General features: G+C 41.2%; 3 protein-coding genes across 5 annotated transcripts in view; all 3 read left to right on the top strand.

Annotated features, from left to right (window-relative positions):
• The window catches only part of VEGFD (vascular endothelial growth factor D), a gene marked incomplete at its 3' end in the record, with an annotated part of 25,642 nt that extends 7,142 nt beyond the window's left edge, over window positions 1-18,500 (top strand). Inside the window, exons 2-6 of one of the 2 annotated variants that reach the window (XM_080909794.1) lie at window positions 3,726-3,951; window positions 9,431-9,615; window positions 12,193-12,341; window positions 13,427-13,527; window positions 18,277-18,500. In XM_080909794.1, the coding sequence (XP_080765920.1) occupies window positions 3,726-3,951; window positions 9,431-9,615; window positions 12,193-12,341; window positions 13,427-13,527; window positions 18,277-18,500 (885 nt within the window). Of the gene's footprint in view, window positions 1-3,725; window positions 3,952-9,424; window positions 9,616-12,192; window positions 12,342-13,426; window positions 13,528-18,276 lie in introns of both variants that reach the window. The other variant, XM_080909793.1, reaches the window with a different exon arrangement.
• Window positions 18,501-33,133: 14,633 nt separating this feature from the next.
• Window positions 33,134-45,663, top strand: PIGA (phosphatidylinositol glycan anchor biosynthesis class A). The gene is made up of 6 exons (XM_080910457.1): window positions 33,134-33,161; window positions 35,776-36,555; window positions 41,285-41,417; window positions 42,229-42,361; window positions 42,501-42,707; window positions 45,250-45,663. The coding sequence occupies exons 2-6, from the start codon at window positions 35,838-35,840 to the stop codon at window positions 45,514-45,516; spliced, it is 1,458 nt and encodes a 485-aa protein (XP_080766583.1). The 5' UTR covers window positions 33,134-33,161; window positions 35,776-35,837; the 3' UTR covers window positions 45,517-45,663.
• Window positions 45,664-49,085: 3,422 nt separating this feature from the next.
• ASB11 (ankyrin repeat and SOCS box containing 11) lies at window positions 49,086-71,093 on the top strand. Of its 2 annotated transcripts, none has more exons than XM_080910302.1 (7): window positions 49,086-49,339; window positions 58,564-58,643; window positions 62,738-62,845; window positions 65,113-65,263; window positions 66,561-66,695; window positions 67,892-68,083; window positions 70,540-71,093. In XM_080910302.1, exons 1-7 carry the CDS (start codon window positions 49,087-49,089, stop codon window positions 70,662-70,664), a joined length of 1,044 nt encoding a protein of 347 aa, XP_080766428.1. In that variant the 5' UTR covers window position 49,086; the 3' UTR covers window positions 70,665-71,093. The 2 variants fall into 2 exon arrangements, with proteins under 2 accessions (XP_080766428.1, XP_080766429.1); XM_080910303.1 differs by lacking the exon at window positions 49,086-49,339 and adding an exon at window positions 50,197-50,392.
• The last annotated feature ends 227 nt before the right edge of the window (window positions 71,094-71,320 follow it).

The following is a 71,320-nucleotide window of genomic DNA, read 5'->3' as shown; positions in this document are numbered from 1 at the left end:
TCGCGCTTTGCTAAGTACAGAACAGGTTCCAGCGAGGTGCTCCAGCATGCGGGGGGCGGGGCAGAGGGGTGGGGTCAGAGAAGCTAGCGACCTGCCACCAATCACAGAGACGACTGGGCGTGGTTTAGATTGCGATCTGCACTGCCCCCAACCCCACTCCCACCCTGGCGCCTCTTCTCTCTCCAGCCTCCTCCGCTCCGCTGGGTTGAACAACTGAGAACTGCACACAGGAGTCCCAGGGCCTGTGCGCCCGCCGCTTACGGGATACTCTCCAGCGTTCATTTAGGAAGAGCGCAGCCCCAAGTTTCCGTCCTCCCCTGCCGCGCACCCTCCTGCCCCATTCAGTTGTGGAGTGGACCAGTGGCCCAGTGTCCACAGGGCACAGGGCAGGTGACTGTGACTCTGGAAGTCACTGTTGTATCTGCATCTGTTTCTATCAATTGCTGGGAGAAGCCTCTCGGGTGACGATTAGGCTAGGGGCCAATCTATAAGTATAGCAGAATGTCTTTTTTGTTGTTGTTATCCTAGGTCTCTGGACTGTCCAGCCTCTGGGTCCTGGCCTTCCAGGCTGTCAGGGGCTTTTTATTTTTAATTGTGGTCCAAACATGTAAAATAGGACTCTGGTGATACAGTCAGTTCGTCAGTATTTTTGGAAGCTTTTTCCCACATGCAAAGTGCAGGCAAGTCTGGGAACCTATGCTCCAAATCCTTCCCAAGAGAGAACAAAGCAAGCAACAGTGTGGCCATTTCTTGGCCTGTTAGAAATGTAACCACCTAGGTCTCTAAGACCAGCTTTGCTCTATGTGTAGTAATATTTATAGTGACAAAGTAATATTGCAGAACCCTTCAACCCCGTGCTTTCAAAAAATGGTTATCAGTAGCTAAAAACCATCAGAGAACGATTTGTTATTTAGGAGGAGCATTGCTAACAGTCTTGAACTAATTACAGAACCGAGGCTGACACTCTAATAAAAAGCAGAGACCCGGGAATGTTGTCTCTTGTCCTCTCATCTCGCTGGCTGATTTTAATCAGTTTAGATTTGATTAGCACTTGTATTAGAGAACTGTAAGAAATAAAGAGCAGCTCATTTGGCAGAAGTTCAGCAATGAAAAACACTGCAATCAAAGGTTTAAGCATGCTTTGGGACGATAGTCACATTTTGATGTTTAGTTTTCTCCCACACATGCAGATAGCATAAAGTTGATTACACAAATATCCACCAGTGTAGATTGCTGATTGGAAAGAGATCCATTTTCAACCCTTCCCAAATGTATGCCTTAGATAAATTACTTGCTCTCCCCCAGTCCTTAGTCTTTCCATTTTGAATTATAAAGTGACTGTTTCCAATTTCTGTTATTTGGTACTAGGCTTTCCCTTAGTAGACTAAGAAGGCTTTCAATAGCTTTGAGGGTGAAAGTCAATGTTGTGGGTTTGACAAAGAAACCAGCCATAGGAGCTATTTAGTCTTCACATCACTCAATAATTTAATTCAGTCTGAAGAATTACTATTTCTTCCTGAGGTTTTCAGCATAGGATTGTTTTTCAAATTGAGACCTATAAGAAGTAGGAAGCCATGTATCAGCCTTATCCAAAGATGGTATTGAATGAAATTTTATTTCCATAAATGAAAATTCTTTCATCAGAGTACAATTTAATGATTTTAATATAAAATTTTAGCGGGGTTCGTACATCTATTATTTTCGCCTCTTCATTTTCCCCACCCAATTCCTTCTGCCTCTCCCCTCCTCCTTAAATTCATGATATTTTCCTCTATAATTATTTTTATACACATAAGTGTGCATAAGCATGCACATGTGCACACACACACACACACACACACACACACACACACACACACTGAGCCCAACTTAATAATCTTTTTTAAAGTATCTGTTAGTCTTTCTCACTAGCTTATTGGAGTAGTGCGGCCAACTCCTTTGATCTTGAAGATTGAACTGTTGTGAGGTAGCTTTACATAGTACTAGAAAGAGGAGATGAATGGGCAGGCAATGAGAAGGCACTGGCAAATCACGTGTAAGGGTTGCCATGGAAACGAGCAAGCTTTCAGTTTTGTCTACAGGGTTCTCAACTAAAGAAGCTGAGCTATGCTACTCAAGTCCAGCACCCTACTCACATAGCCCGGCTGTGCTCTTTAAGCTCCCTTCTCTCCCTTGACAAAAACATCCTTGTTTCCAACTCCAGCGGGATGTGAGAAACCACCAAGATAAGTTCCCTGAACTTCTGAGGCAATCTTGCTCTCTACAGAGCCACATGGCTTACTGTGGCACATATGTTTCAGAGGGTGATCATTTTAGCTCTTCATATTGGGTCCAACTAACGCCTTTCCTACACCTTACAAATATACTTAATAGTCTTCTACCTCAGGCAGAAATGTAAACACATGCCTGTGAATACTCCCATCTGGACTTCGGTAAAATGACTAAGGTGGCGTCACACATGCCTTAGATATAAGGTCTGTAGAAATTGAAGTAGGAAGACCACAATTTCTGGACCAACTTTGGCTACGAGAGAGAGAGAGAGAGAGAGAGAGAGAGAGAGAGAGAGAGAGAGAGAGAGAGAACTTGCCCCATAACAACAACAAAAGTCATAACCTTGAATATGTGTAGTTTTGAGACTGTTTTTAGTTCATGGACTGTAAATGTTTTAACAAAGCAATGATAAGCAAGCTTGTAAGGCAATCTAAGTGGAAACTGCTGCTAAACTATGGAACCATAAAATTAAAGCCTTGGGACTGATAGATGCGAGTCTGGGAAAGAACTCAGCTCCAGACTGATAGAAATGCGAGTCTGGGAAAGAGAGGAGATGAAGAAGTCAGCTCCAGAACTTGGATGATAGCTTAGTTGGCAATATACCTTCCCAGCATGAACAAGGCCCAAAGACGGATCCCCAGTACTTGAGGGGGAAACTCCAGTAGGAAACAGACTCCATTGGTTTTGATGTTATACTACATAATTGTAACTATGTATGTATCATTATTTCATGTAACTAAGCCCCTACTCTTGAACAAGAAGTTGCATACTGAATATCTTTCCTTGACTTGAAATCCCGCCCCCCACGAATATACCCATCTAGGCTTTTGCACCATTTTAGCCATTGCAAATCAGATGTAACTGTAGAGAAATGGCGAGACTTCAGCATAAGCTAGGAAATCAGTGGCGGTTGTCACAAAATTGGTATAATAGAAGACTCTCTACTGCTTTTCTGTGGCTGCAGTAGCAAAGTACCAAAAATTTGGTAGCTCGGAGCAACAGAAAAATCCCCCAAACACAGTGTCAAACTCTCTTGGCATGAAGCATTGCCTCAACTGCTGCTGGCAGCTCTAGGTAATTCGAGTTGTGGTTTTATCACCTCATCTTCTCTTCCATCTTCACATGGCCTTGCTGTGTCTATATTTTCCCCTGCTTTCTAAGGACCTTGGTCATTGCATTTTGGGTTCATGTGACTAATATCACAAAGACTTTACCTCTATTATATATGCATCTTTTTTCCTGAGTAAGACAATGTGCAAAGAAAGACTCTGGGTAAGGAAGTAGACCTACCATTTCAAAGTCAACCATTAAACATTGCTTTGTTTTTTTTTTTTTTCTCCAGACACAGGTACACACTGGAATAACCTTAACTTGTTTCTTTTCAGATGGTCTATAGTTTAAACTGTTAGCAACCATGGTAATCAAGATATATTTTGTGACTCATTCTTAATTAGGATTTTTCTTTTGAGCGATCATCCCGGTCCCTGTTGGAACGTTCTGAACAACAGATCCGAGCAGCTTCTAGTTTGGAGGAGTTGCTACAAATCGCGCACTCTGAAGACTGGAAGCTGTGGCGATGCCGGTTGAAGCTCAAAAGTCTTGCCAGTGTGGACTCGCGCTCAACATCCCATCGCTCCACCAGATTTGCGGCAACTTTCTATGATACGGAAACACTAAAAGGTAGGTGCATAGGTGGAGCCGTATAGTCTTTATCAAATAGTGACACCAGTACCAAGTTCTTCCAAAAGTTTGAGCAGGGTAGTTATGTATCAGCGAGGAACAAAAGGGCTTTGACTTTGTGACAAGATGCTTCACTGAATAAAGTTGGGAATGGTTCTCAGACAGCCACATGTGGGACTTTCATAAACAAATAAAATAATAAAAAATAAACGAACAAATCATTGCAAGAATCAGTTTTCTCCTTCCACCTTGTGGGGCCAAGGATTCCAACGCAGGTATTCAGGCTTATCAGCAAGCACATTTACCCACTGATCCATCTTGCCAGCTCAAGAATTCTAATTTTCAAATGTCTACTCCACAAAGAAGTATACTCAAAATGATTTTTATATATACATCTAACATAAGGTCATTCAAACTATTAAGATAAATGTAACTCCAAAATTTGAGGGTAAAGCAAATACAAAAAGACTCCTTTTAGTGATGGGAAAAACATGTTTACTAAAGAGCAAAAGAACTTCACGTATTTATCAACAAGGAGTTTTTTAGTTTAGTTTTGTTTTTTAAGAATTAGAACAAATGTTATCGTCAAAATGTTATTTATTTTCTTTTTTATTGACTTTATTTTATTTACATTTCAAATTATCATCTTTCCCAGATTCCCCTCCATATCCCCTATCTCATCACCCCTCCCTCTGCTTCTATGAGGGTGTTCACCCACCCACCCTCTTACCTCCCCACCCTAACGTTCCCCTACACTGGGTCTTAGCAGGACCAAGGGCTCCCCTCCCATTGATGCCCAACAAGCTACATGTGCAGCTGGCGCATGGGTCCCTCTATGTGGACTCTTTGGATAGTGGTTTAGTTTCTGGGAGCTTTGATTGTTTGGTATCAACAAGGAGTTTTCAATTGCTATTCAGACAGAGAGAAAAACCAACAGTTTGGATATAGATTTTTTTTTTTGTCTTCAAAACCCTGTGGTTTTTATTTAAAAGTAGAAAGGGAGAAGTTAAAAAGTAAGGAATAATCATGGTTACTCAGAAAACAACAAAGATATTTTTGACACAAAATAATCAAATCTTACAAGTAGAAAATAACATACAGTCAGTCTTCCTATCCTCAAGTTCTGCATCCCTACTATGGGTTCAGCCAATCACACATATTTAGGAGAAATGCATGCGTACTGAGCATATACAGACCTTTTCTTGATATTCAATGTGCTGAAACAACTATTCATATGGCATATGTGGCTTTTATTGGTTACTAGAAGTTATCTAGACATGACTTCAAATGTACATAAATATGTAGATGGGTTATTTACAAATTCTAGCCCACTTTATATAAAGGACTTGGTAACTCAAGGATTTTAGTATCTGTAAGATGCCCTAAAAGCAGTCTTCCATAGACATCAAAGGACCATTACACTTTCAAATTGCTTCCTGGAGTAGGGGTGAGGATGGATATGTGGTGTATACAGATACTCCTTCAATGATATCCAGATTATGAAACATACTCTACAAGATGGCTGTTTATACATACTGTGCCTCAATGACTTACACTTTAAAATAAAGTTGTGTGGCCTTGATTATGCCTTTACCTCTCTGATGACATTTCAAAACAACTCAAGACACCAGTGCTGTTGTTAGACTTAGCCTTTTAGATATAAATATGATTTCACAGGACATGAGTAGATCTATTATTTAATTTCAGTTGATCCTTGAGCAAAATTATTTTTTTAAAAATAGTTACAGCTATCTTTGCTTCCCCTGTTTGTTAAAGAATAATAGATGATTCTTCACATATATATATATATATATGTGTGTATATATGTATATATATATATATATATATATATATATATATATATATATATAGAGAGAGAGAGAGAGAGAGAGAGAGAGAGAGAGAGAGAGAGAGAGAGAGAGAGATAGGGAGAGCGAGCATAGGATTTGGCTATGGGAAAGTTATGTGTAGGTGAAGGAATCCCACAGCAGTTTAAGTATGAAAAAGGTTCTTTGTGTTCATGCGTGGAACTGTGTGTCAAGTGAGTTGAGACACTGTTTAGAGCTTTGAGGGTGTAGTTGTTCATTCATGTGGAGATTTTACATGAACTTCACAGAAAACAACCTAGAGCTCACAGGCTTTGACCAGATTACGTGTCTGCAGGTCCAAGGGGAATGTGCAGATGAGCTGCGGAGGCAACTTTTACCATAAAACCACGAATCAGGGGTTTTTATAAGGAAGATGCCATAAAAAATGGAGAATTTGCAGCCTCCATGCTGTCCCTTCTAATTATGTGGAGGATTATCTCAAGATAGTCACCAAGCTACAAGCAATGCACAATCAAAGGAGTGTGTTACACCAATTACGGTTTGTTATCTACTCCTCTCGTGGATTTTAGGGTAATTCCCTGGGCAGTCGTAAAGAACATTGGCCTTATGAAACCTTACTCGGTGCCATTGGTCATAACCTCATGAGATTTCGATTTTAATCTTCTCCAACTTTTAAAATGTAGAACCTTAAAGAGAAAAGGCAAGTAGAAAGTAACACTTAAATAGCATTTGAAACAAGAGATATTTTCATAAGTTACTCCCTCTGCCAAAGATTTATGACTAATAGTAGCAATTGAAATAGCACCCCCAGTAATACTTAATTACATAATTAAATACAGACCAAGGATAAATCTTTATCATCAGAAAGTTTTAAATGTTCATTTTATATTGTGTTTGTAAGGGTGTTTTGCTGGTACGTCTGTGTACTACCTTTGTGCAGTACCCAGGAGAAGCCAGAAGAGGGCATCAGATCCACTAGAACTGGAGTTAAGCGACATGAGCAGCTCTATGGATGCTAGGAACCAAAAGTTGGTCCTTAGGAGGAGCAGCCAGTACTCTCCTGAGCTATCCCCCAGGTCCATCAATACAAATGTTTAAAGGTAGTGTACAGAAACATTCATCCAGTATCACCCCACTTGTAAAACAGATATTTTTAGTTTCATCCTTTGTGGATCTGAAATACAAGCATCACCAAGGTGTTTGGGTTTTTGTTTGTTTGTTTGTTTTTGTTTTGTTTTGTTTATTCTTTTGATCCAAGGTCTCTCTGGAGACTATACAGTCAAGTTCTCTTGGTCTGGGCTCTAAGTATCTCAATGCACTTGCAAGTTCATTTGATTGTGGTTTGTAAGATTAAGTTCCACACAGGCACTTGGACTGTGAAGGGCCCCTTTCCTCACTGGTTACTGGCCAGAGGCTGCACTCAGTTTGGGGTAGCTTCAAAAATGACTTTCAGACTGGACAAGTGTTGTGGTGATTAAAAACACCTACTGCTTTTGCAGATAATCCAAGTTTGGTTCCTCGTACCTATGTAGGGCGGGCTCACCACCACTCAGAACTCCAGTTCCCAGAGCATTTGTTACCCTCTTCTGGTTGACATGTACACCGCCCCATACACACATAATTAAAAATAAATGAATCTTTTTTTAAGGTGGCCCTTGGTGAGAAAAGACGTGGGGAGGAGAGAAGGGAAGGTCAAGAGAAGTGGGAGCAGGAAAGAAACTGAGTCAGAAAAGAGCTTCAACCTAAGCTCCTAGGTGTCACCCTGCTTTGTTGTGTTCTCTTCACAAAAAAATTAATCACTAGGTCTCATCAGCACACTAAAAGAGGGGGATCACCTGGGGTCAATAATAAAGCTGCATACTATAAAAGGGTTTCAACACACTCCTAGGATAACATAGTCTGCAGTTCCATCAGTGACAAGCTGAAAGAAACTCCCCTCCACCCCCCAAACCTGTAGGAAGGCTACATACAACATTAAGAGTCAAAATTTAACTTTAAAAATGGATAAGAACGGGGCTTGAGAGAGGTCATCTGTTACAAGCAGAGGACCTGAACTGGGTTCTTAGCACCCACATCAGGCAGGACCGCAACTGCCCTAACTCCAGCTCTAGGGAATTTAACACCTCTGATATTTGTAGGCACCTGCTCTCTCTCCCTCTCCCTCCCTCCTCCTCCCTCTCTCCCCTCTTCTCTCTTTCTCCCCCCTCCCTCTTTCTCCCTCTCCCCCCATCTCTCTCTCATATACACAAATGCACAGAGAATTAAAATAAAATAAATAGTTTTAAAAATGTGAACACCAGGCCTGGTGTGCACACCCTGAGTTTCAGCACTCAAGAAGCAGAGGCAGGTGGATCTCTCTGAATTCCAGGCCACCAGTCTGATCTACACGGCAAGTTCCAGCCAGCCAGGACTTCGCAGTGAGACCCTGCCTCAAAATAAAGAGAAAAATGGCAAGAGAAAATGAAATAAAGCTATATCAGAAAAAAATATAATATTCTTTTCATGCAGGTGTGTGATCCATGTATGTGTACACATGCGTACATGTAGAAGTGTCCCTGTTTGTGCATCTGACGGCCAGAGATCAACACTGAGCATCTTCTTTAGTTATTGTTCTTCAACTTAGTTTTAGAAACAGGGTCTCTCACTGGAACTGAAGCTCAGCGGGTCCCAAAGAGCTGCCTGTCTCTGCCTTCCCAGTACTTCGGTCACAATGCATCAGTGTGCCTAGCTTTTTATGTGGGTTTTCAGGATTTGAACTAAGGTCCTCGCACTTGTGCAGCCAACACTTTCTCCACAAGCCCTGTATTTTCCCTTTTATTGCCAAAAATGTATTTCTAGTTTTCTGGTTTCCTTCAAATTAGCTATGGCCACATGGAGTTGCTCCTTCTGTTAAAATGAAAGGGCTTATCTCATCATCTTCTGTAAACTATTGGATGGTTCCAAATGTGGAAAGTCTGATTTGAGAAAAACATAATTCCCCTTAAATGTTCACTCAGTGTACTTACATAAGCAGACAACAGATATTCATTTTAAAACCTATTCTTACCTGGCTTCAAATAGAGGAAGTGCTATTCAGCAGTAGCCTGTACGTTTCTTGAGAAATGACACTGACACTTTTTGTCTTCACCTTATTCCACTGACTTGCTTATTATCTACCTTTTCAGATGCCCCCAATGTGGCACAAGGCATAGTGCTCTCTCCTAATGGGAAAGAAAATATTTTTTGAAGTAATGATATCAATGGAAAAATATGGAGATGTCAGTTTTACTTTTTTGCATAAAAATATTCAGGTAAAGGATGGAGAAAATATCCATCTGTGAGCTAGAAAGGTTTTTTAATGGTTAAATCACTTGTCGTTCTTGAATAGGACATAGGTTCAATTTCTGCACAGTGACTCACAAGTATCTGTAACTCCTGTTGCAAGAGATCCAATGCCCTTCTCTAACCTACAACGGCACTAGCTACACACATGGTACACCCATACACATAACATACAATAAATACATTTCTAAAAGACCTGTTTAAATGTCCACCTAGTAAAAATTAACAAATACAAGAGGATGGGGTGGGGGTGCCATAAAAATGCCTGTGTTGTATGTCAGGGCCATTTTGCCTACTGACCCCAATGAATGTTATTCTTACAGTTATAGATGAAGAGTGGCAGAGGACCCAATGCAGCCCTAGAGAGACATGTGTAGAAGTCGCCAGTGAGCTCGGGAAGACAACCAACACATTCTTCAAGCCCCCCTGTGTAAATGTCTTCCGGTGTGGAGGCTGCTGCAATGAAGAGAGCTCGATGTGTATGAACACAAGCACCTCCTACATCTCCAAACAGGTACGAGGAAATGACCTTACTGCCAAGCATTAAATACTTTATGTGCCCAACCTCATCAAATTCCCCAAACACACAGGATACCTTATCCTCCTTCACAAGCAAAGAAGCAGAGGCTCAGGGAGGGAACACAATATCCGCCATGACACAGCCTCCACAGCTAACATCTACCCAATGCTGTAGCGTCAAGAATTAGTCCGTGTAGACATCACATAACAGGGTGTTTAAAAAAAAAAAAAAAGGAAGGAAGGAAGGAAGCTGTGACATCTCGTGCAGCCATTTTGGTGTATTTCATTTAGTTGCAGTGACTGAGAAGTTTCATGAAGAGTGAACATGACAAGGAGCAGCTAAGAGGAGGGGTGTGCTCTCACTCGAAAACTAAAGAGGCGGAAGGAGAGACAGGCACAGGAGCACAGGGAGAATGGTGGAGGAACTCTTAGTTGGTGCTGTAGCATGGCATGGGATGTAAGCAGGTGCTTTGAGAGGCAAAGTGGGCAGTCATGGGGGCCATCGAGTAGTCACAGAACCCAACAGGGAAGGGAGGAGAGAAGATGTCTAGATTGCCGGGGTAGCATGGGGAACAAAGGAACAATAGGCAGCCCAAGACTTTTGAAAACATCCTGCAGTGCTCGTGAGAAAAATAAAGTGAACCAATACATCACATTTTGCCCTGTAGCTACAAGATGTTCCTTTCTGTAGCTACCATCTTCTTGTAAAATGTAGTGCATGCATTATCAAAACACTGTACATCAAGCCACATGCCTGTTGGTCCTCGGATGCAAATTCCTCACGTGTTCATACAACTCATGATCCTGTAGAAGACAATTATACACGCTCCAAATCAATCCATGCCAAGGAATGTTCTAAATGCCCAATTGTTTCATTGCTAGTTTTCTTAATTGTGCTCTCCTGGCCATCTGAACTCTCCTTGACACTGTAGCATTATTTTGTCTAAACCCTTTTGGAGAATTGTGGAACTCAGAAATCTGAACCCTACTATTTGATAATTAGAAACAATGACGTAAGTATGGCTCCAATCAACTGTTAGTAAAACGAAGCTTGCATAACGTATGAGGGCTCAATTCCTGATCCTGTTATTCCCTGGATCATAACTGAAGAATTGTGCAAGAACATGAAATTTATGCTGGAAAAAAAAAACTCACCCGTACTTGTTCTTGTTTTTGTGACATGGTGAAAGGTCCAAATAAACACAACCCGTGAATTGTTTCCACTTAGTAGATAGTTGATTACTTTGTTTTGATTTCAACACTCAACAAATGATTCATGCAAATTAATTTATTTAAGTGTAAGTGTGAAGCAGGGTTTTTTTGTTCCAAACAGACATGTGTGTGTAGTTTGGCATTTCCCAACTTAATGGTACAGACTATGTGATCAACTACCTCTTAAAACCAAACTAAATAGAACTGCATGGAATGGTGACTGAGTGGACAGTGCCTTAAAATCAAGCTCAAGTTCATCTACACTTCATGAAAACCCTCTTGAAACTTCTGTGTGCTCTTTGGGCCCTCTTTGTCTGTCATGTAAGGATCATGGATAAATATAGTGTTTTTACATTATTTTTTAATTTTTTACTTATATCAGTCTGTATGTGTCGGCCACATGAGTTCAGTGCCTGTGACGGCCAGAAGAAAGAATCGGATCTCCTGGAGCTGAAGTTACCTGTGTTGTAAGCCTCTTGATATGGGTGCTGGGAACCAAAGTCGGGTCTTCTGAGCCATCTCTTCGGGGCCCCAAATAGAATAATTTTACACGTGATAAATAAATTAATAATCAAGTATGTACAAAATAGCAGGCATACAAGAATATAGAAATAAGTATATTAGCTATAATTATCTGTCGGGGTGTGATTCCAACTTAGCTACACAATACTTTTATAGCAAATGCCCTAAAACTCGGGGACTTTAAGTTATAATCTCCTGTGTATCTGAGGTTCAAAATTCTCCAAGGTGCTTTGTGAGTCCAAGCCTGCTTCCTGTGTCCCCCATCCCTTGAACTAGCATGGCTTCCAGGCTATATCCACTTCATGGCTATACCATAATCAAGAGATAATAAACCTCACAAAGCATGCACAGTCCCAATTTGTACTATGTCATGTCAGCTAACACAGTATTGGCCAAAACAAGTTTTATGGCCAAGCTCAATGTCAGGAAGTAGCAAATTGTCTGCCATCAATAGACGTGGTTTGGGAAGGGAATGAGTAAATAGTTTAAATAACAATCCAATCCACCCAAGTCCCAAAGAACCACCAAAGATCGAATTTTGTTTATCCTTGCAGTTTATACTCAATTTTAAAAACAAGAGCACAGAGCAGGAATTTTAAAGAACTCTAGTGATGGTGAAAAGAACAGATTTGGAAAACACTTAGGGGACCAAGCTGGATAATGGCCCCTGTCTGACTCCCAGTCTTCCAAACCACTTACAATGACTGACTAATGCCACTGCCCATGAAGGACTTTGTTAAAGTCCTTACCAAAAAGGTTAAGGGCAAAAATGCAGGAGGTGGAAACTGAGAAAAGTATTCACTAAAACTTACATCATGGTTCTCTTTCTTTGTTGTAGCTCTTTGAGATATCAGTGCCTCTGACATCAGTGCCCGAGTTAGTGCCCGTTAAAATTGCCAACCATACGGGTTGTAAGTGCTTGCCCACAGGGACCCGCCATCCTTACACAATTATCAGAAGATCCATTCAGATCCCAGAAGAAGACCAGTAAGCATTTCCTGGACTTGATAATGTCTGTTCTTGCCTTTGACAAAAATGTGTGCACATTCCTTTACTCATTATAGGGACATACCCAGAAAGACGTGTGTTGAAGGTTTTCTGTTTTGTGGAGCATTAAAAAACAAAAAGACGTGAAAGTAGAAGGGGGATTTTGGGGGAAAGAAAGCAGATAAAGAGGAGGAGGTAGAGGGGAGAAATGCAGGTGAAGTATATTTTATGTACGCATGAATATGGTATGGTGCAAACGATGATTTTTTTTTACAATATGCAGTAATAAAAATGTTGAAGATACAAGTAGAAAAATACAAGTAAAGTTACAAAAATTACATCCTCTTCATTAAATATTTTCATCTTCTGGCTTCAAAACCATATCTACTCATAGTATTTGACAAACACATTTTTTTTAACATGAGTGGCTGAATGCACTGTAAAACTTCTTCAGCCTCATAGCTACCATGTCTTCCGGCACTTCTATGCAAACAGTGACTGTCATAAATTCAAGTTTAGTTTATTATTAGTTATTAGGGGAATCTAATGTTTCCCTAATAGAACAGTTATAACTAGCAAATTACTATCTCATAAGATACCATTTCTAAATACAAAGTAAGCTCTATATTTTGTTTGGGTTTGTGTCTGTGTATGCATGTGTGTGGGTCGGTGCATATCTGTGCATGTGCCATTAGAGTCTGGAGGAAGGTGCTAGATCCATAAGAGCTGGAATGATAGATGGTTGTGAGCCAATCCATGTGGGTGTTGGGAACTGAATTCAGGTCCCATGGAAGAACTGTACTCATTCTGATCTGCTGACCCGTGTCTCTAGCCCCAAGGTTAAGGTCTTTAAAACTGTTCTCGTACAGTTGTCATTTCTTCACAGTCACCATGCCGCGAGAGACAGTGACCTCAAACATTTGTTCTCCTGTGTGACTCTAAGAAACAAGATTCAAAAGCACTAGCATGCTCCATGTACAATATTTAGATTGTTAGATATTAAATATTAAGAATGACTTAATACTCCCAATGTGGAATTACCCTGAAAAACTTTTAAATCTTGTTCATGATTTTTCTTTTCCTAGATGTCCGCATTCCAAGAAACTCTGTCCTATTGACATGCTGTGGGATAACACCAAATGTAAATGTGTTTTACAAGATGAGACCCCTCTGCCTGGGACAGAAGGTAAGGATGGCAGTAGTGAGATAAGAGCCACAGTGATAAAAAGGACAGAGCATTTAACATGACTGAGCCTTCACTATGACCAGGTGCATCAGTTACTTTTCTGTGCTCGTGATAACATATCGTGACCAAAAGCAACATCTGGAAGAAAGAGCAGATTCTGACTCATACTTTGAGGGTAATGGAGTCCGTCACGGTGGGGAAGGTATGCAAACAGGCAGGCATGGCATCAGGAGCAGGAAACTGACTGATCACATGCCATCTGCACACAGGAAGCAAAGAGAAAACAGCAACTGGGGTGAGGCTAATAACCACCAAAGCCCTCCTCTAGTGATGTACTTCCTCCAGAAAGACCCCGCCTCCTAAGGGTTCCATAATTTCCCCCAGACAACTGAGGAGCAAGTGTCTCAGTCAAGCCACAACATCACACAGTGTTCACAACAACTCATGTAGTCACAGTGTCTACCCCGAGATAGCTAACAATTTCCTACCTAACACACAGATAATGGTGGCAAAAGTGGTTGGATTTTAGAGCCTTCTCCATTCCCTCTGCTGTTACTCTCAAAGTACAAAGTGGGCAAAGCCCCTACAGCAGGTCTTAAACTCTAATAAAAACTACTTTGGGGCGAAGCACATACATCACTTGGAACTTGGTTTCTTTCAACTGCACCATTTGAAAACAAGGCAATACTCTGGAGAAAGAAAAAAAAAAAAAAGAAGGGAATGGAGAAGGACACCTGGAAACACTTGTCTATAATTGGAGAAACCATGCTCCTGAGCTAAGTCACATGGGTAATTGCTAGCCTGCCATTCTGTCTCCCGATCTGTAAAGCTGTGAATCCTGGGATGAGCATCCGGCTGAACAATCCCTACACGAGTGACATGGTTCTGCTGAAAACTATCACAGGGAACCGTGCAATGTGAACCTTGCTTGCTTTAAGCTATGATCTCCTAGCAAGAATAGAAGGGATTCAGAGCCATGTAATCTGTCCTACAAATGAAATGGCAAGCTGTTTTTGCTCTTGTTGTGATGTTCTGGTTCTCAGCACCTTTGTAATAGCTCAAACTAGGATATGAGGTAATATATTCTTGATGTTATGTAGTCAAAGGCTCACACGTACAGTTTGTACACAGACACAACAAAGTAAAGGGTGACAGTGGAGGCAGCATACCACAATGCAGTTGCTAAAACATCATCAGCCAATCCTGCGTGGAATCAAAACCAAGGAGTTCCCTTAGGGGACACCTCAAATAGACAGGTTGGGCACTATGGAAGGGTTATAATAGCCTGGGGTGAGGCGTCTTCTTTCAGGGAGATGTTGATTCACAGGGAAGACTCACTGGGTAGGTTCATGTATTAAGGATGGAAAGAGAGATGTGCTCTAAGCAGGCCTCAGATGAGAAAGCAAAGCACAAACCCAGTGCTGAAAAAGGTTTGCAGGGGACACATTGGTTCCTTTTTAAGTGCTGTAACAAAATATCTGGCAAAAAGCAGTGGAAAGGAAGAAAGAAGGACTGAGGAGGGAGGGAGTGAGGGAGGGAGGATGGCAGGGCTTATGTTGCCTTGCACTTTGGCACAGAGCAGTCCATCATGTTGGGGATGATCTTTCAGCAAGAGCACAAGAGTGCTGATGGAATTGTGTCCACAGCTGGGAAGCAGACAAGTTCGTATCCATCCCCTGTTTCCTGGTCCCCTCCTTCCATTTATTCAGCCTGACTTCCCAGCTCACATTTCCAGTGGGTCTTTGTCAGTTAAACTTTGATGGTGTCCTCATAGGTACACCCAGAGGTGTAAGCACTAGGTAGATCTAGAATCCAGTAAAGTTGACAATGAAGGTTAACCATATTATGGGAACACATACTGAGGGAAAGAGGGCGATATGAAGGGCTGAAACTGGGGACACTTGTTGATTGGAGTGACAGGACTTAGTAAGCTTGTACTGGAAGAGCCAGGGCGTGGTCTTTTGGACAAATGAAAGCCACCCAAACAGTTCAGGAAAGGCAGTGGTAACACCCATTGGAACTGGAAAAAGATCCAACCAGCAACTCTGTAGAAGAGAATGAGTTGCTTTGAGCAGAGCACAGGCAAGGAAAGCTTTGAGGGAAGTTGTAATAATGGCGGAGGTGAGGAAGGAGGGTGAATTGCAGCTCAGTAACCTCTAGTTCTCACCACTCATAATGTCCTCATCTGACAAAGTTCCCATCTGTTCCTCCAGTAGTTCCATTCTGCCAATGACACATTACTTTCTGTGCACTAAACACACTTTTTTTGGGGGGACAAAGATATTGAGCCAAGTACCTTGTCTTCAGTCCTCTATTCTCCAAATGAATGTGGTTGATTCAAGTCCAACTCATCTTCATTGCTCCAATGAACAAAACCTAAGAACAGTAATGAATGGACAAGACTGAGGACAGAATACATTAGTAATCCACAGTCGATGTCCTTAGGGGTGGACACCAACATATAATACTTCAAGGCATCAGCCCCAACTAGTTGCTGTTCAACCCAATTCTCCTACATCCAGTCTCTGTTCCCTTTAACTTGCAAAGGACTCATTTCTGCCTTTGCCACATGCTGTGCTGAACTCCTCAGTCCACCTAAACTACTCTGCTGGGCCAGCACTGAGCTTTCTTGTGACTTTCTGCTGCCACCTAGTGCTCAATATGAATCCTTTAAGAGACGTGACTCATGACTTTTTTTTTTTTCCCCCAGTAATCAAGCCTTCCTTGTCTTGCCCTAAATTGACATTTGCCTCAGGGATTTGTAACATACACAGCTCATCTATTTCCTGTTCACGAGATTCAGAATGGAATCCTTATGAATAACCAGTCCACCTAAAGTCTAATATGTGTCAAAAAACAGTCAAAACCAGAAGACTAGATCATGAGGGATTGCCATCTGGGGGCGGGGTGGGGGGAGAAGAGGGGTAGGAAAAGAGGGCTAAGAATGAATATGGAAGGATTTTAGGGTCAAGATCATGGAAGGTCTTTTATATCCTGTTGTAAAATTTGGCCTTTTGTGTGTGAAAGAAGACACTTAAAACGAGGCTGGGCATGGTGGCTCACATATTTAATCACAGCATTGAGGAGCCAGAAACAGATAGATGTTCAAGGCCAGCCTGGTCTACACAGAAATACCTGGGAATAGCCAGGGCTACATAGTAAGACTTTGTCTAAAAAAATAAGTAAATAAAATAAAAAGAAGACATTTAAAGCTTTGGTGGTGATTGGAATTAGGTTTGAATTTGATGGTCACGTGAGGGAGAGACTGGAAGGATACATGCTGTGGTTGTAATACAAGTGGCAGCCACCGACACAAGAAGTACCGGGTACTGTGTGAATGGTGACAGAGACAGTGTCATGGAGAGGAGAGGGCATGAACAAGGGAGGGGTTGGAAACAGTGACCCCATGATCTGGTGGCCAATGGTGTCAGCTCCCAAATGAAGCAAACCGAACAAGAAGCCAGTTTGGGAAAGAGATACACATTTTCTTCCAAAACCTGCATGAACGCTGAGATGAAAAGTGCATGGTCTTCCAAACTTTTCACCATCTCCCCTGACTGTTTGCTTTCGATGTCCATTTGAGACAAACTCTTAGGAGCTCCAGTCTCACCTTAAATTCCATATGTAGCAGGGGATGACCTTGGACTTTTGATCCTTCTGCCTCTAACTCAGGAGTGAGTGCTAGAATTACAGTCATGTGTCACCGCACCCAGTTTAGGAGTAACTGGAGATTGAGCCCAGAACTCATGAACTTTAAACAAGCATTCTACCAAAAAAGCCACGCCTCCTAGCCTGTCTCTTACTCTTTTTGCAGTGTTTTTCAATTCACTGATGGAGACCAGATCACAGTTCATTGTTACTTGTATATGTTTCATATACTTGCGGTGATCTAAAATGAGGGAATGCATCATTGGTTATCTGGAAATTCTGAGGAAAACATGTCTACAGCATTAGCACTTCTGGTTCCCACACTTTTAAAATACTGGAGAGGACCACATTCATACTCACAGACAGCCCATATCTTGTCATTACTGGCTTGCTGCATATACATATGTGTATATTAAAGATTTATTTTTTCTTTCTTTTTAATTAATTAATTTATTATATATGAGTACAGTGTAGCTGTCTTCAAACACACCAGAAGAGGGCATCAGATCTCATCACAGATGGTTGTGAGTCACCATGTGATTGCCGGGATTTGAACTCAGAACTTCTGAAAGTGCTCTCTCTAGCCCGATTTATTTATTTTTAATTCATGTGTATGAGTGGTTTTTGCCTGCATTGCTATTACATGGTGAGCATGAAATGCCCATGCAGGACAGAAGAGGGCAACAGTCAGCCTCCACTCCCACCCCCACCCCACCCCCACCCTGAGATTTCTGTTATGGGCAGTTTTAAATTACTATGTGGGCGTCAAGAACCGAACCTGGGTCCTCTGCAGGTGCAGGGAGAAGTTTATATTTTTAACAGGTCAGTCACCACCATAAAAATCTGTCAGAAATATTCAGCTTATGGTATGTTTTTGTTCTTTTTTTAAATCTAAGAAAACACGAGTTGTATGTTTATGTTATAAAATCACAGATGGATCTCTTTCACCCTGTGAAAATATTAAGGTTAAAAAATTATAGACAAGGAGGTTGGGAGAGGGGCCCAAGCTTTATTGGGAACATGTACAACTTTCAATTCATTTGGATCATCACATTCTCCAGGCTCCAGTTGCCAAAGCAACCCTTTCCTGTTTCTGTTTAGACCACTCTTACCTCCAGGAACCGACTCTTTGTGGACCACACATGACGTTTGATGAAGATCGCTGCGAGTGCGTCTGTAAAGCACCATGTCCTGGAGATCTCATTCAGCACCCAGAAAACTGCAGTTGCTTTGAATGCAAAGAGAGTTTGGAGAGCTGCTGCCAAAAGCACAAGATTTTTCACCCAGACACCTGCAGGTCAATGGTCTTTTCACTTTCCCCTTAACTTGGCTTACTGGGGACATTTAAAGAGCACACTAATCTGATTTGTTGGGGCTCTTTTCACTCAGGGCCCAAGCACACTCTTAAAGGAACACAGACGTTTGGCATCTAAGAAATACGTGGAAGTACGTAGAGTGATGATTACATTGTTTTGTTGTTTCAAAACAGGGCCACCTGAATTACAGATCTATATGCCAGGCCTGCCATTGTGCTATCATGAGTGAAAAAGAAGTCACTGACATTTAAACAACAGGGTTAAGGGAGGTTCGGCTCTCTCTCTCTCTCTCTCTCTCTCTCTCTCTCTCTCTCTCTCTCTCTCTCTCTCTCTCTCTTCCTCCCTCCCTCCCTCCCTCCCTTCCCCCTTCTGTAGGCAAGAAACTTAAGGATTACTATAACCCTTGAAGACCATTGACAAGGTTTTGATCAATTTCAAAACCTACCCAAACTAACCACCAAGATTTTTTTTAATTAATTAAATTTGTTCTTTTGACAATTCTATAAAATGCATTCTATTAATCTTTATTCCTATACTCTTAACTGCAGCCTATTCCAGTCAACCCATTTCCTCATTACTCATCTTTTCCATTCTCGAGACTTTTTGTCTGGTTTGGTGGCCCAGTAAATGAGCACAGGTTTGGAAGTATCCATCAGAGCTTGTTTGGCTCACCCATCAATAGGACCACAATTGAAGATGGTGACTCCCTTATCTCCCAGATACTACTGGTAGACCACAGCTCATTGCCCTCACCCAGAGTGAGTCTCTCCCAAACGTATAAATAACCGTTGAGAAGTTTGGCCTTGAGTAAGCCAAAGGAAGCTCATCACAGCTATGTGAGTTCCTGCTTTAAAAGTCTGCATCATGCCTAGAAGATGACGTTTCCTTGCCATTCTCTCTGTCTTCTGATTCTTACATTTTCCCTGGCCCCTCTTTTGCTGTACCCTGAGCTTCACAGGAGGTGGTATCAACATCTTTGTTAGGGCTGAACCGTCAGCCAGTAGAGTGTTCACTTAGAATATTACATTGATACTTTAAGTACATGTCTGGATTTTTTTTCTTTTTGAGAACAATTACATGAAATCAGAAGTGGATGACATATCTGAAGTTGATCCTTGCTTCTAAAGTCTCATCTTCGCTTTCTTTTGTGACATCTGTGAGGACAGATGTCCTTTTCACACCAGAACATGTGCAAGTAGAAAGCCAGCCTGTAAAAGCACTGGCGCTTTCCAAAGGAGACAAGAGCCCAGAGGCTCCTCAGCCAAGAAAGTCCTTGATTTAACTTGCTCCCAAGTTCCCCATCCCTGTCATTTTAAACAGCATGCTGCTTTGTCAAGTTGCTGTCACTGTTGCCCATCCCCAGGTGTTAGAAGAATTGATTTTACCTAGTGCCGTGGCAAAGCCGAATTTCTATGCAATAGCTGGATGATCTGCAGTTCATTGACTAATGACTTGTAGCTTCAGATGCCTCTGTGCATCAGCGCTCAGAAAGGAAGGGGTCCGAGGAGCCCCTTATTTTGATGAACGAGAAAAGGTTGCCTGAAACAGAAGAGTAGGTGCCACATGGTTGATTTCCTAGGACTGGCAAAGTCCAGGTGCAATGCTTATGAGTTATTCTGCTTCTTTCTCGTTCGGAATTTCATTTTATGATCAGCCCGGATGCAATTATTCCCATTCAGCTTTTGTACTTTTTAAGCTTACTGAATCGCTGCCTGATGTTTTATATTTAAATGTATTTAAAGGAAATAAACACTGTTGCGCAACCCACAGAAATCAGTGTGATTTACTATGCTCTTCCTCCATGTTTCATGCTAATGGGCAATATTTTTAAGACCAAAGGAAATTGAGAAGTGGGAGGTTCAAGGAACACATAAATAGACTAAAACTAGACCTTGGTTTTGGGAAGCCAAGGCAGATCTCCAAGTGGGTTTATCATACTAAACAAGGGTAACACAGGAGTTCTGGGAATCACTCTGTGGTGTGTGAATAGATTGAACTTGACCATCCTTCTTTTATGGAGAGGAGGTTAGCAATGTTAACATCGCCCCCACCACCTGGGATACAAAAACAAAAAACTGTGTGCTTGAGTGTGTGTGTGTGTGTGTGTGTGCATTGCTTGCATGTATGATTGTCCACCATATACATGTTGTGCCCTTGGAGGCCAAAAGAAGGTGCCAGATACCCTGACAATGGAGTTACTTATGTTTGTGAGCTACCAGGTTGGTGCTGGGAATCAAACCCAGGTCCTCTGGACAAAAGCACTCAGTGTTCTTAATAGCTGAGCCTTTCTCCAGGCCTTTGCTCTTCACGTTTTTGAGTGTTTGTGGCTTCATCCAAAATCCTGTGCCCCTCCTCTCCTGTGTTTCTAAGAGTGTTCAGCATTCATGTTCATCTGCTTGTCAACTCAGGTTGCAGCATCCTTCTTCCATTTTCATAGCTGCCCCCGAAGGGAGCACAAGGTCATTTCTTTTTTCTTCTCTGTCCATACAGAGATGCACCCGTACATAGAATTTGCTTGTGGCATAGACTTTACTGAAAGTTTGGCTCATCAGAGGGAATTCAATAGTACTATTATGTGGGAAACAACAAATTGATCTCAGCGCTGCACATAGATATGACAGGAGACAATCCCACACATTCCATTATGGCAGTTACCCCACAATTGTGGAAATAGTTGTGTTTATATGTCTTTCCAGTCTACCATGACCCTGTTAGTGTTGGATAATTTCTTGATCAAAGGATGTGACCCAAACTTCTAAGGTCAGACCACCCTGGAGCAGGGCAGCCACCAGGAAAAAGATAATGATAAAGAAATATAACCCCATGGTGATATTGTTGGATCCTGGCCTAAATCCCTCCCCTTCCTCTTTAAATTTGCTAAGCAGTTCCTCGGTTCTCCTTTTGTTTGTTTAAGTTGCCTGAAGCTTCTAGATGGGGGCCTTCCAATACTTCTTGGCTTTATTTCCAGTTCTCCCCCCTTTATCCTTAACCTAGCTGGGGGACTGTTACTGGAATAGTTCTAGGAAACATCTGCTGATCCCAAGCAACGAAGTTTGCAAAAAGAGAAAGGGGTGTATTCCCAAAGCGGCAGAGAAACGTGGAAGTGTGAGAGAGACCTAAATTTCAAACTGGCCTTCCAGGGGCAAGAGGTCAAGACTATTTATGGGGATAGAGATGTAGGCTGAAAGCTGATCAGAGAGGATACATTCAATGCTCTATGAATGTGTAATCAGTCTTCAGAGCTTTCCACTGAACACTTGCTCACAAAATGACATATACATCCATCTTTTGCACAGACCCTAGGAACTAGTTGGAAAGTAGAACAGAAATCCCCGAGAAGTGCCCTAGGCAACTGTTACATCAGGACTCACAGGTCAGAGCTTCATCAAACAGGCAGAGTGAGGGCTAAAGGATGTTTTCAATTTAAATTCCCGTGCTTAAGGGATCCATAAAACAAAAATGGTTCTAACCTGTAACCCCTACTTGGCCAAGGACAGATAGTTTCCTAGAATGCTGGGGCCTGTTCATATAAGATTAAAAGGCAAGTGTTTTCCCCTCAGTAAACAAGGTTGATTGCTCCAACTGCACAGGATGTGGTTGATCACAGCAAGGTAGCAGGTATGTAGATCAGAGGTATGTCAGGATGGATGCTTTCCCCTGACTGGATCAAGGTGGAAAATACAGAACCTTATGGGGTTTGCCTTTATAAGTACCTGATGAATGTGATTTGGCACCATTTTCTGGGAATCCCACGCATGGACCTGGCCAGTGCCCATTGTCCTTGCCAACACTGAATAACGCTTTCCTTCAAATTTGGCTCAAAACCCGGAACAGGGGTCTTATTCTTACCCATTGAGATTAACAGTAGCTGAAAGCAAGGAATCCAGGTTGTTTTCCCCTGGATCAGCAATACCTTCACATTGCTGTTACTGTCCTTGCTCCTGACACTTCCTGCTACTGACCCAGTCATTTCTCTCTTGCGTGTTTGTACTGGCACTCTGTGACCGCACTGCTGATATGTCTCCCCAATAGTGTTATTTTTTTTTTAAAACCAAATCTCTGAGAGGACTCTCAAGCAGCTAGGTTTTATAAGTGCACACTTGGCACTCAGTTCCCTACCTTGGCACCTCATTTACTTCCTCCTGCTCCACACCCCTCCAGGGTATTTGGTGAAGCTCCCCTGATGAGTGAGACAATTAACTCTGTGCATTCATTTTTCCAAAACTGACTTTTAGATTTTATTTTATGAGTGTTTTACCTGTGTGTATGTATACATGCATGTATGTATGGTTTATGTATGCCTGGTGCTCAAAGAGGACAGAAGAAAATGTTGGGTCCCCTGGAATTGGAGTTAAGACAGCTGTTAACTGCCATATAAGTACTAGAAACGGAGCCTGGGTCCACTGTAACAGCAAATGCTCTGAACCACTGAGCCATCTCTCCAGCCCTCAGCCCTCAGACAGGATAAAAAGAGAGAGGCCAAGTCACCCATGAGGAACAAAGTCACAAAATTGAAGGATGAGATCTTGCCTCCCCATGGCTGGTCAGGTTGGGGCTATTTCTGGAGGGTTTGTCCTAGCCATTTTTTTGTCATTACTGTGACCAAAAAAAAAAAAAAAAAAAAAAAAAAAGCCTTGACAAAGGCAAATATGGGAGAAAATTAAAGACCTCCCTGACTCCATTTTGAAGGCAGGGGCCATTATGCTGTATTGTTAAAAATACGTTTCTGTCTCTGTTTCCTGGAACCTGACGTGTCCCATCCATGACCTTGACATATTTTGTGGGAACACCCAAACCCTCCCTAACCCTCCCAAATCACACGGTGATAGCTTGGGGTTGGGTTTTTTGTTTTTTGTTTTTTGTTTTTTTTTGGTCTGTTTGTTTTCCTTTCTTTCTTTCTTTCTTTCTTTCTTTCTTTCTTTCTTTCTTTCTTTCTTTCTTTTTCTTTCCACTCCATTGTGCTCTATAAACCTGCTTTCCAACAACTGATGATTTTAGTTCTTCAAAGGGTCCTAAGAAACAGACTCAGGGCCACAGAGACAGAGAGGTGCCATAGCATAGGTCATAAAACTGTGACCAAAGCAATGTAGTGGTAGAAACAGTCCACTTTAAGGCACTTGGAGCACTTCACAGTACAGTAAAAAAAAAATGTAAATTTAAAGGAATTGGCATTTTGTATGAAAACAAAACTTTGCATTAGTAAAATCTTAGTAAAGAATTATGTAATAAACAGCAAATAATTTCACCAATTTTATGATCAGTGAAGAAAAGTTCTCTAAAAATAACGTTGAGTCATTTTACACAACTCATGTGGTCAGACTGGACTAGATGACATGAAAACCTGGATTATTTCAATGTTGCAACTCTTACCAAGAACTTAATGGAGAATCAGGTCTCAAAATATTTACCAAATTACAAGTGTTCCCAAGTAGTCTAAAAATTGATTTTTGTAATAATTTAATAAACAACTAGCCTGGAGTTTCTTTATCATTATTTGTTCTAAAACAGAGGTTTGTAAGAAACTACCCCGTTTTGGAACCTGCTTGTTTTGGTAGGTGATGCTCTATTTGAAAACATTATAACATTATATGCTCATTTGCTGCCATGTGGCCTCTGGCTGCTTTGGGTTTCATATCAACAGAATTGATTAATTATAATGAAACTGATGACCACCCAGTATTTCAAATGTGCACTTTTTGGTCCCTTTCAGAAACATTTAGTCAATTCACACTATTTTATCAAGTATCAACTAGCAAAAACTAACAGGAATGAGAATGCTTTTTGAATCCCCCCACTCGACACACAAAAGTCATCACCTAACCTGAGTGGACTGTTGCAATAAGCTTGGTTTACCTTCTTCTTGTCATTCTGTAAGTATAGTAAGCATGCAATGCAATGAAACTAAGGAAAAACATGTTCCTGGTCCCTGTTTCTCTACTCTGTTACTTCCTGTACTTGTTCTATACATAGAAGTAGAACTCTGAGTCTCACACAGGGACTGACTAGCAATAGCCCTCCTAGGCATAATCAGAATTATTCTGGCAGTCTCAGTGGCTTATATGTGCTTTGCTGCAAGATGCCTGGGTCATAGTCTGTATCCATCTCAGCAGTTCCTAGCCCTACAATTCTCCAAAGCCTGCTCATTTCTCTGGCTTCAGTGGTCCTACAAAATCAAAGGACCCTCAACTTGCTAACCATTGAAAGGGGAGGTTCTTGCCTCTTCTTTAAAGAAGAATGTGGCTACTGTGCAAACCATTATAGCAAGGTGGAAGAAAAGATTAATGACTTACATGAGCTGGAAAGTACTCAACGGCCTCCAGGGGACAACTCTTGCAGAACTCTCATTTGGTCTACACTGGGATTCTGGCTCTTATACCTCTTTGGCCCACTGATTTCCATATTTCTTGTAATAATGACTGCCCCCTGTCTCTTGAGGTTTATTCAGGAAAGAATTAGCAAAGTTAGCTGATGGTTGGTAAACCAGATGCTTCTAACAGAATTTCCCCATACTTGTAGATGTCCAAGAGGCATAGAATAAAAGATGTAGGCCGCCCCTAAATAACTCACTTATAATAGCCCCTCTAAAGTCCAGAGAACACTGAAAAAGAGGAGCAGGAAGCACATGAGAGCTAGAATATACAGTTAAGGGTTGCAAAATGACATTCTCCAGACTTGGTAGAACCATTTCAATCATAACTCAAAGAACTATATTTACCTACACTAAGACTGCACAAGACCACATTGACCATCAGTCAAGGAAGGGGTGGGGACTCGCAGGATCATACCTTATATCTGAGGTATTGGTTATTAATAAATCCTGGGAGTAGGAGTAATCATTGTTTCTAGTTGTGTACCCAATGCTGAACACAACAGATTCCAATGGCTAGTTCTAAATCCATGGTCACACACATGGCCCTAGTTAGCTTCCGTAGATTAATAAACCTAATTTTCTCCCTCCCTCCCTCCCTCCTTCCCCCCTCTCTCATTCTGTGTGTGACAGGGGTGGGGAGGGGAGGGAGGAAGGGAGGGAGAGGGAGAGATTTGTGGCATGAGGGAACAGGAACAGTAGGAGATTAAGAGTAGTAGTCAGTATATAGGGTGTAAATGTAGAAAATTATAAACAACAGAAAACAAAGATAGAAAGATTCTGGGGTGGAAGAGATGTTTCAGTGGTTAAAAGCACTTGCTGTATGTATTTGGGGCAGACCTAAGTTCATTTGCCAGCATCTACATCTACAATCATCTGCAACTCCAGTTCCGGGGTGGGGGGAGCTAACACCCTCTTCTGACCTTTACAGGCACTGAATGCACTTGGTGCACATAAATCCATATTGAGCAACACACTAATATATGTAAGATGAAAAAAAGCCTTTAAAATTATGAAGAAAGTCAGGCATGGAGAAACATACCTTTAATCCCAGCACTGGGGAAGAAGAGTCAGGTAGATCTGAGTTTGAGGCCAGCCTGGTTCAGAGAACTAATAATAAAACCATATTTATACAAAGAACAAAGTATGCCATTTCAGAGCACAGTATGAACAAACTATAAGGGATGAAAAGTACATTTTAAACATACAGGATCCTATGCCTCCAGTTCCCCCCCTTTGGTCTTAAGGGCAGGAAAGATGCAGAGTGAGTGGGGCGGGTCATGGAGACTTAGTGCCAAGATTCCAGAAAGCCAACAAAGCTGACTTATATGCCAAGGTATACCCTGCCAAGAGACTATGAAGAACAAGTTTATGAAGCTGGGAAAGAGAAGCTTAAGTTGCATTGGAAACCCCAGGGTGTCAGAGATGGCCACAAGCAAAGGAGCCATGCATAGAGTAGAAACAGCAAAGGCAAAGCTTATTATGCTGTAGATAGAGCTGCAGTGGTAGAACTTTGGAGCCCATATGATTCCACCATAACCCCAGATACTCTTCACAGAGCTGTGGGATTCAGTGTTTGATCTCATGAGCTTTGGTCTTTGTTTTTTTATGTTATTTTCTTCCTACCTTACCATGCCATCCTTAGAAGTAATTGCCCCCCCCCACCGGTTTGAGAATCATATTCCTTTTCCTCCCCCAGTCTCTCCCAGCATCATACTCAAATGTTTGGTCTTGTCTCTTTTTCTGTCTATCTCTATCTCTATCTAATCTATATCATCTATCTGTCTGTCTATCTATCTATCTATCTATCTATCTATCTCTCTATCTATCTATATCTAAGCTGTATCTATCTACCTATATCTATCTACCTATCATCTATCTATTTACCTATATCCCTAAATATATAACTCTAACCTATTCCATTTATATAATGTTATTTGTATGTATATGATTCAGGGCTAACCACTTGGTATTAGCCAATTGGGGGGGCTCTTCCCAAAGGAAGGCTCTCTTCTCCTGCTCTCAGCATTCCTTAGTTACCTGTAGTTCTTTGTCTAAGCCTAAGGCTTTATGAGCATTACCCTTTCTACCTAGCATGTCTGTAGGTGTCCTCCTTATTCGGGTTTTGTTTAGGCAGCTGTTATTAAGATTTCATGAATGTAGCTTCACTGACATTTCTAGGAGACAAAGTCTCACAGCAAACAAAGTCTCACTGCCCTCTCTCCAACAGTAATCCCTGAGCCCTTGGTGCAGGAATTGTGTTGTAGATGGATCATTTGGGGCTGAACACCATATGGCCCCTTGTTATCTGCACTGTTTGTTATTTGTTGTGGTTTTTTATAATGGTCTCTGTCTCTTACAGAGAGATATTTCTTTGGAAAGTTAAGGGCTGAGAGCTACACTTTTCTGTGGGTATAAGGGTACATATTCAGAATACCATTAGGAAGTAAACTAGTTTAGTAAAGTGGGAGTTGTATGCTATCTTACAAGATCTGTGACCTCACCAGACAACTACTCAGAGCTAGATTGGCTAGGTTTCCAGTACCAGGCATGATTTCCCTTCTGATGATTGGTGCTTAAGTCCAATTAGAGAACTGTTGGTCATTGCCAAGATGCAAGGTGCCACAATTGCACCCTTAGAGTTTTTATGCCATTCTGGTTATAGTTGTAATTCATAAGTATCTGAGCTAGACAGGACTATTGGCTGCTTTTCTCCTTGGAAACACTCATGGTTTCTTCTGGATCATCAAAGCTTGTCTTCAGGGAGCAGGCTTTCAGTTCAGATCCAGCTCAGGTCGTCTGGGCCCTGTGTCTGGAATACATGGTGTCTTCAGCAATAGAAACTGATCACAGTTGCTTTCTCGGCACCACCTTGTCTGTAAAGTAGCCACTCTCCTTGTCAAATTGCACATCTTCACACATTTTAATGCACTTGCTTTTTTTTTTCACTGTGGACCTGGATAAGAGTAGGGAGCAGTGGACACACCACAATCTTAGTCTTATCCCATCTTGAGCTCTCCTGTGCCAAAGAAGCTAGCTCATTACTTTTGAATTCAGCCTAACTAGAGTTCTTTGAATATGAACAGAATGCAGCCAAACTATTTGTCCAAAACATAACATGAACTTCCAGCATTAGATGACATTATAGAGATACAGCTCTGGACTGTCACTGGAAGCAGCCTAAGGAGTTTCCCCTAATCCTTGGCTCAGTTCAAACAGGTTCCTAAGCTATGAAACAGGAAACAGTTTTTGGATGAAGCAACATTAGGTATGGCTGTAGTTTCCATCTCAATATAGATTTTCTTCATTATGGTTCAATGAAGGAAAGAAATGTGTGAGAAGAATGCATGCCACACCCGATAGCATGGGTGTGGGCCTCTCTGAGAAACTCGTTGTCCATTGTCTTTAATAACAGTCACATATAGGATTTGGGTGGTTTTGAAGCTAAGAATTTCATAGGGTTGCTAAGGAGCCCAAATGAGATCACAGGGTGGCTCCCAAATGGCCTGGGCCAGGGTTGCAATGACAAGGTGAACTGTAGATGACAGGAATGAAGAACTTCATCTTCACTGTAAACAACATGAGGAGTCTTACTTCAAGTCCCAGAAAATAATTAGAGAAAGGAGTCAGGATCCGCTCAAGGTCATATACATGCAGTTCTTAAGCCTGATTTTTTTCTTTTGCTATTTTAATATATAATATCCATAAAGGAAAGGATTATGTCAGTAATCTTCACATCATATGCTAATTGTGCTACATTTTTTTGAGACAGGGTATTATTATCAAACTTGAGGGACATAACTTATACCTAAATCAGGACTGGCCATCTGTCCTCAATATGCCAATTACAAGGAGCAAATAAGTTTTGGAAAATTAGCTGGGTATGTTGGTACATGTCTTTAATCTCAGCACCTGGGTGGCAGAGGCAGGTAGATCTCTGTGAGTTCAAGGGCAGCCTGGTCTACGAAGTGAGTTTTGTATCAGACAGGGCTACACAGAAAGAAACTGTATCTTGAAAAGCAACAACAAATAAGTGGAAAGTATATATATATATATATATATATATATATATATATATATATATATATATATATGATATTTTCAATGTGGCCACATCAGGGAAGATCGACAAAAAGGTTAGCTTCTGGGTCATGAGGTGAGATCAAAGTTTAAATAGAGGGTCCAGGATGTGCACAACTAAGCAGTCCTGGACAAAGTCTGTTTTTAACTCCCCATCATCTGGATTCTAGTCTTTTCCTGTAAAGTTGTTTGATAAACTTGCTAGAACAATGTGAAATATCTTTCTGGGAAACAGTTTACCCCTCTCTTTGCTTCTCCCAGCTTGAGATTTCTGGGGAAATTTCCATTTTCTTGGTTCATTATTTTAATAGTCTGATAGTCCAACTGAGAGACACAAGTGTCCTTTTAGAATATTTTCATTTCCTACCAAGCCAGTTAAAGTTTCAATATGCCATTCTGACGGGCCTGGAATTTGCTATATAGGCTAGACTCCAACTCGGAGATCTACAGCCTTTTTGCCTTTGCCTCTTCAGTGTTGGGCTCTAAAGGTGTGTGCCATCACACCTGGCTGTGCGCCACCACTCCTGGCTGTGCTGGGACTCTGGGTGCTCAGATGGTGAAAGGTTTCAAGCAGACTCCAGCTCCTTTTCCTTCTCATTTCTTTCTGTCCTGCCTTAGAACTCCCTCTAGGTTAGTTCTTGATAAGATTTTTCCTTCTGAAACCTTTCAAGCCAGCCCTCCAGGGCCTCAGGACTCTGACCTTCCCAGCTACCACCAGAATGGCCCATTACGCTCCACTTACAATATTCTACAGCTTTTCAAAGGTGCAAGAATCACTTTTGGTCAGTTTTCCCACAGTAATGTTTCTATTTCCAAGTACTAGATTTCTGTATTTGTTATATTTTATGTTTCTCACTGCCGTGAGAAAATGACAACAGCAACTTAAGGGAAAGATTGCTTTGGCTCACTTTTGTAAAATGGTATTCAGCTTTAACTTACCCAGAATCATCAAGTATGGTGCTTCTTTGTTTTGCTTGTGGTTCTAAGCTCAAAGCCTTGGACATACTAGGCACAGAATTGCTGAATTCTATTCCTCTACAGCTCCATGTTTAAAAAATGGTTAATAACTTGCTCATATTTTCTAATTGGTTTATTTATTACCAGTTGATGTTCGTTTTAGAACATTTTTCTCAAAAACTTTTCTCCTGAGTCTTTCCATATTTATCTATTATTTCAATTGCACTTGGAGTGAATTCAATTTCCCTTGCTACATTTCTGTGTTGTCTTTCTTGGTATTACATTTATTCTAACGTTTTGGAATTTCCCTGAGAGCTATCACTTGCTTCTCTCACCTCCGTGAGAGTATGTCTGTGAGATATAGACCACACAAGCAGTGCCTATGGCATACTGAAGATCACTTTGTGAGTAGCTTAATTCTGTTAGGAAGGATCTTTCTCTAGACAGGCATCAACTGTTGCAACAAAGTTTTTCGATAAGCATTATCAAGTGGAGGGAGATGAGAGTCAGGCAAGTTATCTTTCGCTGAGTACTGTGTAACAAACTTCCCTAAAACTTTGTATCTTCAGTCAACAATGAATTTCTCAAGATGATGATTATAAAGAAGGTGGAGGAGGTAGAGGTGGAAGAGGAGGAGGAGAAGGAGGAGGAGGAGGAGGGGGGGGAGAAGAAGAAGAAGAAGAAGAAGAAGAAGAAGAAGAAGAAGAAGAAGAAGAAGAAGAAGAAGAAGAAGAAGAAGAAGAAGAAGAAGATTCCTGATTCTGTTGGTGGATCAAAATTGGCTAGGTTATATTGTTCCACACAGCACAGGACATCATTCCATCAAAGTAGAACTCAAGGTAAGCTGGAATGACCAACATGAGTCTCATTCTTCAAAGTCTTTCTCCATGTGGCTGTTCTCATTTAACATCTTGTCGAGGCTTCTTCACATACATAGCCATAAACTTTAAGAGGAAAGGTTCCAATGGGGCATGGCCCAGTGCATAACATTCATGAAGCATTTGCTGCATCTCATTTGCTGAGGGTATCATAGGTGAAGCAAGCCACATGGTCAAATCCTAGATTCAGTGTGAGAGGGATCAAATACAGGTTATCAACTCATGGGTCCTTTACTGAAAGCCACCAATGTAAAAATTTCTCACAAGGCTAGTTCCTGTTCCTAGCCACACATGGACCCTGCCACTCTTTATTATTCTACAGGAGCTAATCTCTGCTCCATGTTTTACTTCCATCTACAATGTCCAGGGTCTAGGTAGCTTTTAGTCTTGATTAACGGCTTGTAATTTTGAATTTGTATCTCACTGGTTCTTAAAAAATACATACACACAGAAAAACGTTCCTTTTCATTTATATTATATCTGATTTTTTAATTTAAAGCAGAACAAGGAAGAGTGTCAGAAAATAATGATTGAAAAATGTCATCATTGCTGGAAATCTGGGTCAGCATCAAGTGTATTTTCTTTAGCATTTTTTCTTAAGCATTTGATCAGTTCTCACTCACAATGTCAGTATTCCGGCTATATCTCTTCCCTATCTATTTCTTGTATAATTACACAAAATATCTACTCAATAGTCAGCATCTGCCTCTGTATCTTTATTCACTGTTTTTCTTGAAAGGATTTTGCTCTCAACTTGTATGGACAGCCCCTACTGCTTGTTTCATAAATGCTTGTAGATAGAAATACTCTTTCCACTGAAACTCCCCTCACATATTTCTCTTATGGCACTTAGCAACTCCTTTTCTCAAAGACAGTTTCATATACTTCAATTTCATCTTGCTTTGGACATAGTACTCATGCCAAATTTTCTCTTTGTGTACTTTGCATATCGATAGCAAGCTTTCACTTCACGTGTGTTGCCTCCCACTCTAAAATTATCCAAGGAAGTTTATTTACGTATGAATTTGCAAAGAACTAGATGTCAAGGGAAGATAATGCCTACATTTATTTGACATTTTTTTCCTCTATAGGCCATTTGATTGTACAACTGGTATTGGTTGCCTTTACACTTTATCATCATAACATACATCAATATTTTAGTCAAATTTTAGTAGCTTGCAAGAAGGTTCGCTAAAGTTCTTAACCTTCCTAATGCCGTGGCTCTTTAATACAGTTCCTCATGGTGTGATGACTCCCAACCATAAACTTATTTTCATTGCTACTTCATAACTGTAATTTTGCTATGGTTATGAATCATAATGTAAACGGCTCATATACAGAATACCTCAAAGGGGTAGTGATGCACAGGTTGCCAGGCTTTGCTCTAAAGGCATGCTTTGAGGCCATTTAGGTAGAATACTACAATTCGAAACATTCCCAGATTTCTCTCTTAACTCTACTACAACTTTCTTTTAAGTTTTAGAAAATACCCTTAACTTTAGCACAAGCTTCAAATGGATGCCAGTCATGGTGATGGTGCTGTTTTTTTCAGAAAAGAATTTATTCTAGAAAGAGTAGGAATGGCCATGCTCGGGAAACTGTAAGTACCAACTGTAAAGTGTAGGTGACTATTAGAACAATCACATAGATCCTGTTTTCTTGGCCAAGCACAATCTGGCTACAGACCTCAAGACAGTTTTGCCCGAGAACTGCAACAGCTTCAGCGGGAGCGTTTCAGGTTATACCCAAGATTCTCCCCCACCCCACCCCAACGCAAATGCCTGGTTTGTAGAGTTGTAAGACAAAACAAAATCTGAACTTTTAAAAGGCAAGTCCTCAGTGCTTGGGACATGCACAGATATGTAGATCTAAGATTCAAAGTTCACAGTCTAGTTTTGACTTGTTGTAATTTTTCTTTATTTGCGTACTTTTATTCATTGCATTTAGCAATCCTGCCAGAATAAGAAGAAGCAACGTGGTTGGTTCGGCTGTGGTACCGTACTGACTAGAAAACGCCCTGACCCTTATTTCCCCGCCCCTAATCCCGCCCTCCCCCGCCCATCTCTCTAACCGGAAGAAGGCGGGGAGAGAGCGCGCTTCCTGAAAAGAGACGCCGTAACTAGGCAACCGGGGTACTTACGCCCGGGACCTTCCGCAGCTCTTAGGAGACGTGCTCCCGCGCTAGCTGACGCTACAATCCCGCGCTAGAGTGTAGGGGATGACTGGGCGTCTCTCTTTCACGTGAATTCAGAACCTCTATGCGATTGGCTATCATGGGGGCGCGGCGCTCGGGTCGCGGACGTTTCTGATTGGTGCTTTGGAGCAGCGGGGCGGGATGCTGCTTACAGCCGCGGGAGGTCCGGACAGTGGCGGCCATGGGACTCCAGGGTAAGTACGCGTCTCGGCTGTCCTTTCCAGCATTCTCGGTCCCTTCTGGACGGGGTTGTGCCGTTCTCATAGGAACATGAAGGACTGTGGAGGAGGTGAAGACTACCCTACTTGAGGCCCAGAAGTTGGGTCGGAGGGTCTCCACAATTAAATGTGGCTGAGGGTGCCTTGAGGGTTGGAGCTGGTTCCTAGGCTGAGTTTAGTAGAGCGAGTGACTGGAATCTTGGGACGTTTTTCCAACTCCCTTTGGGTATGGCCAGATCTTGCTTCATCCTGGGTGGTGGCTGATGGATCCGGGCTGCCTCTTGGAGAGTCATGCCAGTGCACTGCCTTGGGACTGGATTAAAGTATAGTTCTCTTGATTCCTCAGCCCCGTCCGAGCCCCCTCTAAGGATCCTCGGGAGCTTCTACTAATTAGGGAGTTCACTGGCCATGATTGAGAATTTTGAGGACTTCTTGACTTTATCATTTAAGTGGCTTGGGTAGGGACGTTGTACAGACTGCTTAGAATGTATCGCTCGAGAGAGAATTCACCAGATTTTACAGCCCCTCTTATAGAAACCAAGATTCAGTGAGTATGCAATATGTTGAGCTTTTACCCAATAAAGATTTTAGATATTTTAACCTGATGGCAGGCAGACTCAGGACATTGGAGGTCAGCGATGAATTTTCACATACTTTCATTTGTTTTTTTTTTATTTCTGTTCTCCTTATCACCCTCTTCTTAAAACTAAATAGGGCTAAAGGTCTAGGTTTAGATGACACATCACAGTAGAACAGCATTAGGCACTTGAGGCTTTGCTTTCCCCTTTTGCAAACTTGATATTTTCTTGCTTTCATTCTGTGATTCCTTAATGGTTGTAAATTCGATCTTCTCTCTGCTTTTATTCCCCAGTTTCTGTGTCAGGGTGCCCCCATGTTGCCCTGGACTCCACAATTCTCTGCCTCCGAAGCACGTGCTCCTTTCCTGCCTCCTCACTCTGTATTTCTGAGACCATTTTAAATGTAGATGAATTTGTTGGAGAAAATTGACACATATAGTTTGGGTAAGATCTGAAACTCAAAGTGTTTAGGATAGTCATTCTCCATTGAGTTCTTTGTAGCCTTAGTAGATGTCAACTAAGGCAGATTTTTTTTTTTTTTTTTTTTTGCCAGATCTCCAAAGCTGTGGCATTAAATGTCAAAGCAGCTATAGAACGGAATATTGAATGAGCACTTTGTATCAGCATAGTTTTAGGGAACTCCTAAAGCAAACATTTCCTACATAAGTTATAGAAGGGTTCCGGAAAGAGAAGGGTGCAGTTTGAGTATAACTGTCCCTGAATAAGGAAGGAGAAACTTATTTACAAACTTGAAGAGGGTGTTTGTAAAAAGAAAGTTCTAGTTCCGGGTACATTTGAATGGAAATCACAAAGCTAATACCAGCAGAACCTTATGGGATGCACTGGATCACTAGCTATAATCAGCACGTTTTGGGCAAAGAACCAGATGGTAAATATTTTAGACTCTGTGGGTCATATGATCTCTTTCAAAGCCACTCTGCCACTGTGGCACAGACGCAGCCATTCACACAAGTGAATGGGCAAGCCAGGTTCCTGTAAAAAAATTGTTCATAAAAATAGACAGTGTGCCAGTATAATTCGATTTCACATCCCAGCCTGCTTTAGCAGCCTTTTCTGCCACACAACCCAGAACGAAGGGCTGTGCTATAAAACAACAGCTTTTTTTTTTTTTTTTGCTATTTTTCATGACTCTGGAATCTGCTAGACTTAGCTAGTAGTACTTTTATGCATCTTTTCAGGGGTTGCTGTGAAAAGCTACATTTAGCTAGTGGTCTGGCTAGAAATTGGGTAGCAGCTGCATGACTTATGTGATAACTCCAGAAGTCAAAGCTGTTAAACCTTTCTTAGGCTGATGTCAAAGATTTGCATGTCCCTTTTACCATGTCTTGTGGCTTACATGGTCCAAATGCAAGGAAGATTCCTAGGTGTGGTGGTGCAGACCTATAATCCCAGGGAGGCTGGAAATGTTGAATTCAAGGTCACTGTGAGCTATAAGCTAAAACTTGACTTAAGAAATGTGTAGGAAGAGAGAATCACTAATAACATGGCACATTGTGTACTCTCTAACTTCTTTAAGCTTTAGACTTTGCATTTATACTACATAATTAATACCTCGTTTAGGTCTGTCAACTAGACTACAGTCACATATAGAAAACTCTTAGTCTGTGCAGTGTTGGATATATATTGATTTAATAGGTGATAAAGCTTAATAAACTGATAAAAGTGATAAGAGAAGCAGGGAAATATGTGGATATATGTTTACTTATTAGAAAGAATTGGGTTTTGTAGCAAACCATTATGTACTATGACATAATGCTTAAAATATACCGGTTTCCCAGGATAATTAACACACTGCAGAATGTCATTTTTTTGTCCTATGGCATCACCGTGCTAAGCAAGTAAATATCAAGTGAATGTTTATAGTGTGCTTTGCTTTTATTCCTAAGGGAAAAGCTTTAAAAATATGCCTTAACGTTAAAACTATTTCTAACAGGTTTTGAGATATGAAATGAGATTAGGTTTTGAGCTGATGTCCTGCTTTTCTCTTTCAGGTGACAGAAGAGACATTTCTTACCTGGCTTGCTCTGAGACCTAATGCCTGAACCATCTCAGCATGGCCAATAGAAGAGGAGGTGGGCAAGGCCAGCCTCCTTCAGTGCCGCCTTCCCCGGGTACCTCTGGAAGTCTGTCCACTGATAAAACCTGCACCCATAATATATGCATGGTGTCTGACTTTTTCTACCCAAACATGGGAGGTGTGGAAAGCCACATTTACCAGCTCTCTCAGTGCCTCATTGAGAGGGGGCACAAGGTCATAACTGTCACCCATGCTTATGGAAACCGAAAGGGCATCCGTTACCTCACCAATGGCCTCAAAGTTTACTATTTGCCTCTGAGAGTCATGTACAACCAATCTACAGCCACGACTCTCTTTCACAGTCTGCCATTGCTCAGGTACATATTTGTTCGGGAGAGAATTACGATAATCCATTCCCACAGTTCTTTCTCTACCATGGCCCATGATGCTCTCTTCCACGCCAAGACAATGGGGCTTCAGACAGTCTTCACAGATCATTCCCTTTTTGGATTTGCTGATGTCAGCTCGGTGCTTACAAACAAGCTTCTAACTGTGTCTCTTTGTGACACAAACCACATCATTTGTGTCTCTTACACTAGTAAGGAGAACACTGTACTCAGAGCAGCACTGAATCCTGAAATAGTGTCCGTCATTCCTAACGCTGTAGATCCTACTGACTTCACTCCAGAACCATTTAGGAGGCATGATAGTGTAATAACTGTTGTTGTTGTCAGCAGACTTGTTTACAGAAAAGGTAATGACATAGCGGCTCTCTTTGCATTGACAGCTTTTTTTTTTTTTTTAATTTCTTGTTGGAAACTGTTCAATACTTGTATGTGATGATTGCTTGTCCTTTCATTCTGTGCGGTGGCTTTATAATGACTGATAACTCTAGCAAGGGAAGGTCAGATAATCAGTTTATACATCTATGAAGAGAAATGGATAAGATTGGCTGTTAATGCTGCCCCCCCCCAACCTTTGATGTTGTAATGATTACTGAACCAAAAAAAAAAAAAAAAAAGGCATTGACTTGAGGTCCTCCAATCAGATCTTTGTAAAAATTAAGAGATCCCTGTGCAGGTAAGAATGTGCTGTGTGGTCTTTTCTTCTTCTTCTTCTTCTTCTTTTTTTTTTTTTTTTTTTTTTTTTTTTGAATCACGGAAGTAATGGCTTCTTATTGCAGGTGTTTGCAAAGCTCACCTAGCACATCTGTGACAATTTCATTCTGACAGGGCTCTAATGACTACTTTTGTGGGTGACTTCTTTGATTTTCGTGCCCCTGTACACGATGTTCAGGATCAGTGGGCCTTTTGGGCCCATGGCTATCCTGTGGCTTGCTGCTTATCTGCTCATATGCAAGGCATTAATATCAGCAGTCAAGTGACAGAAGAAAGGAGTAGGTGGCCCAGAGTCAAAACCTGGCTCATTGCCGATCTAGGATAGGTTACTCAATAGCTCTGTGTCAGTATTTTATTTGTTTAGGTCAGGACCGGAGGTTTATGAAGATTCAGAGACAGCTCTTAGAAAGATCTTTGCCTAGGTCACATTCTATCCTAGTCCGCCTTTGTTCCTCGGGAGTGTTTTGTTCTCCTTGCTGGCTTTTAAGTTTCTGTGTCCCTAATGGTCCCCACTGTAGCATTTATGTCATTACACATTTGTAACAACCTGCTTATTAACATAGAAATGGTCTCCCAGATGCTAGTTGAAAAGCTGCCCAATAATCAGAAATATCATTTGAAGTTGCTGGGGGGGGGGTCAGTAAGAAATTCTACACTACATACTCCCCTTAACTATTAGACTTAAACATGTGAGCACATGCTGAATTGTAGGGAGCTTGGTTTAGAGCTATAGGACTCAGGCTTGGCTCACTGACTGCCTATGTCCTGTTGCATGGTTGCCTTCACAGAGCATACCGTTGCCACTCTGGGTTTCCTTTAAAGGGGTGGGAGTGGGGCTAAAGTGTTGGAAACAATGTGCTGGGTTTTTAATTTGCTTTCAGTTTTGCTCCAGTTTTGATCACATCTCATTTGACAGAATTTTTCCCCCCTGATATTCACTTATGGGCTTTTCAAGCTATTCAGCTTTCACAGAAACTTGTCACCGTATGCACTATTTAATTATAAAATACAGTCATAAGAAAGATGGGCATCCGGTAAATTTGTGCAGACATGCCAACAGGCTGTGCTGTGCCACGTGGCAGTATATTCAGGACGTGGCAGTGGCTAGTATAGGTGACAGTTGTAAGTAAGTAGAAGCTGGTTAGAAAACTTGGATTCAGTTACATTTTCTGGGGTGAAGGAAATCATGTCTTCGTGTTTAGTCAGGATAGGAATGGAATTTTGTATTCTAAACCCCTGCTGGGATAATGGTGATATGTTTATTATAACTTTAAAGTTTTGCCCAACTTATTCTTTTAATTAAATAGCTTACCTTTGCGAGGTAAATGAGAAAGAATGATGGTGTGTGTGATTAGAGATTGGCACATTTACTCATACAAAGGTTAAGCATGCTCTCATGTGTTTTGACTGTCAGAGCTAGCATCAAAGTTATGGCCTTTCCTCTTTTCTTCTTTTGCCTGCCTGCCTTGCTTCCTTCCTTCCTTCCTTCCTTCCTTCCTTCCTTCCTTTCTTGCTTTCTTCCCTGTCTTCCTTTTTCTAGGCAGGGCTTCCCTCTATAGCCCTGGCTGTCTTGGAACTCACTTTATAGACCAGATTGGCCTCGAACTTAAAAAGCTCCATCTGTCTCCCGGGTGCTGGGATTAAAGGTGTGTGCCACCACTGCCTGGCCCTTTCCTGTTTTCAGTTCAGTAACTCAACAGGTATCTACTGAACCTTCTCCGTAGGCTAGGTACCCTGCCAAATATAACACAAGGAGGTATGGCCACATCTATGGCCCAGATGTGACTAGTTATATTCATGGTATATTCCTTCTTAATAGGGTAATTCCCTTGGGAGATGTTCAATGGACCAGATTTGCAAGGCCCAGTGACATAGATTAAGAGGATAAAGCTGTGTTCTCCTTGCCCAGCTTTCATAGAGAAAGGGGTGGCTTCTGAGCCTTCTTCCTTCCATGTAGCCGTGGCTTTCCCACTGTTCTCTGTGGGTGCAGGCACCCCCAGATAACTTGCTGTAGTAGTAATGACAACTTAACATTTGTATTCTGCAGTTGCTAAAGCCTGTGCATGGTACAGTACCTCACTTGTCCCAACAACTGTAGGGTAGATGTTACCTGCATGTAACAGACAAAGAAACAGTCTCAGAGAGGGTAAGTAACGCGCCCAAGGTTACACAGTAAGTAACAGATCACAAACAAGAGTTCAGCTCTTCAGTTAAGGTCTCCCCTTGTCCCTACCCTAAGTCTAGCCATTGATATCCCAGAACAGATCTGAACATTCTTTAGAACACGGTGAATGCTGTGTGTTAAAGTCAATTTGAGTCAGAGGTGGTTTTGTCTGGTGAATGTGATTGACAGTTTCTTTTGTGTGTTGCGTTTTGTGTTAGTCTTTTTTAGAATCTTAGCTCAGTGAGCTTGTTGGTTTTGTGTTTTATAGTGAGGAGAGAAAACCTGCTGTTTTACTAGAATGTGTAATGCATTGATGGTACTGACTGGCTTCGTTTCCTAGGTTTTTGTCAGGATTAAATGACCTAGTGCATTTGTAGGAGATTGTAAATGAACTAAGAGTTCAGTAAATGTAGCTATGATGATTGCTTCATTTTTTGTATGAAGAGTGGACACTTGATATTTTCCTTTAAATGGGGAAAATGTAGGGAGCTGAGTATCAAGTGGCATTAAGCTATTTCCTGGTTATCCATCCAGTGGCAAGCCTTTGGCATTCAGAAAACCTATGTCTGAATATATTTTTAGTGTGATAATCATTTTGAAAATCCATTAGTGAGTACACAAAGTGACAAAATTCTGAGCAGCTTCCAGAGACATAGTCCTCTTTAGAAGCACACAATAGCCAAAGCTAAGTTTCTTATTAAGGAAAGAATCATTGGAAGAAATGATTTTGTTATGGTTTATCTTGTCAGAAGCTTAGAGTGGAAAATGTTCCAAAAGAAGTCATACACAGAATGGGTCTATGACTTTTTATATTTATATATGTTTTTGTCTGTGTGTTCAATATCTCAAAGTAAAGAATAAAGGAATTTCTTTTATCTGGATTGTAGGTAGAATTTACGAAATGTTCTTCTTTGGATCCCTAGTGGACACTTCAAAGAATCGGGATGGCCATCCTGAGAGTATAAACTGAGGCTCAGGAGTGGTGAAGTGCCCAAGCGTTTGCTGGGTAGTGTGGCTGGGCAGTGACCTAAAACCATATCCAGTATCCAATTGTTCCTTGTAGGTGGATAAAGAGCACTGAATGCAAAGCTCTAGGGATTTTTCATTGTCTACACGTTCCACGCAAAATGAAAGTTGTGAGTGTGAGATCTACAAAAAAGGAAGGAAAATCCATGAACCTTTATTCGCCCACCATGACCTATAATTGGTTTGCCTATGGTGAGGCAAATTCATGGGAAAAATGTAGTTTGTGTCCATATGCAAATGTACATGTGTGTGTTTTTTTTTAATGGAGTAAAACCAGCTCAGTAGATTAGTTCATGTTTACTTTGAGTTTATGGTTTGTAATTGTTGATGAACTAAATTCCCCAATAGTGTCGGCACTGCTGTGGCTTTGAATAGCTATTCTTTAAACCACCAGGGTTTGACTTAGTCTAGTACTGTATGTCCCCTGAGATTATACTTTAGTGTTGTATGAAAACCATTTTCTTTTAAAAAACAAAAGCAAGAGATAGATAGATAGATAGACAGACAGACAGAGAGACAAACAGATAGATAGACAGACAGATAGATAGATAGACAGATAGTTAGATAGTTAGCCAGCCAGATAGATAGCCAGCCTGCCTGCCTAAGGCCCTGGCACCTTCATTTACTGGTGTTCATTGTGAAATTCTCTGTATCAACTGTCTTCTGAAGAAAATGAAGGTAGTAGACTGTTGCTTAGCCCTTTCCTGTTGCAGGAAGTAAAATCATAGACCTGTTGGTTTTTATAGCTGGAGACCTTGGACCTTAGGTATACATGTCTCTGCATTTACTAGGCCATAATGAGAGGGTGGGGTGGTTTTAAAACTACAAAAAGAGCTTTGGGTGAGACCTAGATTTCTAATCAGCTGTGTGCTTTAGAGAAGCTGTGTTAATTAACTACCATTTTTCAAGTAGGCTGTATGAACAAGCGAATGGCTTAAAGGCTGCAGAGTTGCAATAGGATTGTTCATGACTTGACTATGTGGAAGTAGTAGTGCATGTCAGAACCTGTATCTTCGACTGTTGTACTTGAGAACCGATAGCAGTTAGTAAATGATTTTCCGCTTGTAGCTGGTAATAGTTGGTAGTTAAAACAAGTGTATTCTCAGGGACTCTGATGAGTTTTTTTTTTTAAGGTTAAGTATCAATATTTCTAATATTCAATCTTATAATTCCAGGGACTGATTTGCTTAGTGGTATAATCCCTGAACTCTGTCAGAAATACCAAGAATTAAATTTCCTAATTGGAGGAGAGGGACCAAAGAGAATCATTTTGGAAGAAGTACGGGAAAGATACCAACTACATGACAGGTATTCGTGGCTCCCAAGTCATTGTTAGTTTGCTTCTGACTATACGCTGACTTAGGGAGGCATACAGATATGGGCATGTTTCTGTGAGGTTTTACCAAATAAGGAAGCTCACAGAATACACAACTGTTGTCCATTAGCTGAATATTGACTTTGGGCTGTTTGGAAGCCTGATGAAAGGCACAGGGATGGAGGAAGGACTTTGGTTGGAAATGGTTGTAGGCTTCCAAGTCACCTTGCGTTGTGATTTAAGTGTCATGATCCAGTCATGTAAATTGCTGTACACATACAGGTTCGCACATCTCTCTTTCTCCCATAATTCTTTCACACACAATGTGTTGTATATGTGAAGTGCTGATTTTAAAGGGTTATTTTCCCATTTAGGAACAACACTTTTAACATGTAATAACGAATACGTTATTAATATATCCATTAGCTGGGCATGGTGGTGCATGCCTTTAATCCCAACACAGAGGGAGCAGAGGCAGATGGATCTCTGTGGGTCCAAGGACAGCTAGAACTACATAGAGAAACCCTGTTATAAAACAACAAAACAAAAAATTAGTGTAATATGTATTGAACACAAACTAGTTTTGGAGAAGTTGAGATTGTATCGTGTGAGCTGTGACACAACATGGTTTCTAAAGTTGTTTCTGTTCCACTGGGGTTTGGCCATATCTAAGCTTTTGAGGTAGACAATCTTCGTTCCAGTAAGAGCGATACAAATAACAGACTTGGTTTAAAAATTAAATTTCTTTTGTGGCACGACTTTTTATTTTTACCCCCTTCTTTCTCTCTTCATTGCAAAAATTAGGGTGCAACTTTTGGGAGCTTTAGAACACAAGGATGTTAGAAATGTCTTAGTTCAAGGACATATTTTTCTCAACACCTCCCTCACTGAAGCATTCTGCATGGCAATCGTGGAAGCCGCCAGCTGTGGTTTGCAGGTAAGACACTAAGGGCTTCTTTTGTGGGCTTCTGTGCTTGTTGTCTATGCCAAACTGGTATCTTTTTTTTGCTTGGTCTTTTGCTTTTCCTGAGAAATGACTCAAGTGGATCCCATGCTCTCTCTCCCGTCTTTTTAAGGTTGTCAGCACGAAGGTTGGTGGGATTCCCGAAGTTCTTCCAGAAAGTCTTATTATTTTATGTGAGCCTTCAGTAAAATCTTTGTGTGAAGGTCTGGAAAAAGCCATTTTCCAAGTGAAGTCGGGGACTTTGCCTGCTCCAGAAAATATCCACAATGTAGTGAAGACTTTTTACACTTGGCGGAACGTGGCAGAGAGAACTGAAAAGGTATATTGCACGCCAGGAAAAAAAATGTTCAAATTCCTTGATGCTTTTGCCTGTACATTTGCTTTCTCTTGGAGACAAGCTTGCCCTTTGCGTTTTGGTTTAAGTGTATGAGTCCTTCCAAATGAAAGTAATTATTTATGCATCAGGTTTAATGCATATGCTTGGCTAATTTTCTACATAAATGATTCTCCCTGGATTCTGAAGACAGTAATATCACACTCTAGTCTCATTAAACTCTTTCTAAAGAAGTTGCAGGGGTTTCTAGAAGCTGCAACAGTTAGAAGTAGAAAGAGCAGTAAAGTCGTTGTGTTGGGTCTATTTATAATTAATTCTGCAGCACATGGGGTCTCTTAGCAAATGGTCGGTGATTGCAGTGCCTTCCTAAGTTGTGAATGTTTTATTAAGAATGCTTCCTGAAATTCTAGTAGCCCTTTTCCTGATGACTGATATTCTGCCAGAAAGGATTTTCGTAACTTTAGGTTGATTGACACTGTATTAGAATTCAAACTGTGAAAGTAAGAGCAAACAGTCACCAGTAAGAAAGCAGCTATGGGGAATTTCCAAGAACACATACAGGCTTGATAGAGGAAGCTTGTGGGAAATGCTTCTTGATCCTGGCCTCAGGTAACATTTATTCTACTCTGTTCCATCTATCAGGCCCCCTTTGTTTCCTCATGTTACCACATGCCACACCAAAGGAAATAACTCGATTTCTCAGTATGTAGAAATCCTGTACCAGAAAGACAGCAGAGCAGAGCACCGAAGGGTCATAGTTTAGACTTGGGTTTATGTTATTGGTGTTAAATATGGTGGAACAGTGGGTTTCCAGCCTAGAGAATGTTTCTTGGTTTTGAGATAAAAGTTCTTATATGTGCAATCTCTAAAAGTGGACATGTGATATATGTTTTGTTAACATAAGAGGTATTAGAAACAGATAATTTTGACTGAAGATGTATACCAACTTATGAAAATAGCTACCTTTTTTCCCCTAGAAGTTAGGCTGTGGGGCAGCTTGTCAGAATCACATGGATAGCCTCTCCAGATTATACACTCTCATTCTTGTGTCCCTTAACCTCACCAAGCACTCCTTAAATTCTGACTTGTCCCATGTGGAACAGAAATGCAGTTTGGATTATGGTTGGCAGGAATATTTGGCCAGACAGGTTTTTTTGGTGATCTTGGACTCCGCCCTGATCTAGAATCATAGCTCTGTAAATTGTGTTTTGACTTTGTCATCTTACCAACTTCCAAAGACTGAGCTGTCAGTAAGCAAGTTGGGGAAGAATCGTGGTGGCAGTTTATCAGTCAGTGTTAAAGGAACTAGTTGGCATTTTTGTAATACTATTTTTTTCTGCGGTTATGCTTTGAGATAATAGTGAATCATGTTATATGTTTTATAATCTCTGCTAATTCATTGACATTTGATAAAATAAAGGAAGGAAGGCAAAAATCTAACTAGGCATGATGATGTTCCAGGCCAGCCTGACTGTATAGTGAGTTCCAGGATAGTTCTATGCTGCCCTGTCTCAAAAGGCCAGACAAACAGAAAAAAAGTAAATCTCATTTTTAGTAGTCATGTTCCCCCCGTAGTGGTAAATGATTTATTACCTAAGGTAAGAAATTAGTTGACCTCAAGTAAAGATAGACAAGCAGGTTATTTTGTCTTTTAACCCAAGGGCATTTTGATCCTTTTCATCCCTTCTAATTTGACTGGGTTACTTAGAAAAGTAAATGGGAAAATGAGAAGGCCGGTGACACAATGCAGTTGAAGGCCATCCTCAGCTATTTAGTGAGTTTGAGGTCGAATAAAAAAAACTAAGAGTTCCTGCTATAAGCAGGGTTTTTTTTTCCCCCAGTTACAGTCTACCATCCTCAGTGTCAGCATCATTCAGATTAAAATGTTTGTAGTTAAAAAGTGTCACAGGGGTTAAAGAACTCAATTAATGTACACCACACCTTTTGAAGGCCACTGGCCCCCAGAAGAGTTTGCACTGACCATTGTGACTTTCTCAGATTTGCAAGGAGGCAGTTTGCATGTGTAATGTTTCCAAGATGTGGATCAGCGGGGTTGCACAAAGCTGGGCATCTACTCCCTGTTCATAGCACACTGGACTTTCTTCCCCTGCTCTGCTACTCAGCATCTCATCTGTCTTCTTCCTGCTTCTCTGTAGTGTCACCATTCATAAGCAATCCAGTGTGGTGAGTGTCTGTGTGTGTGCCAATTGATAGGTATTTATGAGAGCTTTCACCCAGTCAAGAAAGGCATTGGCCCAACTCAACAGTGTGCCTGCCGAAAAGCCTTTAGGCCTTAGAGAGCTTTGGTTTTCTAGTATTTGGGTGACTGTCACCTGTTCTATGGGTCACTTGTTGTTTAGCCCATAATTAAGTCAATGGTAAGCATTGTTCTAAATAACAACAAACACGGATGATTTGTCTCTTACCCATGTTTACTACTTGCTCATGGTCAGTGTGGGTCACTCGTCACCCTTTGTTACAGGCATGTGGTGCCTTGGAGTGCTCATTGTCACCTTCTGTCTTCCAGGTGTATGAGCGTGTGTCGAAGGAAACCGTGTTGCCAATGCACAAGAGATTGGACAGGCTCATCTCTCATTGTGGCCCAGTGACAGGCTACATTTTTGCTTTGCTGGCTGTGCTCAGCTATCTCTTTCTCATTTTCCTACAATGGATAACTCCAGACTCTGTCATTGATGTTGCAATAGATGCTACTGGGCCAAGGAGAGCCTGGACTCATCAGTGGCCTCGTGAGAAGAAAAGAGATGAAAATGATAAGGTTTCCAAAAGCAGGTAGAAGCAAACGTGAATTAACAGATCCTATTAGATACTTGCAATAGTCCTGTTAGCATTTGAAAATAATTTTGCTCCTTTGTTTTTGGGTTCTAGAGTTGGTTTTGTAAATTATGCTACCTCTGTATTGTTTGTTCACTTTTGTTTTTGAAAAAAAAAAGGATAAATACTTATGCAATTCCTGAGTGTGAGAACTCCTTGCACTTCTTTAAAATTTAGGGGATAATGGTTTAGCCACTCAGGTAGGACATTTTTCAGATTACTGAGATCCCTCTAGCAAAGAAGTTTTAACATATTTTGGGAGCCTTGGGTGCTGAAAGGCCAAATGTTTCTGGATCTTTTTGGCCAGTTTTTAATGTTATACCATTAATTCATATTTACCAGATGTTTACAAGCTTTCTTTAGGGAGGTACAACAGTTATGTGAACTGTGTTAAGTGGAGATCATGTATCCTTCATTGGACATTGAATTCATGTTCCTAAACACTAGGTCCACTCAAGAGATACGTGTGATCTGATTTCTTTAGCAAGACCATCTTGGTTGCTAGCATGTTTGAATACCTGCTGTATATGGAAGTTGAACTAGATGGTTACTCAGACCAAGGACTAGTGAGATAGTAAAACGGCCAACATGCCGGAATGCTCAAGATGCTGAATGACGGGAAATCATCGCTGGCGTGCTCCAAGTACCTCTCTGAACCTGGTTTATGTGTATGCATTCTCCTAGGAAGAGCCCTTGTGCCCCTGTCTTCCTCTCTCTCTCTCTCTCTCTCTCTCTCTCTCTCTCTCTCTCTCTCTCTCTCTCTCTTTCCCTCCCCCCCCTCTCTCTCACTCATTTTCTGTCTCTCTCATTCATTCTCTCACTCATTCTCTCTCTCTCATTCTTCCTCTCTGTGTGTGAGTGTGTGTGCATGTGGTGCATTAGTATCTGTGTTTGTGTGTTTATAAAGAGCTCTTGTCTTTGTGCAGAGATGTTGCTTCTTAGTTCTATGGATTGACCGACCGATACCACTGTTGATACTAGTGCTGGCCAACCTTCTGCTTTTGTAGTGCACAGTTTAGTCCCCCATAAATGCCTTTATTGTTTCTAAGCAGAACAGAAGAGGTGTGCCATCTCCAAAACCAGCTGCTCTTCCTGTCCTCTATGGAAGTCCCTTCCTGTCACTATGGTCTAGCTGATCTCTGATAAGTATTGCCAGAGTGTGGAAAGGCTTTTCTTCAGAATGGTTTATTTATAGTGTATTAATTCTGAAAATTGTCAGAGCTGGCAGGCTCTTTGTAGGTGGAATTTCTCAATCGTAATTACGATTATTCAGAGCCATGGGTTTTATAATCCTAAATTATATGTGATATGTATTATTAATCCTTTGAACTCTTGCATGGATTTTTTGGGGGGAAAGGACAAAAATAAAAGCAGTGAGGCGCTTGTGGGTGTTCCATTCTGTCAGTATTGTCATTCTGTACAGGATTTTTTAACGATGACATTTGCAAAACTTTTTAAAGAGTATCTTAACATGCCTATTACTTGGTTGCCACTGATAAAAAAAGAGATATATTTGTGTTTAGTTTCTATGGAAACACAAATGATAGGGAGTGATTTTTAAAATATAAAAGTTAGGGTTTCTTTTATTGGAGAAAAATGACCTTGTCCAAACCGTTCAGTCTTACTTGAATCTTTATGCACTGAGACAGGCATACAGATAGCAGTGCCATATCCACGGTAGACTGAGGCATGTGCAACACTTGGCTGTATTTATTCGACACTATTATTTCTTTTATGTTTGCTTCTAGCTTTTATCAAAATCATCATTAAATACTTCAGTTGTTCTTTATTTAAGATGAAAGAAGAATTGAAAGTTAATTTGCTCCTGTGGGTAAATGTGTAATTTATGAATTAAAATTGTTTTTCTTTTTGGTACAAGTAAAAATAAAATTTGTCTGATAGAAATCATTTTCAAGCTTGCTGGATACCTTAATTGTCAGTGTTGCACTGGTCAGTATGTGAGAACATTTATCCACTGTGCCACTCAAATTTCCATGGAAATGAAATTAGCATGGATGAGGAATGTGTTGGGAAGACACTGTATTGCTTTTGATGTTACAGTCACACTCGTGAAACCAGTCTGCTGAAACATGCTCATGTCCAATAATAAAGATGAGAATGCTGCTTTAATTGTCTTATGTTAGTCTCGCTTTGTCTTATTTTGTGGATAGGATGTTACTTACTTGGGGAACAACCCCTCCTCCCTTTTCTGCGTGGATCTAATGTGTTGCTTGGTCTATTAGTAAAAGAGGAAGTGTCCTTTGTCTGATGTACCACTCTGTCATCTTTTATTTCTAGAATATATGCTCTTTTGTATTCTTGAGACAGCAAGTTCAATTGCACCTTTGTTTCCTGGTTCTAAAAGCCCTTGTTTCTCACTGCCAGGCATTACAGAAGGCAAATGAATGCATCCACACACTATTGTGTGTGAACTACGTAATTACACGTTTTATGTTGCCAGCTGTTTTAAGAGAGATTTGAGTGCTGGAGAGGTGGCTCTGTGGTTAAGAACACTGCACTTCCTGAGGTCTTCAGTTCAGTTCCTAGCAACCACATGGTGGCTCAAAACCATCTGTAATGGGATCCGATGCCCTCTTCTGGAGTGTCTGAAGACAGTTATAATGTACTATCATACATAAAATAATGATAGGGCACATCCTCCAGAAGGATTTGCCATATTCACTGAAGCTTCAAATGGGAAATGAATGACTCAGAAAGAACCTTGCTAAGGGACCTGTCACAGGTGCCATGTTAGTACCTGTCACCAGAATCACCTCAGCACTTTCAGTCACATTCAAACTTTCATTGGGAGATATGCAAGGTAGGCCTTGTGCTCATTATTACCCTGAAGTCAAAAGTCTGGTGTTTGTTTGTTTTTGACCAGTCATAGATTTGGCCTTAATCCTTTCTAAACCTCCACATGAAAAGCAAACGAAATGCCAGCAGGAACAGTATTTTCTATGATTGACACAGAATATTGTCACTTTTTTGCATGAACACAAAGGAATTATTTTGCTACTGTACCAACATAGACGTTCCCTTTATCTTTCCAACCCTGTTTTTTCAACATACTGTACCCCAAAATGAGGCTTTAGAAGGGAAACTGAAATGAGATTAGGCTAAAAATTTCTTCATTTTTTTTCTTGACTCTTCTATACATTCATCTAGTGTGTTTGGGTCAAGTCCAATGTAAGTTATAAATAGCGATTATTTTAAAAACATATTATCTTATGTGTATGGATATTTTGGCTCCATGTATATATGTGTACCATGTGCATTCCTGGTGCCTACAGAGGCCAGAAGAGAGTATTGGATCCCCTGCAGCTGGAGTTCCAGATGGTCTTGAGCTGCCTTGTGCTGGAAGTCACATCCGCTTCTCTCCAGGCCAGCACCGAGTGTTTCTTAATAGAAGGAAGTCGTTAAACATTGCCATAAATACCAACACACCCAGTCACCACATCAGAGTTAGATTAGAACCTACAGACAGAGTTCTTGGTAACAGGAGCACTGTGTGCTAGGAGGTTTAAAATAGATGTCATATGATGCCAGTTATAACTCAGTAAAAATTTGCAGCCGTAGGAACCTATGCCGAGAAGAAGCTAAAATGGAAGATGGACCTGCTCTTTATGGCTTTAAGAACATCTTTCTTACAATGTTTGCAACATTTTTTTTCTTCAAGCTTTTAATTAAAGTTTTCTTGGCTCTCCTAACCCATTTCTATATCGTCAAAGGCAACAGAAAAGAAGCAGCTAGGATAGCGGAGGAGATCTATGGTGGACTGTCAGGTAAAAAGATTTGATTTCTTCCCAGCACCTCCAGAAAGTCCTTCTTTAAAATTCATAGTGAATAGTGTTTCTAGAAGGTAAGATTTCCTTATACTTTTATGCTGAATGGGTAGTTTGAAAATGTACCTTTCACTTAATATCTTGACTGCACCAATTTGTGAAGGATCTTAGGCTTTATTTTCTTTGAAGTGGGTGGATTTAGTCACAATGATTATTTAAGAAGTAAACAGAATAGTGGGATTTAAAGGCTGTCTTGAGAGACTTTTCTAATAACCCAGAGTTCTCGTAGAACATTATTTCTCTTCCATATTTTCAGTCCAACTAACAAAGAACATTGTAATAAGGCTAAATTTCCTTGGCAAATTCAATGACCAATTAATTTGATTGAGAAGCACTGTACCATCCTGTATGCATGCCTATTGTGGTGTCCTTTGCAAATGGAATTGGTTGACCGTTTATTACAGGAAAAGAAAGTCACTTAGACCCATTTGTACATCAGTGGTGCCACAGAAATCACTAAAAAAAAGTTAAGGTTATAATCACAGTAGAAAACCACTAAGATTTTAGTAAAACATAAAACATTTTAAAAGTCTCATACTTTGTAGAGGCCATTCTACATCCCTTTCAAGAAACAGTTTTGACTTAGTAGTGAGATACTACGGAAGGAACTGAAGCCTCTGCTAGGACACTTCATGGAGGAGGTTGAAAGCAGTGAGGAGGAGGAGAAAGAGGAGGAGGAGATTCTAAAATTGTTGAAAGTTGCCCTATGTATTTTTAGCGTTCACAGAGATTTCTGGATTGCATCATGCTTCAGTTGGTATCTGTTTCAAGTTGTATCCAGGATTCTCTTTCAAAAGTAGACATGCTTTGTGATTTCAATGCACTAGACAACTCGAAAAAACACTAGATATCAGTGGTGTCACATAGAGAAACAAGAGCTCTAAAGACGAAGCAGCAGAATGCTTCAACTACCCGGTGAAGAAGGTGTCAGAAGGCCTGGACCATGGAAAGAGATTTCTTTTGGGGAGTATATATGTCACACATTTCAGGGAGGTATGTAATTTTAGTGGAAAAACATGAATGCTTTTTTTTAAAGTTTCAAATTTAGCATGATCTAGAGAGCTATTTTTGACATTGGTTTGGGCAGAGGCAGATGGTTAGTTAGATATGGCATCCCTGTGCTTTAAATTAGGTAAAATCTTATACGGATAGTACTGACAGAATGTGTAAAAGGCTTCTCCGGTCATTCCTGTGCATGACTCCTTTCTTCATGTCCTTAGTATGGATGTTGAGTGCTCATGCTTTGGATTTGAAGCTGGAGGAAAACTTCAAATCTCCTTAAGAGGTTCTTTCATCCTATAACCCAGACATCTTGTTCAGGCTTCTGAACTGTGCCCATTTTTAGCTATTGTTCAACACAGCTGCTGGTGACACTAGTGCATGTAAACCTTGTTTATTTATTTCATATATGTGTATATGTGTGTGTGTGTGTGTGTGTGTGTGTGTGTGTGTGTTTGTCTATGTATATGTGTGTATGTGTGTCCTCATACCTCTCACATATATGGGAGAGTACACTCAGATTTGATATGTCTTTCTATAATAAACTAGCAGTAACACCCTAAATAGGAGCTTTTTCCCATGATTCTAACAGTTATTTTTCTTTTGACATTGTTCATAGTTACATATTTAAACCAGCAGCAACATTTTGTGAGCCGGAAGTAGTGCTGAACACTTTTAATTGCAGGTGGATCTCTGAGTGGGAGGCCAGCCTAGTCTATATAAGTGAGTTCCAGGACAGCCATGGCTACCTAGTGAGACTGTCTCGAACAAAGCAAGACAAAAAATAAATACATAAAGAAGATTTTTGTGGTAGTGTTGTTCTCAAACCAGAAATCATCTTCGCAGCTTGTCAGACGAAGGTTTGTTCTGGAACTATGTGATGTTTACTCAGTAAGTTAGTGAATTGGCTTAGAGAGTCTCCCAAGGCGAAGTTGCTCAGTTCCTGTAGTATACAAACGTAAGGTAGGGAATTGACTTAGAAAGTCAAAGTTGCTTGCTTCTCCTAGTGTACAAACATACTTGGACCAAATGAAAACACAATTAAAAAGGAGAAATTGCTTGACCTGAATCCTGTCCAGGTTTGCTGCCGAAGGTGTAGCCATAAAATTAAGTGGGGGATTTATAAGTTGGGGCATTTTTATACTTGTAGATATGAGCACTTTAAGGGAAAACTAAAACATTAGTTCATTTTCTAAGTTTCATGTGTTTGTTCCAAAGTGACTGGTACTGGACAGCCACCCCTCTGCCTGACTTTTCCATTTCAGTTCAGTATTCTTGCCTTTGATCTTTTGTTGTTGATTTGTCCCAGCAGCTACCTAGCCTTGTGCCTTATATATTTCCTTCATCATTTCATTAAACCTTGGCCTAACCGTCATCTCAGGTGCCTGCTGACTATTTCCAAGTAGGAACAAAGAGTTCCTGGCAGAGGTTCTGCCTCCACAAGTCACCTGTGGCCCAGCCCTCCCACCCCTAATGGGTTCAAAGGAGCCTTCTTAACACAGTTCATTGACCACACTTCATCATCTGATCAGGACTGGGTGCTCTGGTGAATAATCATTTAGCTTCGTTATTTTATAACATTTTAGGTATCTCAGAATTTTCACTGCCATATGTTTCTTCCCAGTGAACCCCATTTTCTTCAAGTCTCATTAATTCTAAGTTCTTAGCATTATTTTGATTCAGAAGTGATATCCATGACTTTTGCTCTTTTTGATAAATGCCATAGATGTTGCTTTCTATGATTTCCAAAACTGAACACAAATTGTAAACCCTGCGGACCAGAGGCTACAGTCAGGCAGTCTCATAGAATCATCTCACATTCTCGTTGAAATTTAACAAGGTAACATCCTTGAAAATTGTAAAAGAATTATTGGCTCTTATTTTGAATTCTTGGAACCTAAACATCTTCTGTCTGATTGGATTTTGTTATTAAATAAATAATTTTGGGGGAGGGGGATTGCCATGAAATTTATTCAAAGAATCTGAGAACCAGAGATACAAATCACAGTTTGAAAGGAGAGGAAAAGAAAGGACTTGAACATTTTCCACACACCTCATCAGGAGTGAACATGTTTGTAAACTATCTTCATAATATATTTGCAGCCCTGTGACCCAGGCAAGATGCCAAGAAAGTAAAAATAGAGTGCCCTGGAAGGCATTGAGTCCTATTAAAGTATTCATGCACTTGGAAAGATTAGTTACATATTTACTGAAAGCAATGGAAAAGTTTTGAATCTGCCAAAACCTTTAATCCTTAATTTCTTACAATTTGCTCCAATTTGCAAACTGAGAAGGGCAATGAGATACTGTGTTGGGAACAGAAAACAAAAACAAAAACAAACAAACAAAAACCCAGGGGACCTTCCCTGTGTCAGATTCAGGGGCATAGTTGTATGAAAACCTTTCTGGGTCCTTGTAGGGGGCAGTCATCAGGACAGTGATTTTCTTTTCTTTCCAGTTGAAAATACAATAAATTCATCACACATTTCAAAAACAAGGTTTCACTATGCAGCTTGGACTGGCCTGGAACTTACTCTGTAGATCAGGTTGGTCTCAACCTCCTGAGCACTAGGATGACAGATGTACACCACAATGCCCATCACGAACTTTTATTATTTTTTGTCTGAGACAGTCTCAGTGTGAGGCTGTCTTTAGACTCAACATAGCCAAAAATGATCTTGAACTTCTGATCCTTAGGCCTCCTTCTCTGGAGTACAGCATACTCCACCTCCCCTGGTTTATACAGTGTCAGAGAGCAAACCCAGGGCTTCCTGCTTGGTGGACCAGCACTTTTTCAGCCTAGCTTCCGGTTTCCCCAGCACTTAGCAGGGATAACCAGATGCCAAAGTGTCTCAGTATAAGTGAATGTAGTACTAGGATAGGCAGAATTTAGAAACCAATAGCTCTCAAAAACAGAGTAAGGATACTTTCTGAAGTCCCTAATAAAAACCCGACAGTTTTATTTCTAGCGCTTAACTAAGCCATGGTGACCTTTTTAGTTGGAGCAAAGAGGTCATTCGCTTTAGGGTATTCTTCTGTGTAAAACAACACTCTCCCCATCTCTCATGGAGGCTGTGAGGCTTTAGGCAAGGGGCAGACAAGCAGTGCCTGAAATAGGTAAGAATGCCCAGGCAGCTGCCGGTGAATTGTGTTGTGCCTATATGACTTGGGAGTGGGGCATGGAGAAGGATCTGCAGAGTAGAGATGACGTGAGGAAGGAACCCAAGGCTGCCACCCTTCCCTCTTTCTTGGTGTAGTGGCAAATGGCACCACAGGCTTACCCAGGTGACCTCAGAATTATGGGTGAAAGTTGGCTGGCATCCAAGGATGCTGCATTAATAAGGAGACTCTGGAAGAGGTAGGCAACTGTCAGTGGGTAAGCACACAGCTGTGGAACAAGCCTGATGATGCAGGGTTTACTGGCCCAGAGGAAACCGCAGAACATGTGACACTGAAAGCCCCTCCTCCCCAAGGAGTTCCACGACTGGAGACTTCCAACAGTGCCAGTGGTATCAGACAGGCAAGAGCTCATCTCCTGGGAGGACACTGCCCAGAGATTACAGCTCATGTTTCTCAGCTTTTGTTTATTAAAAAAAAAAAAAAGACCCAGTAGGGTTTTTTGTTTTCTTCCCCCAGTTTGACCAAAGTGTATTAAATCCATTTTTAAATCATTATTTTGTGTGTGTGTGCCCTGAGTTTCATTTCAACAAGTGTAGATAGAGAATTCTGAATGCAAGCTCATCGTGTGATATTCCGAGGCCCAGTGAGTGGGACTGGCTGCCTCTTCCAGGAAACTGGGAGCCACCTGCCCTGTCCCCCTTGCTTCTTTTCATCCTCAGAGTATCAGAGGAACTGGCACCTGGAAGGAAGAGGTGGGAAGCCTGTGAAGAACTTGCTGTCCTTGGGCATCTAGCAGCTTGGTGGACCAGAGAGAGCCATACTTTTTGCTGAGAGTGGGGAGAGGCTGTGAACTGTGGAGGGGTGGGAGATGGTATATGTTTAGGGGGGGTGGAGTCATTTTAAGGACCTAAGTACAGAGATGTACTGGGGGCTTAGTGAACACAAGCAGGGTCAGCGCCCAAGAGTGAGAGCCTATGGTAGTAGCATGGCTCCTACCACACCCAGTTTCTGTCAGTCCCAACCCCCCTCAGGTTGCTTTTGACTCCTAACACCCAAGGTGAGTGTGCATTCCTTCTTTCCTTGACAGGAACAGAACCACCACAGTTCACACTTCTTTGTTTAGGGATGCTTTCACTCAACACTGGGCTAGAGGTTGGTTCTAATGGGACTGATAAATAATGGGAATGTTACTAGAAAGTCTAGAATTGGCTCAGAGATGCACTTAAAGCTCTTGCTTCCTACTGGGAAAGAGATCATGAGAGCCTGAACAGGCAAGTTTGAGGAATCACAAATCCATTTCATGTTGATAGCCTAAACTAATTCTTATAGGAGTATGTGGCTGCTTAAATCTTGTTTTTATGTTTGAACTGGTTACCTCTACAGGTCAGGTCTTCCTTACAGGAAATGCTTGGAACTAGAAGTTTTAGATTTCAGATTTGTTTTTTTTTTTTTTTTTTTTTTCCTCTCCCACAGTTTACAGATATCTCAGGGAAGGGAACCTTAGCTTAAATACTAAATTCATTCATGGAATTTTAGGTCACATTTTAAATAATTTGGGGAATGAGTCTGAACTTCACTGGGTGGAATTTTCCATGCATGGTAGTGTTGTATGAGCACTCCAAAAGTTTTAGATTTTGGAGTGTTCTAGATTTTGATCTTTAGAATAGAAATATTTAACCTGTAGTTATTCAGGCCCCAGGGGTTGACTAACTTATTGTTAGAAGAACAGAATGCCAAAGTCGCACTGAGGATTTTGCTGCTCCCATTGTTCTGGCTGCTGAGCTGCTAGCGTGGGTAGGGTAAGGACCGTCCCAACCCTCCAGTGTTTGTGTTCACATCTAATGTGTCTGAAGCACATCTGCCGAGGCCTTGGCTGGAGATGTATGAGAGGGCAACCAAAGATGAGATGTAAGGAGACGTTAAAGAAGTTTAGGAATATTCTGCTCGCCAGCTGGGTTCTGCCCTCTAAGTTAACCATTATATGATGAGAATTGATTTGCAGCTAGTATTTACACCCAGACATGGGATGAAATGCTACAGTATTCAGTAAAGGAAAACAAGGGCACAGTCTAGAGAATGCTAAATGAATCCAGTCTCCAACTGTCGGTTTTACTGTTAATGGTGGCTAGCCAAGCAAGGCCCACAAGATGTAAACTATATATAAAAGAAATACAAATTCTTGGTTACTTTGACTTAAAAGTTTATTTTTTATTTTATGTCCATCATTACCATCTTCCTTCCATTTTACTGGTATGGAGTACTTTGGGCCTCATTTTGCTACATGGTAATAATTTTTTGCTACTGGAGAAACCTGTCTGAATTTATAAATTTTGGGGTCCCTTAAGAACCACTGTAATGCAAATTCACCCTATACTCTTCTCCACAACCTGACTGCTCCTCTCACATGGAGCCAGTCTTGCAAAGGTCCCATCCTTCTCCGAACACAGTTCACCTCAATTGTAAGGTGCTCCTTAGGAACCCCTAAGAGGGGGAAAAGTGAGTAGTATAGTAGGAAACACTTCTGTTTAAAATAAACTGTCATATCCACCCGCTTGAAGCCAACTCAGAAATCAATGGATGTGTGTGTGTGTGTCTGTGTGTGTGTGTGTGTGTGTGTGAAGCACAGCATATGTTTGTCTATATTAAATGCTTTGATGCTTTTTCTTTTTTATGTATTTTTATTGGCTATCTTCTTTATTTACATTTCATATTTCCCCTCCAAATGCCCCCATCTCATCCCCCTATTTCATATTCACAGCAGGAGTATGAGATGGCAAACGATGTCTATGTTTCTCTTGGTCCAAACTTGTTTTCTGGAGCTAGTTTTAACCGAAGAGCTACAAGATCACTACAAGAAATTCCCACCCCTCTGCCAAAGCCATTTATGTTTGGCTGACTGTTCCATTATTATCTTTTCAAGCAAAGGGGTCCCGTGCAATGTCAAAGAGCTTTCAGATGTTGTGTCTTGCCTCCCACATTCTCCTTAAGTCTCCGTCTCTCACAACGGGCGTCAGGCCGACTCATTTATAGAAGGCCCCTCAATGTGAGTTGCTTCAATGCTTTGGGGCCATGAATAGGGAACGGAGGGGGACAAGGTACTTGCTCTTCACATAGTGTTCCCTCTGATAACACGGGTTGTGGCTCACTGCATTCAGTCTTATGGCACATGATGCCAATTTGCTTCAGCAATGCTTGCTTTTCGTGTGGGTCAAGATTGTTTCTACATTTTTTTTCTAGTATAATATTATGTATGTTCCTCCTATAATTAGTATAGTGATAATTTGAGCCTGATCCTGTTATTTCATCTACAATTTTTTTTTTCAGCTAGTATCTTTTAGGAAGAAGCATATTGTCCACATCGATGTATTATCTTTATCAGCAAGGGCTTACAGGTTCCTGTTTTGATGGCATGCATCTTCTTCCTGTTGATTATTTTGATGTACAAATTGTCTAATATTTGACTAGAAGTCCCTTTGAGTCATCTTCTAACCTTCCTTCCTTTCTAGGAGAGGATAGAGGCAATAATCTTATATAATTTTTTCTTCTGTCTTCCGGTCTGGGGTTGACTATTCCTTCAAGAAACCCTGATTTAGATTTTCTCAGAATACAACTATACTGTCCATCTAAATTTACTTTTATGTCTACATATTTTATAATTGGTATGAAATCACCTTTTCATACCAATTACTCCGTTATGCCTCCAAGCCCCTATCATTCCAACCCCGTGGAGTATGTTGTAACAGTTCTCACGTTTGTAACCAAAGGAGTAGAGAAGATGCCCTGGGTTCTTAGGTTGATAGGAGGTCTGTTGAAATGCTTACAGGTTCCACTCTCATCCACTGGGGAAAAAGCAATGTTCCCTTGAGACTTTCAGTGTTTTTTCCATTTCTGGTAGGATTTTGTTTTTATCAAGTTTGTGGACATGGGAAACCTGAACTCTGGGATGACTTAGAGGATGCTGATCAGAAAGACCCATTGTATTAAGGAAAGCCAAAGTTCCCACTGCACTTTGTTCAGTGTGGAAAAGGAATAGCCGTGATTTGAATGATGCACAGAATTTGAAAACTGGAGCAGAACTGCTTCCAAAACAGGATTATCCTTTGGCATTTTTTTTTTCATATATAGTTACTTCTCAAATGACACTGAAGCTGGTTAGTCTTAGTGGCAGAGAAAAGATTACAGAAAAAAATAGGTACTTCTAAAACAGTTCGGAGGTTGTTCCTTAGCGAACTACCCTGCAATGTCTACCTATTAATTGATCAGAAATGGCCTTGAGCACCTGACTATGTGGATGTTGGCCTTCTGAGAGCCCTGCCAAATAGTATATTACTATAGCTCTGGTTTACAGATAACACAATGGAGATTCAAACTCTTCCGGCAACATACTGCTTTTAGCAGAAAGTAGTCCAAGTGGGACTTGAGTCCAGGCAGCCTGGCTCTATCGGCTCGTGTGCGCAGCTTCCTAGGGTAACTTTTGGGGATCACACCATCTGAAAGGGTGAATTTTACATTAAAACACACAGCATTATCAAAAGAATCAGAGAAAATTACCTCAGCAATTCAGAAGAATTTTCTCTCTGTCTTTGTCTCTGCCCCTCCTTTCCTCCCTCCCTCCCTCCCTCTCTATCTTTCTCTCTCCCTGGGCTTTGCCCACGCTGGCTAAGCGTTCTTCTACTGAGCCATGTTCCAGCTCTCTTTTCTAATATATTTTTTTTTCAGATTTACTTTGTAGTACACGGGCTTTGGATTTTGGAGTATGAATGGAGACAAGGTGAAATTATGGGAAATGAAAAACTAACTGGCCCTTTAGTCCTTCACTTGATGTAAGTGTTATCAGGGTCCAGCCCCTTGGCTTTGTTTATTTAAAAAATGTATATCTTGTTAAAACTGCCCATGGAAAGGCGGCAGGAGCCAATGTGCTCAGCTCCCTGTATTTGCCAAGGCCTGATTAAGGTTAGGTTTCTTCTCTTCCCTCAAGCCTCGCAGTGGGTGGGCAGAATGAACAACTTCAGGAAAAAAAGTCTTCTGACTTGTTTGTCTTTCAGACTGCTGGGCTGATCGATCCCCACTCCACGAGGCTGCTGCCCAGGGGCGCTTACTGGCTCTTAAAACTTTAATTGCACAAGTAAGTAAACTAAACACTCTGTCCTCTGTGCCTCTGCTCTAATTTAGAATCATTCCATATTCTGCTGTAGCTGTGCTCAGGTCAGGTCGAGCACAGCCATTATGGCATCTCCATCCCCACCCCTGCTCTCCCCCCCCCCCCCGCCCCTCTCCGCCCCCCCCCCTCCCCCCGTGTGTTCCTCTGGCTTCTGCTTTCTCTAGGAACTGCTTCACTTCCTCCTAGCTCTCTTCCTTTCCATTCTGGGTCCTCCTCCTTTTCCCAGCAGGAAGCTTCCCTCTGAGGTACAAAGAAGCGCATCTCTAAATTTATGTTGACTCATCTCACGCCCTTCCGGTGTGCATTAGTGACATCCGTCTTGAGATTGCATGTCCTATGAGTCACCTCAAAGCATAGAAACTCCAGTCGACAACAAACACATGGATTCTCGAAGTTTCTAAGGGCTCAGGGTGCAGTTTCCAGTCAGTGGAGCAGCAACTAGGTCTTGCCATGACTCATGATGGGGGAGGGGAGATCTGTTTTCACAGGAAATCACTTGGGCTTCAGCACAAGGCGGTGGGTGTTCTGAGATAGCAGCTGACTTTCTCCAGAGAAGTTACCTAAGAAGGAAGTCACATTAAAGAAAAAAACTTAATTTTATGTGTATGGGTGTTTTGCCTGCATATATGCCCATGGACCATGTGTATGCAGTGCCCTTGGAAGTCAGAAGAGGGCATTGAATCCTCAGGGACTGGAGTTACAACTGTGAGACTGCCATGTGGGTGCTGGGAACTGAACCCTTGGTCCTCTGGAAGAGCAGACAGTGGTCTTCACCGCTGAGCCGGCGGCGCCCTCATAGTTTGTTTTTGTTTTTGTTTTTTAACCTTTTGAGCCTGCTTTGACTTGACATCATTTCTCTTCCTACCATCGATGTAAATCTGTAAGTGCTGCTCACATCGAAGGAGAGAGCATTATCTAAGTGAAGCAGGAATAGGAACTGGGCACCACTGGGTATCATGTGAGAGGCTGCCTCCCTGCAACAATGCACAGTTCAAGACTAGGCTCTCAAACAGGTTAATAATCAGATACATCTTAGGCCTTGGGGAAGATTTAGTGAAGTCTTAGCTCTTAACAATGCTGTATTTTTATTGGTGACTATCTCGTGCATGTTGAACAAATATCCAAATAAAGATCTGTGTAATAAATAAATGTATACCCTACATTTGCTTTGTTTGTTTTGGACTCTACCAGTGAGCAGAGGAAGTGAGTCACTGCTTTCTTTCCCATGTCCTCTCTATCACCTCCCAGTGTTTCCTCCTCCTTTGAATTGAAATAGCTGGGATAGTGATAGCCTGTGTGAGCCCTTCCCTTTTAAAATGATTTGTCATTTCTGTTTGGTTTTGCTTGTATTGATTTATGTGTGTATGTATGGGGGTGGAAGGGGCCTGCTATGGTGAGCATTTAGCAGAAGATTCTGTGGGAGTGGTTCTCTTCTACCATATGGGTACCAGGGATCGACTCAGGTCATCAGGCTTGGTGAAATATGCCTTTACCCGCCGAGACATCCCCTTAGCCCCTTATTTTTGAGACAGGGTCTTACATATCCCAGGCTAGTCTCCAGCTTGTTAGCTGGAGCTCAAAATGACCTTGACCTTCTAATCTTCCTGCTCACACCTTGAAGGTTCTGGCATTAAAAGCACGTACCACGCCCAACTTATGCTGGGCTGAGGATCAAACCCATTGTTTATGCAAGTAAAGCAATTACTTTACCAATTCACATCCGTCTCCAGCTTCAGAGTTGTGTCACTTAAAAAAAGTCATCAACGCTCTCCATTTGATCTACAGAACTTCAAAAGTATTATAAAATGCATATAAAGACAAAAGGAAAAACAGAACCACTGCCAGTGATAAAGGAAAAATAAGTAGATGGGGAAATGTCTTAAATAGTGACAGGATGACATATGAAGACATGTCTTCTTGACTTGTGTTTCTGACTGAACCCAGGACATCACACATGCTAGGCAATTCTTTACCACTGACGTACCTCTTCAGCACAGGACCTTTTTTTATGTGCTGATTATGGAACCCCAGGTCTTACATGTGCTTGTCAAGTGTTCTACCCCAGAGAGCTCTTGCTTGTTTATTTGATTCCTTTGGTTTGGTTTCTTGAGACATAGTTTCTCTGTGTAGTCCAGGCTGTCCTAATACTCACTCTGTAGACCAGGCTGGACCTTGAACTCACAGAGACCTGTTGGCTTCTGCCTCCTCAGTGCTGGGTTTAAAGGCCTGAATCACCACTGACTGGTTTGTCTATTTTTAAACACTCTAAAATTTACCTTATTCTATTACCTTTTTGTTGGTTTCTTTGCTCTTTGAGACTGGATAGGCCTCCAAATTAGTAGTAGAGGTTATCCTTAAAATCACTCTTGCTGCCCTGCACCAAGTGCTGGGGTTACAGTCATGTACCAGCAAGTCCAGCTATGACTTTTATGACATCACCTCTATGCTAAGAACTTGTGTGATTAAGTGTATAAGGGCATATGTAGAAAAGCATTAACTTTTTCTTGCTACAATCCAATTTCTTTGCTCTTTGCAATTACTCAAAAAGAGTCTACTTTTATTTAAGATTTATTTTTAGTGTGTGTGTATGTGTGTGTCTGTGTGTTTGCCATGTGTGTCTTAGTGCCCCTGGAATCCAGGATGCTTTGGAAGCTGGTATTGTGAACCACCTGATGTGGTTGCTGGGAACTGAACTCTGGTCCTCTAGAAGAGCAGCAAGTGCTTTAACCACAGAGCCATTTCTCTAGCGACCTATAGTCTATTCTTTAAAAGAAAATTTTATTTATTCATACATGTATTTGTTAATCGTGTGTGCATGTCTTTTTACACTGAGCTATTTTGCTGGCCCATATATTGTACACTTCAAAAATGTGTTTTTCATGTAGGTTGTGTGCTAAATATGAGTAAACCATTAAGTCACTTTGAATAAATTCAAGTAAAACGTTAGGCCAGGGCCTTCTTAATTGTCATGTTATCTGTGACAGCCAGATAACCTCAAGTCTTATATATGATATGCATGACCATTTTCTCATGCACAACTTGGAGGGTCCTATCTTGATAAGTGGTTCTCAACATGTGGGTCATGACCCCTTTTCAGGATAATCCAACTGTCCTTTCACAGGGTCACACATTAGATGGCCTGCATATCAGATATTTACACTACAATTCAGAACAGCAGGAAAATTACAGTTTTGAAGTAGTAGCAAAGATAATGTTATGGTTGGGGTCACCACCACATGAGGCACTGTATTAGAGGGTCGCAGCATGAGGAAGGGGGGAAGCACTGCTCTAGACAGTCTTTCAGGCCTGTCCAATGTCACTTTCCCACCGCAGGCCTCTGAGGTTTGAACAGTAGGTAAGTTTCTAGTACAATGCTGCCACCTTGTGGACTAGGCTATTTCAGGTTTTTTTTTTTTTTCTATTCATTTTCCCCCTTTCCTTCACACGCCTTTCCAGTCCTCTTTTCTGTTATCACTGAATAGCAAGTACTTATTTCTTAAAATGAACTCATGTATGGAGAAGATAAAAGAAAAAGGAGCAGATACTTCCCAACTGGGAGATAAGTAGGGTTTTTGAAGCCCTGTTCCTAAACTTTCTTAATACCACCTTCCACCAGAGAAATATTTATACCACTCCGTGTGTATGTGAATGTGTGTATGTGAATGTGTGTGTGTGTGTGTGTGTGTGTGTGTGTATGTGTGTGTGTGTGTGTGTGTGTGTGTGTGTGTGTGTGTGTGTGTGTGTGAATGCAGACATCCTAGGAGGCCAGAGAAATTAGATCCAGTAGAAGCTGGGGTTACAGACAGTTGAGCCTGATTTGGATGTTTGGAACCAAACATGGGATCTCTGTAAGAACAGTGCTCACTTGGAAATGCTGGGCTATCTCTTCTGTCCCCAGGGCTGTGCTTAGAATCCCATGGTAATGGTTTCTACTCTATTCCTTATGCTTCTAGTATCACTGCCCTCACCCAGATGCCTGAAACAGAAACTTGGTGAACAGCATTGCTTGATTTGCCATGCCAGATGCAGCATTTAACTTTCTTTTCTCCAAACTGCAGGGCATCAATGTGAATCTTGTGACAATTAACCGGGTCTCTTCTCTCCATGAGGCATGCCTTGGGGGTCACGTGGCCTGTGCTAAGGCCTTGCTGGAAAATGGTGCACACGTGAGTACTGCTCCAGCCAGCTCAGTTAGCTTTGTCTGCCCCATTCACTAAGAAGACATTGCCTTCCAGACTGTTTACTCATTGAGCAATGGGAAGGTCTGGCAACATTCATGTCTACATTCCATCATTTGGGTTACTCTTCTCTTTTCTGTCTATATAACCTACATGTGAAGATTCAGATGTGTTCATTAAAGAACATTTTGTTGTAAAACAATAAATTTCAACAGAACATTTTAATTGTATGTGATCAAAGTAAATGGGTTTGTAATAGAAGACACATTATGAACTGGGATAAAACACCTTGATAAAAGCAACTTAAAAGAGAAAGGAATTATTTTGCTCGAAGCTCCAGGTTATAGACCATGATGGCTGGCAGGGAAGCCACAGTGTCAGGAGTCTGAAGCAGCTGGCCACGGTATGTCTGAAGGCAGATGAAGAGAGCAATGAATACATTGCACATTAGTGCTCAGGTTACTTTCTTCACTCTTACGCAGTCTTGGGTCTTCTATCAAGGGAATGGTTCCACCCACAGTGGGCAAGTCTTCCCACCTCAAATAAGGTGACCAAGATAATCCTGGGACCGTAGAGATGGTTTAGTGATTAAGAGCATTTGATGCTCTTCCAAAGGACTAGGGTTTGATTCCCAGTACTCACGTGACAGCTCACTGCTGCCTGTAACTTCTAGTTCCATGGGGGTTTACACCCTCCACTGACCTCTGTGGACACCTGAACCCATAGGTGGTCCCCACCATATACATAATTAAAAACGAAATAAATATTTTGAAAAACTTCCACAGGCATGCCTGGAGATCTATCTCCTAGACAATGCTAACTTCTGCCAAATTGACAGACATACAAAGTATAGCTTCAACTTTATTTTTAGTGCATATCTTCACTTTTTTGGAGAATATTTGAGTTGCTTATAACTATCACAGCTTCTGAAAATTTCAGTGACACTGTATTTGGTTTCCAGATGATGTTTTGCTATCAGTTCTACTCTATGTCCTAGGCCTTGTACCCTCTAATTTATGAGCTTTAAGATCTTTAAGTATTAGTAAGGTTTCTTTTTAACTGAATTCACATTGAGTTTCTATGTGCAGAAGAGAATATGAAAGTCGTCTGAACAACATTTTCCAGTGCCTTCATGGTCATTCCCACGCTTCTGCTAGGGGGTGCATCTCCAGGGTACTGTGTTAGCTCATGGAAAATGAATGATGCAGGGGAGGATATACAACAACCATTTGCATTCAAACTCTGTGCTTGGAGTCACAAGCTGACTGTTGATGGGAAATGGTTTATATTTCTCCTTTTTAGAATGTAGTGTTTTTGGGGGAGAAAGACAACAAAGCAATGGTCTCTTGTTGTTGATGGTTTTTATAATTAGTTGGTAAGTGCTTCATCTTGCCCTTTAACACATCCAGTGGAACAGAGAAAGTAGGTCAGTCAATAGATAGCCTTCATAACCAGTACACCTGAAATGTGTGTGTCAGATCCTTTCTTCTCCACTGGCTTCTTATTATTTTAGGTTCCAGTTTCAGAGACTGGATAAAATTTCTGGTCTCCTAGGCCTCAGAATCATCTTTCATCTGCCGATACCCTATCTAATTCATCATAGAATTCGACTAACTTTCACTTCCTATTTTCTCAGATTTATGTTCTCCTTTGTTTTTCTGCCATAGTGATCAGAATTTATTATCTCATCAAAAGTAGCTTTGTGTGTGTGTGTGTGTGTGTGTGTTTCTCTTCCTTGATAAATTTAAATTTACGTAAGAAGAGGTGATGAATTTTCTTACCTTTGCTTTCAGACCATTGGAAGTTGGAGGCTAGAGATAAGTTAAATCACTTGTGGTTCTATTGGAGGACCTGGGTTTTGATTCCTAGCATCCACATGGTGGATTACAACATCTTTAACTCAAGTTGCAGGAGATCTGACTCCTTTTCTAATCTTTACAGGCACAAAGCACACACATAGGGCAACAACCTCCAACCCCAACACTGGTAGCTAGTAAGGTGTGCAGTAAATGTTCAGTGACATGAACTGAGAGAGGATGATAGGAAATCAAATAGGAAGGCATCATTTTAAGTATTTTACATAGAGTAAGTCAACTGATCTATCAACAATGACATGGGTTTTTACAATCCTATCAAGATATGGAATGCCCTTAGACCTTTGTCAACATGAGGGAGTTTCTCCATTCATACACATAGGAATATGCACTTGATAAGGAGTGAGTAAATCCTGTGAGTTTTGCTTTGCCCAACATTAGGTCAATGGACTGACTGTTCATGGGGCCACTCCCCTCTTCAATGCTTGCTGCAGTGGCAGTGCTGCGTGTGTCAATGTGCTGTTGGAGTTTGGAGCCAAGGCCCAGCTTGAGGTCTACCTGGCTTCACCTATCCATGAAGCAGTGAAAAGAGGTAAGTATGCCACTCCAGCATACACAGAACAGCGGTGGGCTGATTGCAGTTTGCAGGAAATGGTGGTCTAGTGTTGGTCCAGAGGTTTTCACCTACAGGCACGGTGTCATCACATCTGGGCTGGTATACTTGCAATCGAAACTTCTTGAGGCTCTTTAAGTATATCTCAAACTATGCTCAGTTTCTGTTCTGCCAAAATATTTAAAGAGGTAAGAATTGTTCAGAAGCAAAATGGGTTCTGATTATGTTTTCTCTAAAGAAAAGGCTGGCTGAATTAATTAGTAATAACAGCTTGTGTGAACATGCATGTGGGTGCATGTGTACATGTGTGTGTGTGTGTGTGTGTGTGTGTGTGTGTGTGTGTGTGTGTGTGCATCATGGGCATGCAGTGGTCTAAGCATCAGATTTCTGCAGGCACTGGAGTTATAGGCTGTTGTGAGCTGTCATATGGGTGCTGGGAACTGAATCTGGGACCCCTACAAGATCAGCAGGTACTCTTAGCCACTGAGCCATCCTTCCAACCTCACTGAGAAAACTTTTGAGGAACCATTTGAAATTATTGTCAAACTTCTATCAGTACCTTAGAAGAATTCCTTCATGTAGAATTCATTGATACACTTGAATTTAATCATGTTGATCTCCTCACTGGGCAAAGTCTCCACAGAGAATGCCTGCTAATGGAATTCTCCCTAGCTGAAGAATTTATCCGTTATTTGGGGTGTATTCCATTCTAGAACTCTGGATTCATTCTCATCTGTGCCTTGCAGTCTAGCCAAGTTAAAGTGCTCTTTAATAGCTGTATGTAGAGAAGAGGTCAGTAATGGACAGGAAGTAAGACTGAGATTTGGTTTGAGCACTGGTAATGATAGGGGTCATTTATCTCTCTGTTTCTAAAGTTTCCCTGGAGCAAGCGTTTTTGTGGTTTAGTTTTGCATATTTCTGCTTTTGGTTTCCAAAACCAAGTGTTTGTCTTCTAATACGGAAGAAAAATCTGTTACTTCTCTTTTAAAACATTCAGTGATTTATCTTGTGCCTATGAGTATTTGGCCTGGGTGTGTCTGTTTGCCACATGCGTGCAGTGCCCTTAGAGGCTAGAAGAGGGCATCAATTCTATGAGATTGGAGTTGGAGACAGTTGTGAGCCACCTTGTGGTCTTGGGAATTGAACCCAGGTCCAGTCTTTCCCACCTCTGTAATTAAAAAAACATTAAAATCTTATTCTAGAAATCAATCCTGTGATTCTATGCATATTCTGCATGTTCCTGTGGGAGTGAGGCTGGCTGTCTTATCTTCCACAGGTCACATAGAGTGCATGGAGATTCTGCTGGCAAATAATGTTAACATTGAGCAAGAGATTCCTCAGCTGGGAACTCCTCTGTATGTGGCCTGTACATACCAGAGAGTTGAGTGTGTGAAGAAGCTTCTAGAACTAGGTAATTGTTAGAATATTCTTAATGAGATGAACCTGCTAGGCTTCTTTTGTTTTGTTTTGTTTTGGTTTGGTTTTTGGTTTATCCTAGACAGGGTTTCTCTATGTAGTCATGGCTGTCCTGAAACGCTCTCTGTAGACCATGCTGGCCTTGAACTCAGAGAGATCTGCCTGCCTCTGTCTCACAAGTACTGGACTTAAAGAAGTGAGCCACCACTGCTTGGATTTTAAAAAAAAATTAAATGGCTCTAAAGATTGCATTCTTTAGGTTAGAAAAATTACTGATTGCATTGGATGCTTGAAAGCTAGATGTAGAACTCACCTAGAGAGGCACGTATTTATATTTATCTCTCAGTTCTGCTTCCATTGATGCTGGCCTTATACAGCAAGTATGCTTCCCCTTGTTGGTGGCAACATGGCTGCCACAAACACTGTGCTTGTAACAAAAAGTAATATTAGCCCCCTTTAAAGACATATGCATGAGCATCTCTGAAGTGATTGTAGTGGCAAAGGGAAGACAGGCTACTTACTGATGGACTGAGGGCTACATCTCAGTTTTCTCTGAAGTCATGAGATCTCTCTCAGGATTCATGAGCTGAGAATCACAAGAAGATGCCTCTCCAAAGCGAAAGCTATGTATGGGGTATGGTGGCCATTTACAGCAGACTACCTTACCTGTCTCCTGCTTAGACATCCATTTTCTACTTCAGAATGTCATATACAGAAACCACCATTCCAGAGAAAAGTAAAATACTTTGAAACTCTCACTTGCTTTGTGACTTAAGACCCTTAGCTACTGGTGTAAACGTGTATGTTACAGGAAGAAACTTTCGCTGAAAAATTTAATCTCCAAGAATTTTTTATTGTTTATTTTACTCATATCATTTATGATTTTTATGTTATTTTGGAAATCTCCTTTTGAGCTTCCAGTGAGATAAATACTAAATAAATCTCTCCCCATATTTTGCCAAAAAATGCCTCCCAAATAACCATGCAGCAGGGAACTTCAAATCTTTTGTTTTGTGTGTTAGAACTGTGTGTGTGTGTGTGTTTGCGTGCGTGTGCACACGCACACATCTAACTTTATGTTTTACACTGAACTGTCTTGGAGTTGTCTTCACGGGCATTGCTGCCATCCTGGGTTTAAGTGGCTCATTGTGTCTTACGTTCACACTCACTGTGACCATGTGCTTTATTAAGGAGCCAGTGTTGACCATGGTCGGTGGCTGGATACCCCACTGCATGCTGCAGCAAGGCAGTCCAGTGTGGACGTCATCAATCTGCTCACTGAGTATGGGGCTAACCTGAAACTCAGAAATGCACAGGGCAAAAGCGCTCTTGAACTTGCTGCTCCCAAAAGTAGTGTGGAGCAGGCACTCCTGCTCCATGAAGGTAAGAAGGGACGGGTATTTGCTTTTCTCCCTAAGCACACTGCCATCTCACCCCTAGACCATTCCTCTTTTTTTCCTTTCTTCTTTTAATGGAGCATGGTTGCATGAGAAGGGTCAATTCCTGGATTCATGGCAGTGTCTCCTCAGATTTTTTTTTTATTGTTCCTTATTTTATACACGGAATTTGTTGTTGCATTTTATTTTCCACGACAAAAGCATAATCAGACAACTTTGTTTTCACCCTGAAATGCTTTAACAGCCGTGTTTATCGTAGAAAAAGCACACAATTGAATAAACCAAAGCTCATCTTTGTAACATGAGGCAGGCCATGGACAAATTAGATATACTGTACAAGGACTATCAATGATGGCCAAGTATACAGCTGAGCTCTCATTATATCAGATCACCACATAGCTCCATGGCAGTCTTGGTTTGTGTAAATGCTTTCTATAGTGTTTACCCAATGCTGACGATACCTAAGGATGCGTTTTTCAGAATTTAACTGATTTGGGTAAGTGGTACCTGATTGTATTTGAGTTCAGACTGTAGGGAGGATAGGTGATGTTTCAGAAAGCTAATGGTGATGTGGTTTGTTTCTTCTCCAGATCAGGGGGTAGTGGATGGGGTCAGCATTCCACATCCAAAGAAACTATAGATGCCGGGGGTGAAGAGTGAGCTGCAATGTTTCATATCTACATTCAAAAGGAGAACCCTTTGCACATCCTTACACTGACAGAACCGTTTCTGAGCCTTCACAGAGGAGTGTGCCAGGGAGGGTAGAAAAGATGACTGGAATGATTTGGTGTTACAAGTACCTCCATGGAGATTACTTTGAAACAGAGATTAACTTCATTGAATTCTTAAAAACGCTTGGAACTGTATAAAACCTCACACGATTCCGGCCACGAATGAGAAGTGAGATATAGAGAAATTTGCTTCCAGAGGGTCACACACCTACTAGAGCAAAGCACTAGAATACTAAGTAAGCCATTTGACCCCCACAACAGTCACTCTCCAGGCTGAATCCAAATCTCCTGAAAGAATGCACAGCAAGGGGGTCGGTCTTTCTTGTGTTTCCTGAAACCCTCCCAAGTCTTATGTCTTGCCCACTGAAATACACGATTGACTGCTTTGCAAACAGTTTCCATCAGCATTTGCCAAATCCTACTGTGCCAACGAATCACCTGGAGACCTTATTAAAATACGGATTTTGATCAAGGTAGTCCAAGTGGGATCCTAAACTCTGTCTACTTAGCTGGCTCCCACACTTTAATTAGCACTGATCTATATTAGTCCTGATGCTCTTAGACTTAAATTGCCAGTGGAAGGCTAGTAGCAATTTATCAGATGCTAGTTTGGAAAGTTATTTTCGCAACTATTAGCTGAGAACATAGCTGCTAACAGTTTGTACATTTTTCTTGACTTCCCCTCCCCCAAATTGTGAGTGTTTTTAGGCCTTGGGTTTACTTGCATTCCTTATTGGCAAACTCCTCTGTCTTCAAGCTTCAGAAACACAAGCATTACTTTTGATTGTCTCTGAGAAAACTGATCAATTTGTCTGCATTGCGATGTTTTACAGAAGCTTAGCTACTTCATTTCTGGTTGTATGTCTTGCTCCAGATTTAAGAGATACTGGGTGGGAATCTCTGCCATTCTCAATTCCCAGCGTTTTAACTAAAGATGAATGTTTGGCTCTCTGAATAGCTCTCAACCACGTGTTCCTTGGCCACATCAATCTCCAATGTCACCTGGCCATTTGCATGTGTAGTCTGTCTTTTTTCTTATTAGTATAACGCTGTTAAGTAAGAATTATTTTCACTTGAGGAAGTCGTTGCTGATAGGCAGGTGAGGAAATCATGGGATAAGGTCAATATCCCTTTATAAGGGAACAATGGGTCGAAGTGATGGGAGTCTTTTCTGTACATAGCTATTGAGGTAGAACCCTTACAAGAACAGGGGACCTTTTCAGGTGTGAGGTGGAAACCAGGACTACCATATAGGCAGTTAGTACTGGGAGGCTCCAGGGGGTACTTTTAGGACTATTTTGACCCTGGTCCAGCTCCTAGCAGTAACTGTGTGACTGCAGAGGCAACATCTTCTGCTCACAACTGCTCTGCAGTTGCCCCTTGGTCCTGAACCTCTGTCTTAGAGTCTGCACCCTAGTGCCTTTCACCTCGTCCAGCCTATTACTTCCATTAACACAGGCCATCGTGAGGGGGATGAACTCTCCACGGATTCACACTCCTTTCTAGCCTGTGGAAAGTGCATTTATCCATAATAGTTACTAGTGGAGGATCAACTGAAAGCTCATCCTTTACAAAAGGGCAAATCAGAATCCTCTGAGTGTAAGACCTACCATCATTTGGTAATTCCTCTCCCATTCAATTAAACTTCTAGTATTCAATCTCCTCTTCTACCCCACGGCGAGGTTCATGCCATTTTTATTCCCTCCCCCAGGTCCGCCTGCTCTTTCTCAGCTCTGCCGCCTGTGTGTCCGGAAGTGCTTGGGCCGCACCTGTCACCGAGCCATCTACGCGCTAGGTCTGCCAGAACCTCTGGAAAAATTCCTCTTACACCAATAGCTGGAAACATGTAGGTTGTTGCCTGCAGTAGGACACTTAGTACACACATTCAGTATACACTAATACTACATTTGACCCACGGTCCTAAACATCTTCTTACCTAATTAGAAGAAAGCTTCCATAAATCCAAACCGTCACACTGAACAAGCTCCTGGTTAGTTTAATGATTGCTAAGAGCTAATCAGAAGCCTTTTAGTTTTTAACTCCTGTTAATCAAATTTAAAACCACACTGAAATGGACAGAAATAATAGTCTATTTTTTGGATAATTCAGGACCTTCCAGTATCTGGGGCTGGGGTCAGCATTTTGAATACTGAATAGATACAGATAGATATGATTAAATGAAACTGCGTAAGGAATTCTCTGGATTCAGTTCTCCAATATATTTTGTTAGTTTGTTGTTTTCCTAAAATAAATTTCTGTAGTGATTTTGAGTTTCTTTTAGTTTTTAAAAAATATGTATATATAACTAAGTAAGCATGGAGAAGTGGCTCAGGAGTTAAGAGCACTTGCTGCTTTTGCTGAAAATTTGGTTTGGTTCCCAGAACTCATATGACAGCTCACAACCTTATGTGACCCCAGTTCCAGAAGATCTGATGACCTCTTCTGGCTGCTACAGGTACTACATGCACATGATGCATAGACATAAAACCACT

This window comes from Micromys minutus, assembly GCF_963924665.1.
Source record: "Micromys minutus genome assembly, chromosome: X".
Classification (NCBI taxonomy): Eukaryota; Metazoa; Chordata; class Mammalia; order Rodentia; family Muridae; genus Micromys; species Micromys minutus.
This window is presented reverse-complemented; position numbering and strand designations above follow the sequence as displayed.

Bases quoted from the DNA above. Each gene is read 5' to 3' on its own strand.
- PIGA (XM_080910457.1), top strand. From the start codon at position 35,838: ATGGCCAATAGAAGAGGAGGTGGGCAAGGCCAGCCTCCTTCAGTGCCG. The intron at 36,556-41,284 runs GTAATGACATAG...TTATAATTCCAG, and splicing joins CAGACTTGTTTACAGAAAAG to GGACTGATTTGCTTAGTGGT. The intron at 42,708-45,249 runs GTATATTGCACG...TCTGTCTTCCAG, and splicing joins TGGCAGAGAGAACTGAAAAG to GTGTATGAGCGTGTGTCGAA.
- ASB11 (XM_080910302.1), top strand. From the start codon at position 49,087: ATGTCATATGATGCCAGTTATAACTCAGTAAAAATTTGCAGCCGTAGG. The intron at 65,264-66,560 runs GTAAGTATGCCA...TATCTTCCACAG, and splicing joins CCATGAAGCAGTGAAAAGAG to GTCACATAGAGTGCATGGAG. The intron at 66,696-67,891 runs GTAATTGTTAGA...TGCTTTATTAAG, and splicing joins GAAGAAGCTTCTAGAACTAG to GAGCCAGTGTTGACCATGGT.